Source organism: Watersipora subatra, chromosome 8, assembly GCF_963576615.1.
Source record: "Watersipora subatra chromosome 8, tzWatSuba1.1, whole genome shotgun sequence".
NCBI lineage: Eukaryota > Metazoa > Bryozoa > Gymnolaemata > Cheilostomatida > Watersiporidae > Watersipora > Watersipora subatra.
The window spans coordinates 60,464,745-60,524,450 of NC_088715.1; the positions used below are offsets into that span (position 1 = coordinate 60,464,745).

A 59,706-nucleotide genomic window follows, 5' to 3' on the forward strand; every position below is an offset into this window, starting at 1 on the left:
GCTGAATACATTGAGCATAAAATCAGAAGTTGATGTTCTTCCTGTTCACTTTAAATATATTGTGCTTTCTGCCAGCTTGTTGTATAAAGTTGCCTTTTTGCAAAATTGGTAAAATATGATGCTGCGTTTCATTGTAAAGTTTACATTAAAAAAATTTAGTACTACTTTATAATCTTATGTTTAAAAGTTTACTTTAATGAGATGGTTAACCTTTACCGTATTAATGGTTTTAAGGGTGATAATAAATACTACAATTTACTCTCTACAACAAGGAACTCAATTTTGAATTAATTAGTCAAGTTTTTTTATACTTTTTTTTATATAGCTTTTTTATAGAAAAAGACTCGCGCTTCATTTTACAGCAATTATTTATCTATGGTAACAATATTAAAATGCAGTAGGCCTACTAACCTATCTGAACTCGGTTGATAGGGCAGCTTTTTATTGTGTCTACAAAACTAATAAAATAATATTGTTAAAATTTTTGCTATCTTAGCATGTTTCTCCTTTAATGTAAGTTAACTGTAAATTTTTTCTTTCCTTATTTACCTTTTTACTCAATTCTCTCTACACTTTCTAATCCATTTGTCTCTCTTTTTTACTCTCCCATATTAAATAGCCTGGAGTGAATTAACCGAAGCAGTACTGTATCTGAGCCAAAATAGTTAAAAAGTCTAAAAATTGCCCTTAATTGGTAGTTTTGGTTGCTAGGATGCCACCAAAATATCTTATTGGATTAAAAGCTGATTCCTTGGCGATAAAGTTGTGAGAGAGTAGCTAGTTAAGACAATATAAAATTTAAAACTGGTTTCCATCTATCAATAAAACCATGCGTTGAACTTTTAGCCAGGATGTAGCTAGTTATGTTCTCTTCATACTTCGTATTTGGGTCTGCTCCGACCTTGCACTACGTTGCTTGTGATGCAACGTCACGGGCAAGCGATGAATTGCAACGTAAGCCTACATCCATTACCCACTCCAGGTAAAACAACAATTTTACTGTTATAAGTGACATCACTGCTTGCGCTTGGATATGTATAGCTAGGCAATTCACTTGCATAAAAGCTTATGAAATTGTCTAAAACAATAGTTCATTGCTTGATGGTGCCTAGAAAATTACGATCTACATGTATATGCAGAATCGTTATACTATTATAAGATGCAGGTCATTATACTAAATATAGGAGGAACATTTTGTAAGCTTCAGATGCGGTTGCTTAATTGCTCCCATTTTAAAAATACATCCTGTAATGTCCTCAAGTGTTATAAATGGTTCACAACCTAAACTATGTTTTCATAATGACCAGCTATTGTTATGGAGACACCTACATTGATCAAGTGTACCAAACTGTAAACATTAAACAACAAACCATCAGACTTGTCTAAATACTCATTTGTACTAATTTGGTAATGCTGGAAGCTCCGGGTAGAAGAAGCAGCCATAGTAGATTATCTATTCCTGAACCTTCGTCCAAATTTCTTCATTTTTTTGCGATGTCATTTTATTGTTGTCAGCCATCTTTATAGACAATTTTATCATTAAAAACGCGAAGCTTTCGCAATGAATTTTTGAAAACGATGCTCTTATTTGCAATATTTTTATTATAGTATCAAAACAACACAAAAATGTAATACCGGTATTAAATAAAAGAATAACGATCGCTTTCTACAAATATGGCGGCTTTTTCATGAACGAGCGCATGTGCAAACGGCTTGATGGCGTCAAAAAAATTGATGGAATCCATCGTTATTTATTTATGTATTTATAGATAGGTTATTTATTTTACAGAAGGATTTATATTTCCAACTAGGTGAATGCCTTGCGTTGCATGGATAATAAGAAAATTTGTTGCACAGAAAGTTTATTTTCAATCAACATGTGCATCATATACCATTGTAACTTGTAAGTGAAGGTGTTTGTTTATTTCTGTGTTCTGTAAGTTTAATTAGGTTTATGCTATATATACATTTATTTATGGCATATTGGTAAGTCTGGGTATGTATTTTTCTTTTAGTAGTTCAAACATGCTCGCTGAAGCGTGAGTACATTAAGTGTGAGTATTTTAACCAATTGTCAGTAAAGATTGGCGAGTTTCAAAATTATTCTACTGAATGGCACAGTGGTCTGTTGGGGTAGTGGTTAATGTGCCTGTATGATAAACCTGTGTGTTTGGGTTCAATTCTAGTGCAAAGCAATTTTTTTGTTTTATAATTTAATTGCCATGACTGAACATACAGACAACAGACCAGCAAACACTTAGATATATATAATGTATGTACACACATAGATAGATTTGGATAGGTGGTTTTTAAATTTTATAACTCTCTAAGCTTTCACTGAAAACCATTATAAACTTAGTATGAATTGATTGAACATAACGGAACCTTTCGGCTACTATTCCCAAATTTTATGCAGTTTTCATTCCTTACAAGACCCGAAATTACTACTAACAATTTTATAGAGGTTGTCTAACTTTTGTTGCCATTTTTTAAATTTTCCGCAGCTTATAGGTTTGCGGTTATCTATAGCCATAGGGATATGTAGTAATTATATAAGTGCTCAATAAGGCAGTTAACTCTAAGATGCAACAAACCAATATTGCTTGATAGATAATTGATCGATCATTGATTAATAACTTTTTGGTCAAAAATTATTACTTTGATCAATAGATTTTAAAATTTATTCAAATATTTAAAAGTGCTTTAAGAGTTTTTACCAAAGTATGAAGTAATTAGTAATTTCAAATATGTTTAGTGAATTTAGCACTATAATGTTCTCATAGCAAATGTTTGCAGGATATGAGTCTGGCATGAAGTATTTAACCTAAAATTCAGATTTGATCAAACAGGAGGTCCGATGCTCAGACCTAAAGGATTTCAGTCAAATGCTTAAGTCACTTCCTCTGGTGCCAACAGTGACAGTGTGAGATTGAAAAGCAGGGAACTGCTACAGTGCTTGAATTATGCCACCATAAGAAGTATAAAATCTTCTTTCCTCACACAAACCAGCGCAGTATATTTTTCACTTAGTAAACAATGTCTTGTAGTTTTCCAGAAACTTAGTTCTGATTAATTATTCAGATACCATGAATTATTTTTTTATAATTTAAGAAATCTTTAGTGTAATTAAAATATGTTATAAATGGATGATCAACAGAACGAAATCAGCCCAATAAAAGTTGAGGGCAGAATTATTTTTATATAAATCTGTTGCAACTTCTTTCAGAAGTCATTTGAACAAGAAAAAACAAATAGATGAAATTTGTAGCTCCATTAGTTCATGAAAAGAGTGAGTACAGAGAAACCAAATCAAGAAGGATATGCTGCCTTTTGGCACAGTTCGGTTAATGGCTCTTGAGCCAACTCAAGGAATGATGGGTAATAGTTTACCAGACTAGTAACAAAAATGGGACAGCTGCCAAGCAAAGCTATCCCCAGACCGGAAAGCTTGCAAACATAAGCAAGTGTTTATCACAACAATCAAGGATACGTAATAATGTGTTGTTTTGGCGCCAGCCTTCAATTACCTCTTTTCGCAGCCGAAGTTCGCCAGGTGACTCGTGTTGTCGAATACAGTCCAGAGATCTATGCCTAAAGATGGACTTATGCAAAATTTTATGAGGTTTTATCAGAAAGTATTGGCATTATTCTATGATTTTCTCTCTTGATTTTTGAGTTGATCTGACTACCAGGATATTTCAAGATTGAAATCGACAACACTTGATCACGGTTAAACGCTCAGATCAAGCAAAAATGCAATCATGACGTCTATCGTTGGAAAAAGACCGACCAAGTAGAGCCACGTAATGCTGCAACTTGATGGCAGCCGATATCAACTACAGCAAGTATCGACATTATTTTACGCATATGTTTTTCCGAGTATTTTAGCTTTGTATTTTTATTCTTAAAACATCCTGGCTTTCAGATCACCTCAAACATCAAAAACAATCGCAAATGATAGAAAAATCCCAATAGTTTCTTGTAAAATTTTTAAAAATTTTGTGTATATTCATCTTTAAAACTTTCCTAATTTTCAATTGTGATAAACTCCCATTAAGTTAAATTGGATAGAGCTGCGTGTTTGCTGACAGAAGTAATAAAGATTTGCGGTAGACAGCAGATGAGACAACTCTTCCTCTGTACTTAAGTATTCTCAGCTTTGCAATCTTAAAGTATGTTTTTAATCAAGTGCAAACTATAATCTGACTGCATTTTGTTAGAATTCTTCTGATGATCCTTTTCAATAGCCTCTAATTCTACACATTCTTCTAGAACTCAGCAGGCATCCTGATGACAGCTGCTCAACTCATGCTATTTTACGATGCAGTCCATGTTTGATGTGACACATTAGTTTCATTACGTTCCATTGTCTCTTGTAAATGTTGTTACATGCTGTTGTATACGTCTATGTATGATCGTCTTGTTTTCTTTATTAATAACCATCCCTAAAGCATGGCTCCCATATACGTCGCAAAACACCGAAAACAGCACCGCAGTCTATCCGGTTCGGGTGAAATGGTGAAAAGGTGAAATAGGAACCTATACACCGGGTACTGCCGAGGATCACCAGTAGTTGCTAGTGGCAACGCAAGAGTTTACACACAAGAGCCACAGGCAAAACCTTCCCGAAATGTGCTGTACAGGTGAAGTTAAAAAACAGCATGGCGAGCGAAAATTTTTATGCCGTTATTAGCGATGCACCTTTATGTGAACACGAGCCGCCAAGCCTAGCGTCGCAAGCATTTTGCTGCCCAATATTACCGCCGGAGTCTCACAATCGATATGGGAACCAGACTTTAGGCAATCATCTAAGACAACAGTGATGTTAATACAGTAGAGCAGCAGAAAATGGAGAAAAGGTTGTAGGAATGCTGGGTAAAAGAGCCTTTCAGAGACGATTTGTCAAGGAATATCAACCAGAGTAGAAACTCATGAAAAACAATGTGTGTATCCTTTATGCTGCATGTTTATGAACAACAAGTGTATTGTAGCAGTTAATTTAATTGCTCCACATATTGTATAGCAGGAAACCATCGACTGTGTTAATAATTGTTTTGGAGTTATTCTCTTTTTTGTAGTAGATCGTTTCAACAATGACTGTCTCATGGTTTAGGCTTTATCCCTGACCTTCTTGCAGCTTGGTTTTCTACCTTCTATTGTCATCTGTTTGTGTCTAGTTTTTTCAACTTCGTAGTAAGCTCAGCTACATCTTTGTATTTCTGTATGTATGAGAAATGTATTTTAAACGCTATATGCCACACTATTCATTTGATTTGCCCTTTTTGTGTTTTATGACTTTTTTATGATTTGGACAAAAAAAAACTCATTTTGAAATGAAACTACTGTCAATAAAGTGATATAATAACAATAAATAATACTTTATTGAGGCGTTAACTAACTAAACTCAACTGGTCTGCATCCATAACAAATCAGGCATAACTGCTCCTTGGCTATAACCAATCAGGCATAACAGAAAAATTCTAAAAGCTTGCTGCATTAATAGATTCTTTACTTTTGAACCAATGCCAAAAAGAGTTTATAGATGTTGATTTTTGAGCACAAAATAAGAATGTTTTCATATATATTTTTATGTAAAAATAGAAGATGATGCATGCACTGTGCTAATGTTTGAAAAATTTGATAAAGATTTCAATCATTCAATTCATATTAAACTTGACTGACCTTTAAACCCTGGCATAGTGACATAGGATTACTCGCTCTGGTAGGCAGCAGTGAAATGGACTCGCAGTCCTAGCAGCGTATATCCGACAAGTTAACTATAAGATATGAAATATAGAAACATTATTAACCTGCAATGAAATATTTTATTTGATATTAATTTTTTATTTATCAAGTTAGTTTTTGGCTATATCAGGCTTGTCTTAAAAAGGCTTGTCTCAAAATTAATGATGATGTAATAATTATTGTCGAGTTTGTCAGTCAATAAGTTTGTCGAGTTATTTTGGTAGTTACAGGGTTAGAGATAGTTATAAGGACAAAACCTCTCGGTTTTCCTTCACTTGTATTACTGCTCATTTGTAGGATGACCGATTGAGTTCTTTTATGAGGAGATAACTCTTGACTAAAATTAGGTTGTCTGACCCTGATCCTTCTTCATGTTATGCAGAAACAACCATTAATTTAAAATCAAATGTGATTCCTTGCTCTTGTTTATATAAGTTTTTTCTAACCTATAGGGCGTTGAAGGCTATATAAGTGTCATATAAAATTCATAATTATCCTTAATTTTTACAAATTCTTTTACAAAGTGCATAGACTTTGTCATCATTACATCTCCATTAAGGCTTTATGTATGCTGTATACTTATCTTAGCCTAAACTGTGGAATTTGTCACTCTAGTTTCTACAACATCCTTATCGAGGCAGCACTTAGCCAATAGATGGTGTAAGCCAAGAAATACGATACGCCATCTGATACAAGCAGGAAAATATTTATCTACAATGCGTAATGTGTTTTCATACACGAAAACACAAAGCAGCTGTAAGGCCAGACAGCATATCAACAGCTAGCTTGGTGAAACTCAGCTTGGCAGCCCAGCGCATCCGTTACTCAGCAACATTGAGTTATTGACAAACCAGGCTCTACAGTCGTAGGTGTAGAATATAAACCTTATATAATTTTTGACTCTTTATAGGCAAACTAGAATTGAGACCTGCCATGTCTGAAATTGCTTTTGATTTCAAACCTATTATGTTTAGCAGCAGGTAGAAGGCACAAGGCATTTGCGTGCGAAGTTTGAAACAAATTGGCAAAAAAATGGGAAAATGCATCGCCTTTTCTGCAGGGTAGTAGACACACTCACAATAACAAAGACAGATTTAATAATACGCATATATTAACTGGCAGCATTTTAAAATGACGTCTATATATACTAATATATTCATGTTTTTTCTTTCTCTGCAATCATTTTTATGTTAGAAGAAAAAAAACAGTTTTTGCAACATAAACTCCAGCGATGCAAGTTTCATGCTGTGAAATGAGGCAGTCATTCTTTCAGCAAAACATAAAAATATGACACATGATGTCAATGCCAACGATTAGCCAATTTTTGAATGCCAGACAAAGCCCTTCTGTTAGTTGTCATTCTTGCATGCCTTTTTCATCTCGGCGCCATGCTGCATGTTTTCATGCCTTTTTCATCTCTTTCATTTTGATTGTTTGACTCAGCTTTAGCTTTAGCTTTAGCTTTAGCTTTAGCTTTAGCTTTAGCTTTAGCTTTAGCTTTAGCTTTAGCTTTAGCTTTAGCTTTAGCTTTAGCTTTAGCTTTAGCTTCAGCTTCAGCTTTAGCTTCAGCTTTAGAACTGCAAAACTTTGCGATTTATATGAAGAGATAATTTTGAACAAAGCAAGTCTTGCACTTCTTGCAAACGCAAATGTGCTAATATAGCCTGGTTACTGTTGACTCTTAAGGGTGTCAGTGTAGTCATCCCAGATAGATATATTAATCAGCAAGTTTGGTAATTGTAACCTTTCATAGTGCCTATATAAAAATATGGCATAATATCAGTCTGTGTTCTTTTTGAAAAAGATCATTTCTGAAAAGACATTAAATTTAAAACAAGATTTGCAAAAAATGTTATTGTTCAATACTGCACAAAACATAACAACGTCTACATCCTATTATATTACAAGAATTTACACTGTATTAATAATATGGTGAGAAAGAGGAGAGAGAGGGAAAGAGAGGGAGAGAGAGGGAAAGAGAGGGAGAGAGAGGGAAAGAGAGGGAGAGAGAGGGAAAGAGAGGGAGAGAGAGAGAGGGAGAGAGAGGGAGAGGGAGAGAGAGGGAGAGGGAGAGAGAGGGAGAGGGAGAGGGAGAGGGAGAGAGAGGGAGAGGGAGAGAGAGGGAGAGGGAGAGGGAGAGGGAGAGGGAGAGGGAGAGGGAGAGGGAGAGGGAGAGGGAGAGGGAGAGGGAGAGGGAGAGGGAGAGGGAGAGGGAGAGGGAGAGGGAGAGGGAGAGGGAGAGGGAGAGGGAGAGGGAGAGGGAGAGGGAGAGGGAGAGGGAGAGGGAGAGGGAGAGGGAGAGGGAGAGGGAGAGGGAGAGGGAGAGAGGGAGAGGGAGAGGGAGAGGGAGAGGGAGAGGGAGAGGGAGAGGGAGAGGGAGAGGGAGAGGGAGAGTGAGAGAGCCTAGCATTACCTCAACAACAAACGCAAATGATAAAATATATGGACACTTTCTATGGAAATCTATTAAAATTTTGAGCAAGTTAATCTTTAACTATTTTATCCCTTGTTATCTCCCTTTATCCTCTTTCATTTTTACTACAAGGTTAAACATAGGTTGATCAAGTGTTATATTATGATCATCTCTCAGACATAACTACACAGGTAGGTAAAAGAACCCTCTCAATATTTCTGTAAGGCATTCACATCCAGCCGCCCCAACTTTTTAGGAACTCCATAGCCCAACGGTTATGGAAACGGTTTTTATCGCTGTAGAATATCACCACTTTATTCGAAGCCATAGAGACAAACATCAACTTTTAGTAGTTTTTAGGCGTCATTATTATCATCATCAGACATCAGCGGCAAAATATTCTTGTTAACGACTTTTATAAAGGTTTGAAAAATATCAAGTTTTACCAAACATCCGCTTGCCCATGTCCCACTTAATGAACTTAAAATAACATCGGCAAAATTGATCTTTGTTAAAACGCTTAAAAGAAAAAAATGTTTTTTTCTGAGCGTTTTAACTGCATACAAGTTTTGCCTATTTTAATTTAAAATCGTCTCGTCAGTCACATCACCTAAAACACAACAAATCTCATAAAATAGAAAAATGTTGATACTTGCCGATAAGAATTTTTAAAACTTCACGTGAGAGTCCCGGCTGAGGACCTACATAAGAGAAATCTGTTGGAGGCTTACACCATCCCCCCTCCTTCTCTACACCCCTAGGTGTTCATAACTAGTCGCCTAACGTTAACAGCCCCAACTTGCAACCAGTGAATACAGGCCTGTTCAAATCTACGTATTGGATGCCAGGCTCAAGTCTCCAATACTGTTGCAACAACGCGTGTCATCATGATGTTTACCTTTTCAAACAATCTCCATATGTAAACTGCAACAAGGCATCATTCAGTAACGAGCAATATTTGGATTGTAACTGCCAGTCTTAATATTAGCAACTATATCATCAACTTTTGACACAGTGAGTAACTACGAATATAGCCATTGCCCTGATGGTAGGTTAAAGCTGACTCTTATCTCTGTTTCATCAGAGATATGCATCAACTAAGGGCATATCAAAGGCCTGACATCGACTGGACTTGTAGGAAGTTAGAAAACTTCGTGTAAATATTAGTTTACACCTAGATGGCGTCACTAACAACATCAGCTGGCTCTTATGCACAGCGTCAAGACTTTGTGCAATTCATTGAAAGGTCTTTGTTGTTGTTTTAGTAGATTCTACAAAGTAAAGGACGTGCCCTTTAACTGTTGTTATAAACTTCTCCAGGATTTAGAGGAACCTTTCATGGTCCTCGTACAAAGCATTTCAGAAGAGCTATATTTGGTAACAGGATCTCTCATCTGTATGAAGTTTGCAGTTATTCTCTGTATGCTTGTCTAAGATTTTAGTCCCACAGAGTTTAAACTACACGAAGGTCAAAGCCAATACTTGATAATAAGTGGCTATATATACAGATGTGGGTTAGCATTAGGTCCACCTGGTTTTTCCTTCAGGTGAAGCAACCGAGGAATAGCTTTAGATCTGGAACTCCTCACCTTGGACTATAAAGATTGAGAGTTTAGCCAGGGTTTCAGTGGTTATAGCTTTAGTTTCTTTCCAACCAGATACCAGATTCCAGAAGATTCTAGAAGGCTACCAAACTAAAGGGATATAATTGGTCATTAGAGTAAAAGTTGCGACTAAGTAAGTCCAGCATCATTAGCCTAATTTTAACTCATATTTGTAATTTTACACTCCAAGCAAATTTAGATCTTGAATTTTTTTAATTCGCAAAGATGAAGAGTAACGCCAATAGTTCATTTGTGGTTCAATTAGTTCAAAGTTCAACGCTTTAAAAAAGTTTGTTATGCAACAATCAACAAAAACATTGTTCAATTTTGCGCTTTGAATTTACTTTTAAAATAAAAATAGTATGCCTGAAACTGCTTGGATCTTAAGATAAAATGTTTTTACAATTGGACGTAACTATTTTCTAGTTTTAGCACTTTGTTCAGACGATCTTTCATAGCACAACCATGAAACAGTGGTGTGGGAAAAAAACTAGAACCCTTTGCTGAAAACTAAAATTTTCATTTACAACACTGTTAATCCTTGTGAATTTAGTTGAAAGCCATAAATTATTATATATTAAATTAATCCTCATTTTGTCCTGATTTTAATACGTAAACCCAAACAGCTGTAACATTATGTCTTCAAATAATTATTTAGGTTAAACTCTGAACTTTTCGGTCTTGTACTGGTCGTAGACAGCAACAACTACATACATTGTTTGCTTATTTTAAATCATATACGTGATACAACTCGAGTAAAATTTATTGAGAATTAGTAAGAATGTTGTAAATGAGAATTTTAGTTCTTCAGCAGCTGGTCCAGTTTATTTTGCATACTATTGTATATCTGTTCAGCAACCGCATGTATCATAGCTTGTAGAATGAAGCAAGATCAGAATGAATTATAATACTAAGTTTGTATAGCAAAAGAAAAAGAGCACAGAACTACCAGTTCAACTCAACTTATTCAAAATGAACACTAGCTACTTTACGTTGTACCTAACGTAATGCATAGCGTCCAGCCTGACCCTGTATACTAATTGAAAAGCAAGAACCAATGTCACATATACAATTGCGAAAAGCCTCCATATGCACAATATGAAATATTCCACATAATTAAAGGTAATTAAAGGTGTTACAAACTTTTGAACTCAAGGAATTTTAAAATTTGGCACTGAAGTTATTGTGGCTGAACGCCTTCCTTTAACTTCTTCTTGTCCAATATGTTATACAACTACTGTTTGTTTACTGGGCTTTGCTTGAATGGTTTACTTGTTATTGTTGGAATTGAATTTGAAAAAAATGTTGTTTATCAAATTAATGATCGCTGACTTTTTTAGCATTGCTGCCCAGAGAGATAGTTCTGGACTATCCTCATCAGCATGATAATTTACAATATTTAGCTGTGTTTGCTCAAGTGTCATATAGATACGCTTGTTGTTAGCTTAGCCTTTGCTCTTTACATATGAGCAGAGGAAGCAAAAGTAGTCAAGCAAATAGTTATTTGTGATAGTAACAGGCTACAGCAGTTTGTTGGTAGATGCCAAAAAAAGCATAAATGCGCCTGCAGTTTTGCGACAGATATGCAGAGGCAATGACCACTTCTGAACCCATAGACATCTTCAGACAATGATCAAAGCCCGCTATATGAGGCTTTTAGTCAGAAATTTGCTAAGACACATAAAAGACAAGCCACAGCACAAACAAATGTCTGGAGTGACTGGAGAGACAAAGATCATTTGGGTTGGGGTGGTTAGCATTGGAGAGGGAGATGGCTTGCTTTGGCTTTCCTTATGTTGTTTGAACACATGTATTACACGCTTTCATTGGCTCAGCTTCTAGAATATCATCCTACTGTTAGGAGACTTTGAATGAGGTAGACTACAAATAAATATTTTCAAAATATTACTAATATTCTGTTTGCTATGTAAAATCTTTGGCATGTTTCGTAAGAGGGTCACCAGGTCAAACTTGTTGATGGTCTTGCTTGGTACAGATGAACAGTTTTCCAACTATTTGGGAAAGTGTGTCTGCATGATATCAACTGCCTTTGAGTTTCATCAGAAAAATTTTAAGAATTTTTCAAATTCAAACATAATTGTTAAGTTGTGTGTATTGGAGGCAATTGAATTAAAATAGTTTAGAAAGTTTCACTGAAATTATATGGAGTTGTCGACTCAACTAATTAAAAAGATAACTCCGAACTACTATCTTCAAGTTGCACTGTTCAAGCTAGTAAAAATCTTTGCAGGTAGAGAGCCTCATTTTGTTCTAGAATATTTAATTGTAAATGCTGTGATTATGAGAGCTAAAAGTCAAGATTACAGTTTGTCATATCTGAGGTCATCGTTCCTTTTTGTGGAAATCTATACTTATACTTGCGTACTCCCAATCACATATTCCAGCTCACTACACTTCCAAAAATCACATCACAAAATCCTTGAACATATTGTCTCATTCTAAACTTGCTCGCTTTTGGTGTTTGTGTTACAAGTTTTCGTGTTCTTATAAAACATTCGCTAATCTTACAGTTTGATGTCTTCAATTAATTGCTGTAAGGTCAAATATGTTTATTTTTTTACTCTGCTTTGTTTTAAGTTTTCGTTGTAAGTATTTGATGTAAATTAAATGCTGTTAAAGCTCGCTCTACCATAACCAGTAACTGTATATTGAAGATACAAGCATGTGTAAGATGCTCTGAGCAGTAGGAAAATATTAAGTCAGCAGCAAAAACTTGGAGCAAAAACAAATCATTATGAAAAACAAAACTAATGAACTAATAACCAATAAAAATAAAGATTGCAAACTATCAGCAATGTTTCATTGCTACATAAAGATTTAAAAGTCAGCTTTAAGCTTTGAAAAATTATTAGATACACCTAAAATCTAAATTTAGCATGAAATCAAGTATTTTTGGAAAACTAACCAGCTGATGAATCTGTATGTTATAACAAGTTATTTTACAAGTTGTTAATAAATTCTCTAGCTTTACACTTTTGGTAACATTGAGCTTTCAACCTCCTCTTTTTCACTTTCTTCATTTTCCTCATCTCTTTCTTGGCTCACTCTCAATTCAAGACTTTTCCTAGTATCTTCAGAACTTGTACCTTCTATTCCGGTTTCATTTTTATTTTCTCTCTAAAGTAACAAAGATAATTTCTTTCGCCTTGATGCATAGATAAAGAGACAGCACAAATAATAAAATGGACACTTTAAATGAACCTTTGACTTTGTGGATCCAGTATATATGTTCCTAGTAGCACGCTCCTATAACGTAAACTTTCTTTACTATAATAAGTGCCGTGTCCACCCTTCCATCAGTCTGGGGCCAAACTAAGATATTTTGAAACAAATTGCTTCACATGGGTATTGAATTCGTATATTTCATTTAACAAACCAGCGAGCTAACCGCTACATCTTTCGGCGGGCTTCTTGTAGCATTAAAAAATAATTATGCACAGGCTGATTACGCATGAAGATCTCTCACAGTGCACAAGACTGCCAATGTACTGGTTCCACATAACATAAATAACTTATGTTAAGTTTTTGCTTCGTATTACGTAAATGAATTTCATATAACATAAAGCATGAAGTCGGTGCAAGTTATCAAATTTAATTTGAATAACGAGAGTCCCATAGCCTTAAAAATATTGTTTTCTCTCATGCCGCTCCAAGAGAAAATAATGCATAAGATTATCTCTATTATATATACGAGTACTCTGGCAGTCTATTTTACTGTGAGAAATCATCAGGAGTGGTGATAAAGTACAGAGAATAAGTAGCTGCACAAGTATTCAGAAGTACCTAAAAGTGGTCAATCCTTCGTTTTTTCGTGACTTCATTCTATCGTTGTCTGCCATCTTTATGGACAAATTTTATCGTTAAAAACACGAAACTTCTGCAATTTATTATTGCAAACAATACTTTTGTTTGCAAATTTTTATTGTAGTATCAAAACAACACCGAAAAATACTATCAATCAAGAGAATGACGATCGTTTTCTACAAAGATGGCGGCTTTTTTGTGGACAAGCGCATGTGCAAACAGGGTGATGATGTCAAAAATAATGATGGATTGGTGCAGCTGTTTGTCTCAATTGTTTAAGCTGGATGTCAAAAGAGGGGTCTCATTTAAAGCATTCTTTTATTCTGACCTCTAACTCTAGCTTTGGACAAACTGATGGACAGACAGACATCGCTCTCATTATTTTGAAGATATATTTTTTTCACTTTATTTTAAACAAACAACATGTATTTTTTAGCAAGTACCTTTACCTTGTTGTCGAGAAAAGAATGAGAACTTCAATCTAAATTGGCATTGAAAGTGTACACTCACTTTAACTTAACATATAATTACGGTAAGCACAAATCCTAAACCAAGTAAAAATGAGAAAAAAAGAAAAAGTGTTCGACACAAACCAATAATATTACAATTATTGTAAACTCAGTAAATTAAAGTCAAGTCTAGTTTTTTATTTGATGGACTATAGAGGGGAGCTGGGGAAGATCTTAGAAAAGATTAAGCAATTTACAGGTATTTTACTGTTCATCTAATGTAAAATCTGTATAACGTAAAAATTCCCAGAACAGATTACTTACATTGTAAGAGCATCTACTGCACTCAAAATTGCACAATATTCTTACAAAAACAAACGTAAGAAAAACTATAAAACTTGTTTAAAAATTCAAAATTTTGTTATTGTTTGATATATGAAGTTTTTAAGTGACATACCCGACTCAAGATCTTCTGTCGGATCAAGTATATGGGCAGAATTATGTAGAATGGCCAGTACGCCAGCATTGCTGAAGCTACTGGAAGAATTATAGCCAAGTCGGTGTCAGGTTGTTCAGTTAGAGACTGTACTACCACAACGCACACGGCAGCGTTTTGCATCCCAGTTTCTAATGAGATGGTCTACAAAAATATAGAACATCCTCAAAGCAACAGAATCTGTGAGCAGAATAAATCAGTGTAGTTTATCAAAAGGCTGGTTGTTCTAATATTTCATACTATGAGATAGAACTCCAGATTGCATGAAAGATGAAAAAGCAAGAATAAAACAATATATAATGACTTTTCAATGTTTGCAAAGAGAATGGTTACCGAAATTACCATTGTAAAATTGATACAAGCATTCAGTTGAATTTATTTTTAGCTATCTCATAAAAATGCATATACAGGTACATCCTCATACAAGTACATTTTGCCAATCTTTGTTCATTTATTGTAACAACAGCAAAAATTAAACTTGCAAATCATTTGGTTTGTAAAACATTTGTTGGAATGTTCTTTGCTCAAACAGTCAAACATCCAAGTTCAAAGGTCAATAGACTTATTAAAGCTTGCTAAGTTTTATATCTTTTATTTGATTTTAATATGAATTCAGCTAAATGATTAACTCACTGACTGAATCTCTAAAACAATTTGATCAAATACATAAAAGTGGTTGCATTTTGACAGCATTTCCCGGTACAAATATGCATGTCTTTAAGATGGCAGGTTTACCTTTATTAGCTTCCAATCAAAGCGGCACAGCCAGGCAAAGATTCCTCCCAAAAGAAATCCTCCATATGACAGCATACAAGCTGAGGCTACCATTTTTCCATCGAGTGCAGGGAACATGTAGCGGTTGACATAGATGGCAACAGTCAGGAAGTATATGATGACAGTTATAAACATTACCTGTCAAGCACATTCAGGTAAATGACACACCTAATAATAATATGCTCTTAAAATGGTCTCTTATTAAGTATGTTGATAAATATTATCAAATCTTGTTAAATATTAATAAATATTATTAAATGTTATTAAATACTGGTACGCTGGCCGTCCCACGACCATGGGTGATCACCATGTGTGGTTAACTATATGCTCAATTACTCTAACCCACGCAAAGTTTTGTGATGAACTTGAAATGCCCCAATCAGCTGAGAATGCTACACTTGTGTAGTTTTATGAATTACCTAACTGGTCATCGTAAAAGATAATTATTGTCTAGAGATATGTCATTTTACTAAGTTTCTATCAGATGGCAACATGACCTCTTAGCCACTCAACCACCCAGCCACTCAGCCACCCAGCCACCCGACCACCCGGCCACCCAGCCACTTGACCACATAGCCATGTGGTCCCATGGCCACTCGGTCAACATTTCCCTTTTTGCTACTAATATAAGTCTAAGAGGGTGATCATTAGCCAGAATGTCTTGCCCAAAAACACATTTTATTGTCAAGCTCCTCTATACATTTAGGCAAGTGGTGAAATAGAGAACGGTCTCACATACACGGTATTATTTCATGGGTAAATATTCACAACACTCTGCAACTGCCATTGGTAAATATACTCTACGCAAAGGACTAGTGCCTTATCTGTTGTACTAGCTTAGAGAATTTTTTTGCAGATTGCCAAAGTTGAAAAGTATAACAACTAAAACACTTGGAAATATAATAGTAGGATCACAGCTAGAAACAATATATCACCAAGACGCTGCTGAATTCACCACAACTAGAAACAGAATACTACCAGGACACTGCTAGATTCACCATAGCTAGAAACAGAATGCTACCAGGTTATTACTAGATTCACCACAACTAGAAACATTGTGACAAGAAGCTGTTCGATTCCCTTTGACACAGCATTCTTAAAGTCGTCTTAGTAGAAGTTTTAGTTTTTAAAATTTGACTTCAAAACATGAAATCTCACCCTGGCATCTCCAATATTAATTAAACCAGCTATCTAAAGTACTTTGTTTGAATGATCTTTTACTGTATTAAAACCGGATTATGTGTTTAATTAAAATACTATTCTCTGTTAATAAAGTGGACATTAGATGGAAATTCGTTAAAGGATAATAGTGATAATACATTTAAAATAATTTTTCGAAGTTGCATGCAATTTTTTCATACCATATATTCATATGTAAGCTAAAAATAGCTGAAAGCCTGTAATTATCAATCATGTACAAAACAAGGATATAAACCATGAAAGATCTCAAAACCTTTAATTGAAGTATAATAAACATTTAGCATAGGTAAAGTAGGAAGATGCAAAGATTTGGAAAGATCATTCGTTGAAATGAGATATTCAGGAATATGATGCAGGTTTGCAATTAGTCAAAGTGCTCTTTTTTGCAATGAAAATAAATCATTTGTGATTTATTTTTTATTTCAAGTATATTTTATGCCTTATTGCGTATCCTCAGAAAGCTAGTAATTGCATGTTTAAGATTTAAATATATGATGCTTACCTTGAGCCATTTCATGATAAACCTGGCCACTTTAGGAAGCTTATATTTAATTAAAACACCGATGGCCAGTGGCACAATCATGACTACAAGACTTTGAAGGATGTTCACAAACGGAAGCTTAATCTTTTCTATGCCATCGTCAGCAGGAATGGTGGTTCCCAGAGTAAACAACCATAGAGGCAGCATTCCTACAGCAGAATATAACTCTGAGGTTGCTACTCCGAAAGTTACTGCTAAAAATTCTATATAATATAGTGTTGGGCAACATAACATACCATACATTACTATAATATATCATATTATATAACATTATTTCATATAATATGATATAGGATAATATCATAAAGTATAATATGGTATATAAAGTTTTTATGGTTTTTTCTTGAAGCATGTACGTACATGTAGATGTACGTAAAGGTTGTTGTACATACATGTAAAAATAGGTACATGGAGAATGTAAGTCTTTTAGAAATGTTATGCTTTCTTCTTTAATTTGTTGTTGCTTGCTTTCAATCCAGCAGTGGCCAATTCAGTTAATTTCAATTAACTTCTTTATTAAAATTTAAAATTTTAGCTACTCCACAGTTTATAAGTTTTCCCTACATGCTGTAGTTGATTGTTTCACCATGATAGCCTTAGTTCTATATTTTAGTAGATGTTCAAGGTGATCCACAATCTTGATATGCTTTTTGGCCCGCCACCACCAGAAGCTGTTCTGAGGGTCAACTCTCAGCCCTGATAACTATGCCACTTCTGGTCACATACCGTAGTCAGCCTATTCATATATGTTATTACAGGCCAGACCTTACAGGTTGCCTGTTTTAAGGAGAAATTTATATTAATGAATTTTTTGAGATTGTCTTCCTATCCATTTAATTTTAATAGTTTTCTTTTTTTGAAATTCCTATCATTACTGTTCTTTCTATTAACACACAGCACTATCATGTTCATTATCCTACAAGAAATCACTTTGTATTCTATTCTGCTACTGTCTTACCTAGGCTGGCGACAGTGCTCAAGGTCGTCATAGTGACACTGATTGACAGGTCTCCATTGAACAACTTTGAATAAACATTACTAAGGGTGCCACCCGGAGAGCACCCCATGGTAAAGAATCCTAAAGCTTTACCTCCTGTGAATCCCATAAGCATTATCACACCGTAGGCAATCTGCAAGTAATAACACAAGACTTGTATTAGTGCTGAGTCATGGTGACCTAGCATATTTTAGTAGAGTTTAGAAGACCAGCAGATGGAACAGCTTTCGATATGAGAGTTTGTTGCTAGAAGACGGATGGGTAGGGCCAGCATTTGCACCATTCAACAAAATTCAAACACAACATGGCAGTACAGTGGAACCTCATCGCTCGACCAGGATTCGGTCCATTTCGGTAGTTGAGCACCTGTTTGTTCGAATGTTGAAACCCATTTCTGATCAAAAACAATGGTACGTATTTTAATCTTTTTCACGTTTATTTTAATTTTTTTCAGATTTAAATTTAAAACATCTGAGAAAAATATATAAAATATTGGAACCCATTACTAAGGGCTAAAGCAACACAAAAAAGAAAAACTGGCAAGAATTACTTTAATGAACTGAATTACTTCGCTCATTGTCTGTGTAGAATAGATAATCAAATGGTCGAGAAGAGTAGTGAAGTGCATTTGGCTCGATTCAAAATGCTTTGAGCCTCGAAAACCTGTTCAAATTCAGGTGCATTTTTTACACGATATTTTTGGTTGAACAGCAAGTTTTTCAAGCAAAGAGGAGAATGAGCTGTATATGCTTTTTAACAGGCCATAACATGTTATATAACATCTCCAATGTGCAAGTTGACTTGTCATATTTTAAATAGTTAAAAAAGATTTAAATATATTTAGTAAATTTAGTGTGCACTGTAGAATGTGTTTATGCATAACATTAGATGAATAGAGATGTAGATTTTATGACTTGTACAAACATATCATTTTTAGTCTAGATTCATCACACAGAATTTAAAATAAACTTTGACACTTTATTTGAAGCGATATGTAAGTCTGACTTCAGTTTCTAAAATCTTAGAAGTGTGCTAGGTCTTAAAATTTCAACTAGTATTTCAAAATTCTGTAAACTCATTATAACTACATGTAGATACGATGTAGTGGTACTGCAGATTCTGTCTGGTAAAACCTTTAGAATCAGAATTGGTTTTATCAATGCGTAAAGATGTTTTCACATCTTTAAAAAATGTCTCAATTCAATTCTCATCAAGGAACTAACAATTGGATTTCTAATTCTTTTCTGTCATAGATGGTGTAAAAATCAATTCAGTTCGGTGTTTAAACACAAAACACCGCAATTCACTTCTCAATTCGTCAGCTATCCTAACTTAAATCAATTGGTTTAATTCACACAAATAGACAAAATCAATTCTTAATCAATTCTTTTCAAAAATTGACATATGGCATTCCAATAGATTGTCATAGGCTGAAATTATAATAAAGCTACTCATTGGCAATGAGTAGCTTTATTATAATTTCAACTTATAGGAGTATTTTATATTATTCACACTCACCAGCGGCATAATGGTAAACTGTGATATCAGTGCTATAATAGGAGCCTTAGGTCTCCTCAAGTTTTCTTTGATCACTTGGAAGTCCAGGTCGGTGCCCATGGCCAGCATTATTAAAATAGCCTAACAAGCAACAAAAATGACACTATGAGAAAAGCAGTAACAAAACACAAGGCCTGGAAATAAATGTATAGTATATGCTGAGTTAGTGTATAAATACTAAGATAGTTCATATATACTGGCTAGTGATTACATCTATGGCATGTGTCGGTAGCAAAACTATGAGACGTTTTAAAACTTGGAAGTTGTTTGCTCCCTATTTTGATAAAACTCAATATTCGTTTTGGTACGTCCATAAGCAAGCCTGATCTATCATTTAGAGAGAAGTTACATAGGAAAACAGGGTGTGATATAGAATTTAAAATTAAATTCAGCTAGGGTATGGCCAGCATGTTCATGTCAAGGTTGTGTCAGTCATCTAATCATGCCGGACCATTTGGTTGGCAATCAAAAATAATATCCTAATGCTCAAAAGTTTATCATACAAACTGAAGAGAATAGCTAATTTTCTTTCATTGACATTTTAACTGCACAGCTCCGTGCTAACACTTCAGGCTAGAGAGTTGTCAATTTGTACTCAAGTTCTTGGTGTTCTGCACCACTGTTTAAATCACGATTAGTCAAGGGAACTTAAATGGTGGCAGAGAATATATTTGTGTAGTGGCAGGAGCCTCCAGGAGCCTCCAGCTACAGCCGATTAATATCCTAGACTCTTAAGGCTGTTTCGCACTATATAGTTGTAATTCGGAGTTGTCCTTTCGACGATTATTTATCTACTATGAGCACCGTAAGCCAATGGCATCGTCAAGGCAATGTGGACTGCTGCTGTCAAACATTTCTGATAGTTCGCCGAGCATCTAGGACAGCCTATGCAACGTACACCTCTTCGGCGATGGGGATTGGCCGTCATGATTAGCTCGACATATATTTTCTTTCATGACAGCTCCTACGGGACTTGCTGCGACTGCATTTTATGATGTGAACACTAATTCATGGACTGTTCGATGATGTAAAGGCAAAACGGTTTGTTATAGTGTAACATTGTTATCAGAAACGATCACCAAAGTATTTTTGGATTAACACGGACTTGCGGCAATACAGTGTGAATCTGTATTATGTATAAGAACTTAGTCTAGTGAACATGAAAAGATAACAATTAACTCATATTATCTAAATCATTTACTGCAATATGAGATTATGCTGATGTTCCTTAGCTGCGATTAATATGACCTTTGATGAACCTTGGAAGAGCTTGTTAGCTTCATGTTTTCTAGCACCAACTATTAAAAGCCATCTGAATTCAGCAAACTAAGAATTCAAGAACTAAAATTAAGCCTTGCTGACATCAACTTGAGACTTACCCAGATGACAACAGAGATGTCATACATAGTGTCCAGAGGATGACGCTGTCGTATGCATCGGAGAGTCATGCTGCCGATAAACATATTTTCACTATTGTTGTCGAAGGCAGCGTAAAACTTTAAACTTGAATAGCCAATGTAGACAGGGGTAACTGTTGAAGAAAAAAATGCTAAAGGTCAAGTTTTCCAACGGTATATAAATTACATATATATATACATATATATATATATATATATATATATATATATATATATATATATATATATATATATTACATTACAAGCTATAGCCCAAGATCTCTGTAAATACTTCAATGTTTTCAAGCTATAATAACTAAATGCTGGTCTTATGAATAAAACCATTTATATAATGCTGAAAATTATTTTTTTGTTCAAGCTTCAGCCGTAGGAGAATTACAATGTCAGAATCATATCCTTAAAAGTGGTATATAGCGGATAGCTTTAAGTTTATGGATACGTGTAGGACTAAGTTAATGCTGAAAACCGATTGGATAATTTTTAAATATTTTGTTATGTTTATCTTACTAGGTTATTTAAAAGGCATCCAAAAGTAGTGACATTGTTACTTTTTATAAGAAGAATTGGAAAACTTTACGTGGAACTCTTTGCTTAGTCACTAAGAGATAATGCTACTTGTACTACTTCAGTGCTGTGTGGAGTTAAAAATATTTATTAGATTTTGTAAATTAAAGAAACAAAAAATAAAACTCTAAAATATATAAAATATATGAATTTCGCTCATACTCTAGCTCAGTAAGATCCCTCCACAAACATCATCATGCTAGCAGTTGGCACAGTTCATTGTTGTTTTGTGAAATGTAAAAGTTTAATGTGCTAGTGACACCCTTGATCATGCCTATTAAACACTCTCAGCCATCAAAATTGTCTAATGAACTTAAGAAAAAAAGGAAAATGCTCACAATTAATGAAAATGTATTAGATATGAGGTTGTTAGCTTGTATTTCACTTTTTCTTCTGATTAACAGTAAGAAATGCTAAATTACTGTATATACAACTACATGTACACACAAAATATTTCATTAGTAACTTACTGTAGAGCGATATTCTGTAACATTTGTAAAAGTTTTCTAGGCTTGAACTGTTGGGTTTTAGAAAAATCTGAGCACTCATATTGCCTGTTTGATTCCAGGTTGTCTCCTCTTGACATGGCGAGATCATGACTTGTTCCTATAACATAAAATGTACAATATTGCTGTAAACTTGGTTTTGGATAAAGTATTTTATCAGTTCTTATGAACTTCAACAGGTTATCAACAACATTGGACCACATGGGTCAAACTAAGCTTGTGGGAAAACCCAGAAGGTAGTGTTTGAAAATACTAGTAGTCATGAATACATTTACTAATTAATAGAATAACTTTTTGCTATCACTAATCATCGTTTTATAATTTCTTATCATTTCACCTAGCTATATTTGCTTCAAATTTTCAAGTTAGATTTATGATTAGACTTTAGATGTTCACTTCTCACTTGTAGAAAGTGAGGAAAATCGATTGACCAATGCACATCTTTAACTTCAAGAACCAAAACTTTGAATCATTGGCTTGGTGTAGTTATGCTTTTGTTAAACATGTATTTATCTTTAAAATAACACTCGCGATCTATTTAACTCCCAATTTGAAAGCTTTCAGTAGATATGTGTTAGAATGGCATATCTATGAATAACATATACATGTATTTATTGCATTCGTTTTATTTATTACAGGATGTTTATGTGATCCCACCAGCGAAGCGGCTTTGTCAGTGTAGAAACTGCCATAAACGGGAAAGAGAGACTTGAATGTGTGCTGCATAAACCATGCTGTTTCATTTGAGTTTGCTGCAGTAGATGAATTTGTCCTATTGTATGAACTGAAACTATGTCAGTGGCCACGGCTTGGATGGATATTTTTAATAAAAGCTTTATGCCGAAATGAAAGCTTTTTTGCTTGTAAAAATTATATAAGAAAATAACATTGTTGAAGATGATGCAAAACATGATTTGTAGAACATTGAATACATCATAGCCCCGTTGACACCTCTGCTGAAATCTTGTCTGATAGGTAGATTTATGAAGTGTAATCAGAGCTGTATCGACAGGTGGTCTTGCATAGCTCAACTATTCGTTTACTATTTGAATCAACTAATCAAATGTGACCATTGAATTTTTTTCTACAAATCGATAACAATAATGACTCGATAACGTTGACTATACAATGTAATGACTTTAGACGCAGTTGGTTTCGCCACATAGTCCTTTCAAAGACGCAGCTTGCTTATTTTACTTACGGTAGTAACTAGTTTCCGGTGTGGTAGCGACGAAACTGTGCCGATACAAAGACCTTATTCTACTTACTTTGATTGACATAATTACCGTAGACCGGTAGAATAGGTAGTCGGCACTTAAATGTTTACACAGCATTTAGAGGAAGCTAATATGACCAGTTTTTAATTTCCCTTATTTGAGGCGTTTGAGACATTGATAATAATGTATCTGTGTCTGGATTTAAAATTTTATTCTCGCCAAGATGAGCAAATACAAGATAAAATATATATGCCAATAGAGTCGCGTAGGACTAGACTTTTATCGCAATAGCCGATGTGAATACGAGAGATAGAGACAGGTTGTATCACGCGTTACATCATTTTGGGCAAGCCTGGGCATGTTTTTTTGACCTGAGCGTTTTTACCGCGATCATTTTTCTTCGATTTTAATCTTCAAATATCTTGACAATGAGATCGTCTAACACAACAAACAACATATCAACTGAGAGACAAAAAAAAATACTCTTTTAAAATCAACTTAAATTTGACGCAAGTACATCTTTAACATTGATTGGTAAAAACAAGCCTTTAATGCTAGTACTATTGTCCGATTAGAGCAACTTAACTCATAACTTGTAATGTTATTAGCAGAGCTGCACAATGATCCATTAATTATATGATTAACGGCAACCAATACAAATAAACGATTAACTGAGTTGGGCCAATTAATCTTCAATTAAAATGCAGCCGAGGTGATGATCTTGATGTGGTTCCTTTCCTTTGTACTGTTTAGTACCATACGTTAGTAATACTAACGTAGTAGGTTACTACCATTTAATTTATTAACAAATAAATATTATGACAAGCAACACTTTCTTACCGATAAATTACAACCACAATTATTTTGCACTCAACTATGAAAACACAGTGAGTCGCTAACATTAAACTTGTTTATACAACACAATGCACAAGCGCCGTGCCGATCTAGCTGTACGCAGCGATGTTGTTAGTTGTTTGAACATGTTTCTAGGTAGGCTAATAGTAACAAAAGGGATTTCAGTATTATTTAATACGTATCTTACAGTTTATTTTTGTTTATTTTTAAAAACTTTCTTAAGTAAATTATACATGTATTTTCATTTTTCAAAAAAATCACAATCATATTTCAGCTTCAGAATATTAGTAATATAAGATTGACACTTTATTGGAACATGAAAGCAGAAAAATGTTTTCTAACCTAGGTAGCGCATTTCTGTAAGTTGTTGGAAGCGTCAACAAGAAAGCGAAGTGAAGTATATGCCAGAAAGAATTTGCTTACCACCACAGCACATCATCATTAAGATATATTTTAACTAACTCTCATCCTACCCAGAAATCCTCACCAGCTGTCGCAGACAATAACTAATACCACTGACTACCAATACTCCTGTCCCCTGTGAGCGGCTACTCTCTAAAGCTGGCAATATTGTATGTAGGAAGAGGGCATCTCTTTATTCAGATAATGTGAATAAACTGTGCTGCCTCAACTCTTGGCTGACTTAATTATAGACTTTCATAGACAGTTTTCATACTCATAATAATTATTACATTGTAATTTATGTACATTGTACATAACATGTACTACTGCTAACAATTGTCTAAAATATAATTAATCTATATGTAGCTGTATTATTTATTTTTGAATATGCAGGTTTTTGCTAAATTAATTCTAAGATTAATCGAAGATTAACTGGTTCAGACCAGTTATTAATCGCGATCAATTTTTATAATCGTTGTGCAGCTCTAGTTATTAGTAATATTACACATAACGCTGTGAGTAGCGTTACATGGTTACAAGTAGTTTTAGGGCAGATACTAGCATTCTTTAGTTTCTGAGTGCAAGTATTCAATGAAACTCTTTTATAAAAAAACTTCAAATATTTTAATATTTAAAATCATTTACCCAAAGTCAATTAAATTTTTTTTATCAATCATTCAATCTTATTTAATAGGCAGTACACTAAGTTACTACAAATGATTTTGTGCAAAATTAGAAAATAAATGTCGATATTTATATACAGATACAACCTGAGGAGAGTATAGACTGCATTTTTGGAAATACCGGTACCTGAATGCTAAGTAATTTCTATTTTTTATATAAAGTTTTAGCTCTATGCTTCAGGTTGGGCACACTTTGATAGCTTTACTTAAGTAAATAACATTAAATTAAATTACAGTAATTATCAATTACTTAATGATTTACTACATCAGTGTATATCTATAATATGACTATTATGACTATTACGATATGACTATTATAATATATATATCTATATATCATAATAGTATCATAACTATTTTTCACACACACTTCTATGTACCCACTGTTAATATTAATTCAACATATTCATGATTTTTATTTGTTTTTTTCTGTTTTTTCAATTTGTATCTATATATAAACATATAGATATCTATATAGATATATATAGATATCTATATAGATAACTATATGTTTATATATATAGATATCTATATATAGATATTTATATATCTATATAGATATCTATATGTTTATATATATAGATATCTATATATAGATATTTATATATAGATATCTACATGCATATATAGATACAAACTAAAAAAACTAAAAAAAAAAACAAATAAAAATGATGAATATGTTGAATTAATATTAACAGTGGGTACATAGAAGCGTGTGTAAAAAATAATTAAAAAAACATGAGTGTGTGGTGTGTGTGGATGTAGTGTGTGTGGGTATGCTGTGGTATGGTGCGGTGTGGTGTGGTGTGGTGGGTGTGGGTATGAAGTGTGTGGATGTGGTGTGGTGTGGTGTGGTGTGGTGTGTGTGGTGTGTGTATTATGTGTAGTTTGTGCACTATGCGTAGAGTTTGCGGTCTGTGGGTGTGAGTGGTGTGTGTGTGGTATATGTGGTGTGCGTGGTGCGATGTGTGTGTATGCGTGTGTGTGTTTTATGACTATTATGACTTTTTACATACTTACCTCACCCTCACAAAAACATCTAAAATAATAAGTTTTCTTATAAATGCCACAAAATAAATTAACTCCTTGATGTAATTAGTGATGACAGGGAGTTGTATCCTTACCAAGACGGTAGCTACACCAGTTGAGGTACTCCGCACGGATAAAGAGAAATTTGTAGCACTTCTGTTAGTATAGAGAAAAAGGGAAGAATATGCTGGCTCACTCTTATATGTTATAGTAAGAAACTGGTCATCAGGGTTCACAACTCTAAATAAGGCATCATTGTCTCCTGTAATAAAAAGCTAGCATTATTCACCATGTGGTAACAAGAGCAAACTAAAAAGCGCTGCTAATAATTTTAAATTTTCTTTACAACTTGAAAAATTCGTGTTCCTCACTTGATGCTTTATTTGTTATACGGTAGACAGCTAAATTGTTTGTGTATTGAATGTATTGAAAAGGGTTAACAAAAGGGAGCTAATGATCAGAAAATTTTATCTATACTAGAACTCTGACAGTCCCGAGGTTGTAAAAGTTCATCAGGTGTAATCAGTATGTCCACAAATATTCTGCAAAGCTGAAAGTTGGTCCAGTGGTACAGTTTGTAGTGCGATTAGCTGCAAATCAAGATATCTGAATTCACCTCTTGTGCAGTGTAATCCTTTTTCTTAACGCTCTTAGAGTGACTTCAGGCAAACGAAAGGATGACAGACACGGCTCTTATTATAGTAAATATTATCAAATCCAAGTTTGTGATTGTCTGTCTGTTATTCCGTGTACACTTAATGCGTCTCCACAAGTTTTACCTTTTCATCCAAATTTCACAAGCATTTGCTCTATGCCCCCCATCAGTTGCTCTATGCCTCTCGTCGATTGCTCTATGCCTCCCGTTAGTTGCTCTATGCCTCCCGTCAGTTGCTCTATGCCTCCCGTCAGTTGCTCTATGCCTCCCGTCAGTTGCTCTATGCCTCCCGTCAGTTGCTCTATGCCTCTCGTCAGTTGCTTTATGCCTCCCGTCAGTTGCTCTATGCCTCCCGTCAGTTGCTCTATGCCTCCCGTCAGTTGCTCTATGCCTCTCGTCAGTTGCTCTATGCCTCCCGTCAGTTGCTTTATGTCTCCTGTCAGTTGCTCTATGCCTCCGGTCAGTCGCTCTATGCCTCCCGTCAGTTGCTCTATGCCTCCGGTCAGTCGCTCTATGCCTCCCGTCAGTCGCTCTATGCCTCCCGTCAGTTGCTCTATGCCTCCCGTCAGTTGCTCTATGCCTCCTGTCAGTTGCTCTATGCCTCCCGTCAGTTGCTCTATGCCTCCCGTCAGTTGCTCTATGCTTCCTGTCAGTTGCTCTATGCCTCCCGTCAGTTGCTCTATGTCTCCCGTCAGTTGCTCTATGCCTCCCGTCAGTTGCTCTATGCCTCCCGTCAGTTGCTCTATGCCTCCCGTCAGTTGCTCTATGCCTCTCATCAGTTGCTCTATGCCTCCCGTCAGTTGCTATATGCCTCCCGTCAGTTGCTCTATGCCTCCCGTCAGTTGCTCTAAGCCTCCCGTCAGTTGCTCTATGCCTCCCGTCAGTTGCTCTATGCCTCCCGTCAGTTGCTCTATGCCTCCCGTCAGTTGCTCTATGCCTCCCGTCAGTTGCTCTATGCCTCCCGTCAGTTCAAACATTTTTACTCGTTATAGGCTAAAAATATTTAGCCTCAAAACTCCATCTGGTTTCCGAGAACCTCTTAAACACCCCCCTGTTGAGACTATCTGATTGACAGTGAAAGAAATCTCAGGCATCTCCAGGCTTACTTTTACATAAAACACATAAATGAAAAGTGTAAGTAGGCTAGACGCTTTTTCTAAAGTTTTTACATTTCAGTTTTATGACTTTTCTGTCCAGTATAGTGTGGCAATAAATGAAATGTACTTTAAAATAGTTTAAACTTAATTTAGTTTATATCTGAATGCCTTATTTGGTGGCATTACTCAGCAAGTTTAAGTAATCTCTCGTCTAGAAAGAGCTGTACAGTGTACGCTGTACAGTGTACACTGTACAGTGTACAGCGCACACTGTACACTGTACAGTGTACACTGTACACTGTACAGTGTACGGTGCACAGTGTGCATTGTATTTGCTATACACTGTGCAGTGTATTTGCTATATAGCCTACTGCATTTTATAGCAAATACAATGCAGTAAAAATCGATGCGAAATTCATGAAGAAATTAGAAACTCCAGTGCTCCTGACATAACTATAGTTACTAAGGTTACTATACTATTTTATTACTAATTTTCAGTATGTACATTATATTTGCATATATCATATATCTATGTATATTAAATTTTGATGTTTCTGCAAAAAGAGTGGGATTTGCATTAGTTGATTACTACAGGTTCCTGTGCCCTGCCATACAACATTTTCGCCTTAGGATCCCAACATCAGAACAAATTAATTTCATACCGCTGGGGTCCGCTGTAACTGGTTTTTTGTGGTCAATGATGGTACAAGGCTGCGGAGTTTTACAATTGAGTTTACTTCATAGTGATTGCATATTCTCTCAAGAGTTGCTCTTTCATTATTACAGCAAGATAAAAAAAATTTATACTGAGAATTTTTTGAAACAGGTTTTCTGTTCACTGTAGCCTCTTCCACTCTCAAAGCCCTTGTCAATAAACTGTAATATTTTTTGAATGAGATGTGATCTATGTACGTACTACTTGAGTCAGCTGTAGGCATTAGTCGCTAACAAAATCATTTTAAAGGAAGTCAATAACTACTTTCTTTTCACTTAATAATATAATAATGACACAGCTTCCAGAATGATTCTGTCGAAATGTTTGTAAGATACATCTATACCTTTCAGTGTTGATACCAAAATCAATTTTACTATAAAATCAGCTTTTCTATTTTATTTAGAAAATTGGGAAGGCTTGAAAAAGATTTATAAATTATGTGCCAACTCAAAAACTTTCTAACAAACATACGTTTGTTATACTAATGTTTAAATTAATAATTCAACATCAAAAACATGAAACCTATCATCAAATAACTTAGTAAGAGTTGTCTGAACAACAAATAACATCAGAAAACTCAAACCTATACAGGAGAATCATATTACATATTATATTATATAATCTTTATTACAAATAAGTGCATTGGCACTATTGGCACGTTGCCAATAGTCATAGATCGTAAATCTACAATAACAGTGTTGATGCCTGACTTTGCTCTTTTCTTTATCAAATGAATGTCTGGCTGCGTTGCTCGGATAACAAAATAGTTACTCAATGAAATAGAGTAGGTAGCTTACTTCATAAGCTTGTTAGTAATCTTTACTAACACAATTGTCCATGTTTACATATGGCTTAAAATCATTCCTTACGAGTAATGATCAACAGTGCTAGCGGGCCGTATCCTCCTATACTGCAGCTACTGCCATGGCGGTACCATTTTTTGAGGCTCAAAATCCCGGAATCCACCTCATTTTTACTTGATTTTAACCCTTTGGCTGGAGAAACGACCAACATGCCATTTATCGATTGCCTGGAGAAACGACATTTATGTCGCTTTCGGTAGACGTTTATAAAGCTGTCGTCTAGTAACGTTAAACAAAGGATATGAATGCTAGTAAGTTTTAAATATCATCAACAAGATATTAGTCGGTGGATTACAATATGAAACGATTATCTGAAAGGCGTTGCTTCGTGCTAAAAACTAAAGAAATCGCGCCTCCTTGGAAAAGAACAAAAGTTGGAAAAACCAGTCAACATCGGCTCGACTTTTAAAACGGTAAAATAAAAAAATACTTGATCCTGCAATCGTTGGGGATGTTTTATGTGATCAAAATAAAAATAACTCAGATGATAGAAGTGATTTAAACTTTTTGAACTTTTATTATACTTGGAATATACAGAGAAAAATGATCGTTATGGTAGCTCGCACGGATACGCTATAACGTTGGACTCTACCGAAAGAAATGCTTCCAAGCATTTTATACAGATACAATTGTACATGGTTGTTTTTGTAGTAGTAGATATGTAAATGAATGCTTATGTACAAACGATTTTGTTCATAGAAATAAATTTAAGTTTGAGCTAGGCGTGTAGCATGCATAGCTCAAACTTAAATCTACTACTACTTGCTCAGTATTATAGACTATAGTATAAATGCATTATTTTTAACATGGTGCTCTATTAATTTTACTTTTTAACTCTACAATATTATTTAATTGAATTATTTCATAGGAGACTACTCGTCTCCTATGCCCTTCAGCATTGTACCTGGTAATAATTCTACCTCATGCTAGCTGTGGCCAACCCCTTTAGCAGCTTTCATTCACATTATATTTTTAATAAGCGTTGTTAAAGACAATCTCAATAAACAGTTTTATATTTAGAAAACTGGATTATAATGTCAAATTTGCTGTTAGAACATGTGCCCCACCAGGAGCCAAGTGTGCTAGATTTGCACCATTTTGACTAATTATACTAAAAAATTTCCCAGGGAAGAGCCCCCAGACCCCTCCCCACCGAGAGGGCGCTCGGCACCCCTATGGGACTCTCCTCGCAGTACCATTTTCAAACAGGTAGATACGGCCCTGAGTGCTAGGTAATAACCCCAAGTGCTTTAATCACGAATATTTTAACCGATGTAATGAATATCATCTTGACTTTTATAAATTGCATGGCTCAGTTGGACACCTAGTGTAATGGGTAAACTAGTCGCTTCTAGATTTGGAGGTTCCAAGGTCAAAGGTCAAATCCAATGCAATACGATTTTTAGTTGCTAGATTTTAATCGCTACAACTGGACACAGGAATGAAAACAGAAAGACAAACATTTAAATTTATATATACCGTATATACCGTATATACCGTATATATATATATATGTATACGTATGTATATATATGTATATATATATGTATATATATATACTACTATATATGAAAGATCTACTTTGGGCTGAATTTGGTCTCAGAACCTCTCACTCACCAGGTGATAACCTAACCAATTAAGCTACTCGAGATGCAATGAATTCTTGAGGTGATATGAGTCATTATGTCGGTTAAAATATGCATAGCCCTTTGCATTACGCAGACTCAAATTAGTCATTGGCAATGTGCCAGGCTAATGGCAAGTGGCAGACAACTGCATTGCCTGCCACTTGCAGTTACCTGCCACTAATATATTTATATTAGTGTAATATTTATTACAAGAAGCTTAATAAATTCAATTCCAGATAAACTTGGCCTACCAACTCTGCACCGACTTAACAAAACGGATTTCTAATTTAATTTTCCTTTAGAGTCTATATTTCTTCAAGCACCCTCAACCTTTATTTCCTCTTTGTCTCTTTTATCTCCCTTTTGTCCTCTTTCAGTACCACAACAATAACGCAATCGACGTTTCCTTTTGTCTACTACAACGTATGATTGTAGTATGATTGCTATGTGTGATTCTACAGAAGCTTTCCTATGGCAATTTAAAAAATAGTATTATTTTAAAAACCTTTGTACAAAAATTTAATGAATTAATATAAAATTATATTTATTGGGTTATTAATAATAAATTTTCTGTATATGAAATCTTTGATAGAAAAACACAACTTCTACACTCTCCTCTACCCTATATACTTCACTCCGGCGAAGAGCTTAAATGATATCTTACACAATCGCTTCAATGCTACTTAAAGGCTGGTTCACAATGTATTGCCGCATGTCAGTGTTTTGCTTTTGGCGATCATCGTCGATTATGTAAACCGCCAACCGATGGCATCGACAAAGGAATACGGATAAGTCGGGAAAGTTTGCAGCTGTCAAATTTTCCCAATATTTCGCCGAGCATCGACGACCGCCTTTACAATATGAACCCTTACGACTATAGTAATTCACGGTCACTTATAGCGTGATTTATTTATTCTCATTCATGATAGTTGCTGCGGGACTAGTATTTGATTCCAGCATCCGAAAACAAAGAGGTTTTTTGAAAAAATTTAAAAAGAGAAATGAGAACACTGTGTCACAAAGTATTTCCTGACGCAAACACGGATGGGTTTGTGATAGTGTGAACATTGTTATCACCAACAATCAACAGAGTATTGTGGCATCAACACTGAGATACGGCGATATAGTGTGAACCAGCCAATTAATAGTCTCTCACATACCTCCCTATTTATCCAACTTCTGTCATATTTGTCCTTAAGTCTCTCTTGCAGATATGACCTTCACCTCATTAAGCATTATACGCCTTCTCATTATTTCTTAGTTTGTCTTTTAACTACTTCTGATCCAAGTGCTCAAATTATTTTAACCTCTACCTGGCGGTCATTGTACTGTGAGGGATCGTCAGGTCTGCTTATCAATCGCAGAAAATTATTATTTTCACATTTATTCTGAAGTTGGCTGATTGGTTCAGGTGTTAGATTGTTGGTAAGCTAACCTTGATGTCAGGAGTTTAGTCTCTGTTGAAAGCAGTATTTTATTCTAACAGCCAACCCTGGCTTCGGACAGCAGATGGACAGACAAACAGACGAACAGACAAATACTGTTCTTACCATAGCAAAGAAGTTTTACTTATTTGTTGATTCCTCAGCATTTGTACAAACATCCATTAGGCAAACTAAAAAGAATTACTGACAATATTTAAATTGGCAGCATTAGGGCAGCACCCCTCTTTTCAAGAGAGTGATTCCATTAAAATTTATACCATATGCAAGTTTAGAAACCATATGGCAGTAGTTTAATGGGCCAGCAATGCTATTTTAGATCTGCTTACAGCTGTTTCTCATAAAATTTGTCAGCAAAATTTTTTTGCTGCCTCATTAGCAGCAGGCCTACATATAGCGTGTTTACTAAATATGGCATGTTTACAATCAAGAAGTTAAATATAAACTCAATTCACGACTCATCAAAAAGGGTTGTGGCCCGTCACTGGCCTCACACTCAAAAGTCCTCGAAAGCCTCACACTAATTACGTAGAGCAGTAATCCTAAGCACTTTGTTGACACTAGTGAGACACCTCATGTGGTTGGCTTATTATGTGACAGCGATAAGGCTGACTCATAGTGGCTAGAACAGGCAGTCATTAGATATCTTCTTGGCAAGGAAAGACTTGCTATTTATAGAATATAGGGTCAGCAACAGTGGAGTCTTTTGATTTGTAATGTAGGTCAGAGGTCATGCCAAATAATTTCAGTGTTAAACGCTTTTAGTTAAATTATAGCGCTTTCAATTGTTACAGATGATAATATCATAATTTTTATGATTATAATCTTCAGGTTATATGCTATTTGACGTGCACAAGCACATCACGGATTTTGAAACTCGTATATTGTGTATTGTCTCACGCAAACTCATTGGTTTTAGTATGGAAAGGGCATATGTACCACGATTACAAGAGGAATTTCTGGTGGGCCACAGATTGTTGCACAACCAGTAGGCAGTTCATTTGTTTAGGAAAATTGTTTGCAAGAAAACAAAGCAGACCATTGCTCTTTAGTTGGTAAGAAAATTGCATGTTAGTGCTTATTCTCTATCAAATTCAAATAGCAGATTTTCGGTGGCTGAAATAAATAGGAGAAACAATGATGCTACGCATTTGCGATACAAAACAAGTTATGCACAATATCTAGCCTTTCTAATAAGAATAGCTCTATGTAATTGACACAGCTGGCTTAAAATTTAGTTGTACAAGATTTTACTATGACGAGGCGCAGTGAGAAATATACTAGTTGGCGATCCCCAAACGCTTTTAGTAAAAGCGGTATGCATAATTTAGTCTCGGCTTTAAATTTAAGAGTGGCTCAGGCAGTAACCTGCTAGTTGGTGTGCTTTTGAGCATTCCTAATAAAAACACTGCTGCTGTCAGTGGGTCTTATCTGACTCTGTTTTTGTGTTCTCTAGTAACCTAATAAAGAGATTGACAGTATTTCGCTTAAAACTATTTGGGGAAAGTGGCTGGAGTTTAAACATCCCAATCATGTATCTCCTATACCTAAGCATCCTTTTCTAGACACGCTATTCAAGTGACAGGTTTTTGCTAAACTCGACTATCTTATCAGCACCACGACAAAAATGTGTAACTCGCCAGTGGCAAGCACTGGCAAGTACCCAGTAAATATTTCTACACAAATCTACATAGTTGATGTGAGCAGCAAAAAATTTTCAACAACAAGGCTTTTCTGGCTAGCTTTTGAGGAGAGTTTTGTAATCAACTTGTCAATGCAGAAATTTGATCTTCCATTATTAAAATGATGAAAAAAAAATTTTTGCAAAGCTTAGCTGTATGTACACTTCTGCCAAATGCATGCATGAAATTGTATAGTTTCAAGTCTTCCTCGTATAAATTTTTCTTTTTGCATTTATAACATCACATGGCAATACTTTTTATTCATTGTTGTGGCACCATATGTACAGCATGTTTTTATAAGAATTATTGTGGACTGCACAATAAAGGTGTATATATATTGTATATGCTACACTTATTGATAGTCTACAAACCTTTATAAAACAAAATATTATCCTAAATCATTACTGTATTTGCCAAACAACCAAAACACTTACCACCTTGTTGTTGTGGTAAGCAAACGTTCAGTTCAACAAGTAGTATAGCCAGAATGATGAAAGAATGCATTGTTCAGCAACGCTGCGTCTGAAGCTGATGCATGCAGCAAGAGTCCTCACTTCTAAGTGATTAGTACACCGAAGCGAAGCGTGGATGTGTATACAACGCCTAGCATATCGTTGGTTTCAATTTGTCCTTTACGGATTATCAAGTGATAAAAGATTTATGTCAGACTCTTCTGAGACTTTGATTTGTTATCTCAGCTTTCAGATAACTGAGCAAGCAAGCGGGCTTTAATCATTACACTTGTAGCGCTATCTATAGAGCTATATATAGAGCTATCTGTAGAGTATTATCTAACCAGCTCTTTTGGATTGTCCTTTTGATATCTTTTCTAATATTTGCAAGCGGCTCTATCAACAAGTTAGTGATAAAGTGAAGACTGCTAAAAAAATGCGGCCTCGTTTTTTAACTTTTAAAAATTTAATTTTTTTAAATGAAATGTTCTGAAATAGACAACTAGTTCAATCAATCAGAAGCAGACAACTTCACCCGCAAATGAAGAAGCAGCCACAGCTAATCTATTAAAACCATGCTTGAAAAACTGCTAACAAATTGTTCATAGATTGCAGAATCTATATATAAATAGGTGATTTGAGTTTACTTAACTATTTTATATTTTGTTTTTATTTTAATTTATCACTCATGATTTAATTTTTTTGAACGACATTGACTGGTGTCAATAAGGTTTATATATATTTATGCTCTTGAAGCAAGTAGACTTCATAGCATATTTTTACCTTGAAAAGTACGTGTATTTGTTGCAACCTTCTGTTTATGCCGAGACCATGAGAAGATAAATCCTCAGCTAACAGTCTTTTATCTTCTATTAAGTATTATTTTATTAACATAATAAACTTTGGAGGTTTACAATAAAGGATATAGCGTTTAGTTTAATTTTATTTTTATATTTCTAAAACAGATTGATAGCTTACAGCACTTTTGGGTTAGATCAGGTTATCTACAAAAATAATATTGTAGTTCTATAGACAACAAGTGGTACGTGGTACTTGGCTCTTTATAATAAAATCGAATACTTATACACTGGTGCAGAGGCAGGCAGTAGCAAGTTCTTTGTACAAAGATAATTTTAAACTGTATTCTAATACATTCAAACAATGCATAGTGGACAAATCTGCCTCTGTAAGGCAGCACTACATTATATATCATTTAGATATAAAAAAGGAAAAGCTAAGTATTACAGTTTATTATAATGATTGAAATCGTTTGAGCAAAAAAGCAAAATCTTTGAGCTGCTAAATGCATATAATTTTTGTGAGTTCCGTTGAATTCTGGTGAACATCAATACGTTGCAGTGAGGTTTTGAGCAAACCAGTTATATGTAATATAAAATGCTTATGGTTCCTATTTCTTAAATTTGTTTAATCGCTGAAAAATGAACTTATACACAATTTTAGTAGATTTTATCAGAAAGTATCAATATTTTATATCACTTGCAATTTTTTGGGATGTTTGAGGTGATATGAATGTTTCAAAACTAAAATCAACGAAACTTTATTGCGGTTAAAATGCTCAGTAGCAAAATATGTGGAAATGACTTTACTAGTTGCTATCATTTCTATAGCTGATATCGGCTATTTCGTTAAAGTTGCTGTGTTGCATATTTCTATTCTGATGGTCTCTTTACAACCATAAACATCATAATCGAACTTTTGCTTAATATGAGCAGTTTAACCGTGATCAAGTTTTATTGATTTTAATCTTGTAACATCCAGATAGGCCAATCACCTCAAACATCAAAAACAATCGCAAATGATAGAAAAATACCGATATTTTTTACTGAAACCTACCAAAATTTTGTGCAAGTTAATTTTTAAATCTGTGTTTTAGTTGTATGATGATAATATGCAGTTGCCGTTGTATCTCACACGCATATGCTTCTTTATCATCCATTTGCTTTTATTTATGAGTTTTCAAGAAGTTTGGTAGTATACTGACAGCAAGTCTGCGTAAACCTTTCTAAAAATGATAGGAAACACTAATATACATTTCTGTTTAGCTCACCCTATATCCGCCTAAACCTATGAGTTTTGTTACATTATCTAAATACTTGTATACTGTAGCTAGTAGAATATTCCTCTTGCCTATTATTCACATTTCATGCATCTATCGGTTTCATTTCTACATCGGAGCTTTTGTTTCGCTTTTTACTTCTTCCTTTGCAGCTTCCATCGTCATCTGCCAAAGATTTGACATCAAGTTCTGGCCTTCCGGAGTTTGCACGCTCAAGAGCATCAGCTTCTTCTTGTCTCTGTAAGCAAGAATCACACAGGTTTGTTTGTGTTATGTCATCATAGATGAAATCTGGTATTTCGCGAACACGCAATTGGGCTTATAAACTGTCACCAATAAATGTTTTTAAGAGAATAATGGTAAAACATTGTGAATGAAAGTTGAACATAACCTTTACACATAAAGGTTAAAGTTGAACATAACCTTTACGCATAAAGGTTAAAGTTGAACATAACTTTTACACATAAAGGTGAAAGTTGAACATAACCTTTACACATAAAGGTGAAAGTTGAACATAACCTTTACGCATAAAGGTTAAAGTTGAACATAACCTTTACACATAAAGGTTAAAGTTGAACATAGCCTTTACACATAAAGGTTAAAGTTGAACATAACCTTTACACATAAAGATTAAAGTTGAACATAACCTTTACACATAAAGATTAAAGTTGAACATAACCTTTACGCATAAAGGTTAAAGTTGAACATAACCTTTACACATAAAGATTAAAGTTGAACATAACCTTTACACATAAAGGTGAAAGTTGAACATAACCTTTACGCATAAAGGTTAAAGTTGAACATAACCTTTACACATAAAGATTAAAGTTGAACATAACCTTTACACATAAAGGTTAAAGTTGAACATAGCCTTTACACATAAAGATTAAAGTTGAACATAACCTTTACACATAAAGATTAAAGTTGAACATAACCTTTACGCATAAAGGTTAAAGTTGAACATAACCTTTACACATAAAGATTAAAGTTGAACATAACCTTTACACATAAAGGTGAAAGTTGAACATAACCTTTACGCATAAAGGTTAAAGTTGAACATAACCTTTACACATAAAGATTAAAGTTGAACATAACCTTTACACATAAAGGTTAAAGTTGAACATAGCCTTTACACATAAAGGTTAAAGTTGAACATAGCCTTTACACATAAAGGTTAAAGTTGAACGTAGTTTCTACACATAGAGGACATGGCTACTGATGAATATTAGGTGTCTGTTGTGAACTTTTGAAGACATGTTAGAAATGAATTGTTACTCGGCCAGTCTTCAGCTCCCCTACCTCTTTTGTCATAGTAAACTCATTTCATTTAGACACAAAGTCGAAAAAACGGTTTGTATTACCTTTCTAAGCATTCTCTCTCTGAGTAGATATATTGGCAGCATGAGGTAGAAGGGGCAGCCAGCTACTATTGTTGTGGCTATTGGGAGAATTATCGCCAGGTCGCTGTCAGGTTGTATAGACATGGTAAGGACCACAAGAACACAGACCGGTGCATTCTGCATTCCTGTCTCTATTGATATTGTCTGTAATAACAACAGCAATTGTATCAATTTCCCTAATCCAGCTACGAGCTTTTCCCTCGAGGATATTACAGAGCACTGTATAATATAGGTAGCCTGATATTCATTCAAAAAGAATGTGTATTTCAAGTACATTTTCATCGCACCTACATTATCAAATGCGCATTGCTATGGAATATAAAGCTATTGTATGCCATTTCTATCAATACTATATTATGTTGCTCTACATCTTATATTTTACTACGTTTTATTGTATATTCGGCTTTTATTTTATTACCTTTATAACAGTCCAATCAAAGCGGCAAATCCAAGCTATAAGACCACCCAAGATGTATCCTCCATATGGCATCGCGCATGCGGCTAGTGTCACCTTGGCATCCCATTTTACAAAGATGTACATGTTGACGTAGATGCAGAAGGTGAAGAAAAAAAGGATGGCCATGATAAATAAAGCCTAAAAAAGAAGTGAACTTTCAACCTTTTTGCAGCACTCAGAACAATCTAGAATAAATGATTGGTGGTATCCAGGAAAAATAACAAAAGTTACTGATCATATCTGAAAGGCCAGGAGGTCATACAATCACATTTAATTTCTCTCAAACTACATCTACAGAAGGGATATTTTGGTGAATACGCTCCCTCAAAATTTGGAGTTGTCGAAATTTGGCATGACAAAGTTGAAAATTTTGAAATACCACTAGAATGTCTTGTTAGTGTTCAACATGTCTGAGCGCACTAAGAAGTGAAAAGGCTATTTTATGACGGAATCAAGAAGAGAAGTGCTAGAATTACTGAGACTATAAAATAGAGTTAGAGATCAGAAACCTTAAAGTATCCACTTTAAAAATGCACACTTACCGAACTAGTAGCCTACAAGAAACCTGAAAATCTTTTTTGCGATTTAAAATAGATGTTATTAGTGAAATATAGTATGAAGCATGAGAAATTCCTTGAAGGTCGAGGATAATATTTGCTAAGCCTACTGCGAGCAGAAACTGTGTATGTTTTAATAGCCTTGTTGCACAAAAAATGGCTCTATGATCTTGGGTGGACATGTTTGAGTTCAGTGGCAAGGAAACCTTGATGACTAGAGACAAGCCTAGTTGTAGAAAGTAATTTAAGTTTGGATGTCACTCCTGTCATCATCAGTGGCCTTTTAGGGAATTAAACCCCCGACCCGTTGTTCATCGACCAGCCATACTAAACTATAGGCAACAGCTGATCTGGCATTTATAATCATGGTGCTATTGAAATATATTTCGTCATATGTGTTATTGTGTCTTGTACTAGAGAAATTAGTGTTACCATATCATTTGCGTGTTTAACTTTTTATTGGCATTGGTAATAATACACAAAATGATGTTTTTCATTACATATCAAAAGGAAACAAACGGAAAGGCAAAAATCAGGCATTATTGAGTTAAACAAAAGTTGGTAATCTAATAGTATGGAGAAGGAGTCGAGGTAGTGAATTGTAGGTTGAAGTAACAGGAAGTTCATAAACTGAAACATACGATGGTGGATGTAGTACGTTGGTGTCACGAAATAGAAAATGATGTTTATAATCTTAGCTGGACATGTCTGAGCCCAGTGACCAAGAAATCTGAATGACTGGAGGCATGCCCAGTTGCAGAGAGCAATTTGAGGTTGAATGTCATTTTCGTCACCATTCTTGCACAAACAAGATCTTTATAATCTTAGCTGGACATATCTGAGTCCAGTGACCAGAAAATATGAATGACTGGAGACATGCCTAGTTGCAGAGAGCAATTTAAGGTTGGATGTCATTTTGACCACTACCAGTGGCCTTTTTCTGGATTTGAACCCCTGACCTTTTGTTAGCAGATCTAGTGTTCTAGGCTACTATGTCAGGATGTATATATATGATGCACAGAAAACGATCCAGTGCTAAATGAATTGATTTAGAATTCTGTAATTATCGTATCATTGTTTTTCTTTGTTGAATTGTTTCAGAGTAGTTGTCGAAACCAAACATTGATCTTAAAACTAATTGTCAAATTATCAACATGTCACAGTCAAATTGATCCCTTCAGTTAAAAACCTCTTATGAAAGCTACATTTCGGCGAATATCAGGTGGCCAATAAAGACTTACATTTAGCCACTGCTTCAGAATCTTGGACAGGCGCGGGAGCTTCAACCTAATCACATTGCCGAGCATTATGGGTATGACTATCATAGCGAGACTCTGTAAGATGCCGAGAAAAGGTAATTTGATCTTATCGACTCCCTCTTCTGCTGGAATAGTGGTGCCAAGAGTATATAGCCACATTGGCAGCATTCCTAAAATTTGTTTAATATGATATATTACCATCTTATTGAGTAGCTTTTTTATGGCAATAGTATTCTGTTGGGCCATATGAAAATGGTAGAATATGCAATATAATGTTTTCTGAAACTCTTCATCATAGGATCAAACATTTTCTAAAGGCAAGTTCTACTCAGACAAAAAATTGAAGAGTTGTTCAATGCAACGAGTAAGGAGTTGTTCACCCAGTTTTCATCCCTGACTCGTTATTATTGTTGACTAAACTATCAGCGGCTGCACTATCGTCATTTTATTATTTTTATTATTATTTTATTTTATGACTATTATTTGAAACTGTTTAGCTTGACTGTGAGCTCATTGAAACCTCCAGCCAATGATTAAATAGTAAGAGAAATCTGGAGGCAATCTCGATCTCAAGTCAATTACCGAACATTAAAATGTACTGGTGGTCTTCAATTCAATAATATTAAAGAATTCAAACAGATTTGTATCCAATAAGTTATCACTATTTGATTACTAAAACATTTAATAATATATTTTGTTTTTTAATATTTATAATAGACTATTATTTATTTCCAATTGGAATTTATTGCTTATAGTTTTTATTTATGCCAAATAGAATTGAAGTCATTCTGGTATTTTTAGTATTATGATGCGCTATCTCTCAAATCAGAAAATTGAAAATCAGAAAACACTTGTCAATGGCTGAGCATTTCTTTTGATTTTTAGGTACTCATTCAACACAATGAGTGAGGAGTTGTGTGCTCATCAGAGTTTCCAATCTAAATGCTTCGTTATATTTTTTGTTAAAATCTTTTGAACTGTATGACTGAATTTTTGTCCAAATTTTTCTTCGTGTAGTCAGAGAATTAAATTCTACATAATTTTTGTTAGAGTTTGAGCCATTGAGTTATAAAAACTTGTAAAAGTCAAACAACCTGAATGATTTCACTGTTACATAATAGTTAAACTAACAATAAAAATTGGACAGTTTTTGTTGACTAAAAAGCATCTCTTTACTAGCAGTCATTTTTATATTTAGCTAAGTGAAGGTTGATCATTACTAGGCATAGCACAGTTGCAATGAGCTCAAACTTGAGCAAATAACATAGACTGTGTACCATGTTGAAAGCTTCTTAACTGGCGGTCTACCACAGGTTTTTTGTTAGCACAGGTTTTTTTTACAAGCTACCACTTGGCAGCCTACCGCAAATTACTATTATTATATTTATGAGCAGGATTATGTGCTGACATTCCAACAAGACACTTCTTAGAGTAGGCATAACGAAAGGCTATTTTAGATATGGGGTGGCAGATGAGCTTTATAAAAAGTAGAATAAGAAAGTTATAGACAAGGGGTGGCAGGTGACTTTTAAGGTAGGTGTGGCAAGTGCATTTTACAGCTCCTAAGAAGTGAGCACTGCTTCATCAGGTTGAATTTAAAAATGAAATGTAATTTTTTTTGCTTTATCTGTCACATGCTCTGACTCCTACTTACTTTACTTTTATATAACTGTTTGGTATGGTCAAATGAGCTCAAAGAAATGTGTCATATTTTGTCTTCATTATTTTTCTGAAAATGTTTGAATAGCAGAATAGGCAAAATAATGAAAACTATTTTTATGTATGAATTAAGTTTTTTTCTCATAGCTTGATTTTAAAAATTTCTGCCAGAGCATCAGTTCCATAACCAAGAGCAAACAACTTCTCTACTATTGCTACTTCTTTTAATAGCCGCTAACAGGCTCCCATAAAGCTATCAGAGATAGAGCTATATGGCTTTGCATGAGCTAATATTATTTAGTAATTGTTGTAAAGGAAAATAAAGCAATTCTCCCACAGCTGTTTTCTAATACTCACATGCCTACAAAAACTTAAAATGCCGTAATGGTGTTGAACCGTCGTAATACAACAAACAAAGAGTAAAGGCAGCAATATGACAGCTTACCAAGTGAGGCAGCAGTGCTGAGAGTAGTCAGGGTGACACTAAGTGACATGTCAGCATTGAAGAGTCGTGTCATCATGTTGCTTGTCCCGCCTCCTGGAGAGCAGCCTAGCACAAAATATCCAAACGCTTGTCCTCCTCGGAACCCTAGCAGACGTATTACACTGTAGGAGAGCTGTAAAAAATAGTGATTTCATTTCGGTCTTTCAAGTGCTGACAAGCCTTTGCAACTCTTAAAGTAATATAATTCTTTATAATATAAAAGTGAATTAAAATCATTTAGATAAAAAGCAAAGGTACATAGCAAACTTTATGATGTAAAAAGTAGCTACACGAAAATTTAAAGTTGTTGGTTTTTAATTGAGAAAAATTGAACATAATCTTAAAACCGATTTACTGCAAGTTCAAACTATATTTTGAACCTAATATTTAGATGATAGTAAATGTATTATACAGAATTTATATCTAGTTTTATAAGTTACTATACACATTTAAATAGATTTTTTTACTATGAGTAAGAATTTAAGGCCAAATTACTTAGTTGAAACTTTAATGCGATATTTTATTATTAACAAATTTGTACTATTAAAAGTTTTTTATCACTGCAGTTTACTAGTCTATAAATCTTTCTCAAGTCAGCAAAAAAGCTGGAACTGAACTTAAAGGTTTACATGTAGGATGCTCATAAATATTACTAGATTATAGTTCAAAACGTTCTGACTATCAAAATGCGGAGAGTGTGTATTCTGTTGTATAAATCTATTATAGCAAAAGCTCTTAATTTTTTGTTAGATTCTAATCTAACATCGCTTTAGATGTGAGTTGAGCCAAAATTTGCATGTGGCTTTTTCTATAGATTTTCCTACATTTGAATTTTTATATAAAAGATAGAAACTGTAATACGATGTAAAAAAAAGTTTTCTTTCAATATAACAGCACAAGTTAAAATTTGTTGCAAAAATACTGTATGAAATTTTCAGTTTTTGTTTTACCTAAATATTATAATGAACTAATTGCTTTTTTGCCTTAAAATTTGAGAAAAAATTAGATTTTCTTTATTTTAATTAAATTATATAGTGTTAAGCTTTTATGACAAACAAGCTGAACTAATTATATTAAAGATATCAAGGATACAAAATATCAACACTGGTTATGAATAATTTAATTGTTCTAATTTCTAAAGGCAATCAATCATTAATTATTTTTCCTTTGATGCACATGCTTTAGTGTTTAAAATTATTTTAACACTAAAAATTACAAAAAAATCTTATTTAACAAAACTACTTTTAAAAAATCGGCTTAAAAACGCTTGAGGACAAGATCAAACACCTATGAACAAAACCTTCTATAACATTTTTGCAAGCAGTCTGTTGAACCGAATGCTCAAAAGTGTCAACTCACTCGTCTTGTTTTGCTAGCTTATGTTTTTCTGTCACAGCAAACTTGCTGAAAGCCAATCCGTGTCATTGCAAAAATAAAATAGTTTAGTATGAAACTTTTTGCAAAGAGAAATATGTATTTATTAGTACTACACAAACTGAACTCATGACAAGAACTATTTGGGAGCAATTTGGTTATAAAAAGTCATGAAAACATTAAGCTATGAAAACGTTATGATAAATCGATATATTTAGTTATATATCTATATTAAAGTTATAAAACCATTTAGCTTTAAGATCATAGCCGAAGTCAGAAAAAATATTTATTGATTTTATAAATTTGCCAAGGAGTATAGTTAACAGGGAAAAAGTCTGGGCAGGATGAGTTCTAAAAATATCCACTTACCAGTGGCATGATAGTATACTGAGAGAGAAGTGCCACAACAGGTGCCTTGGGAGTTCTCAAGTGATCTTTAATGGTCTCAAAGTTCAGATCATTTCCCATAGCCAGGGTTACAATGACAAGCTAAAATACAACAGCCCATTTTACAAGTGTTCATTTAGTAACAAACTTGGTGCAGGGGTTTTTGAAATTGTTAAATTCTTTTTTAGAAGGGGTAAAGTTGTACCGTCAGCTTACTTGAAGGAATTGGTTGCAAAACATTAGCAGAAAGTTGACTTCATTTTAAATTATCGTTGTTTCAATGAAAACAAAAAATTTTATCAACAAAAAAGTTAGAAATAATCTCAACTCTAACACATTTATCTCAGTCAAAGGAGTTGCCACTTAAATCTCTTAACCTTTGGTCAACAGTAATAAAAGCCAATAGGTTTTGTTTTATGAAAAATAGCTATTTATCCAAATTGACAGCTTACCGAAAGATAACTTATTTCTTAAAGATGAGCTTGCAAGAGATTTCAGTAGATTTTATCAAAGACTATCAGCTTTTTTTCTTTTTTGATTGTTTTTGATGTTTGAGGTAATCTGACTTCCAGTGTGCTTTACGATTAAAATCAACCAAATTTGATCGTGATTAAAATATTCAGATAAAGCGAAAGTGTGATTATTATGTCTATAGTTTTCAAGAAACCAACAGAATAGAGACTCGTAAAGCTGCAACATGAACGATATCTACTATAGCAACGATATCAACTATAGCAATGATATTAACTATAGCAATGATAGCATTAGTCTGACAATTTTGACTACGATCAAGTTTCATCGATTTTACTTTTGAAACACCCTGGCTGTCAGATCACTTCAAATATCAAAAACAGTCACAAATGATAGAAAATAACCGATCCTTTATGATAAGATCTACTACAAATTAGTGCAAGTTCATTTTTAGCGGAAAGTGATAAGTTGTTATCTGTTGCTATAGCGACCTACCAGTATCACAACTGACAAGTTGTAGACAGCATCTAGTGTCCGTCGCTGTCGAATGGACCGAAGCAAGACTTGCCCAACATAGATTTTGTCTTCGCTTCCATTTAAAGTGGCGTAAAACTTTATGGGTGAGTATCCGAGATAGACAGCGGTACCTAAAGAAATACAGCGTAGTTGAATCTATTGATCATAAGTTATAATAGAGGAATGAGCATATAAGTTATAATAGAGAAATGATCATATTATGCAGATGGTGGAGAAAAATATTTGTAACTTTTCCTTCAAATATATTTGTGTAACACTGTAAACAGAAACTCATTTATAGTACATTTTATGGTACATTCTTTAATTTAACACATATTTTACATATACTGTATATACACATATACATATATATACATATATATTTATCTTTATACTTAGCCTATATATATATTTATATTTATACATATTTATATTTACATGTATATATATAATATGTAAGATGAACATAATATGTATTAAATATATATAATGCATATTAAGTATATATATAATATATACAGCATGTATAACATATATATAATGCTCATTTGGGTTTGAGGGGACAGCCCATAGAAGAAAAAACTCACAGCTATTTTTGAGTTTAGACTTGTCTTCACATTGCCTGCAAACATTGAGGAAGATTGTCTACAAGTTGTTGGGTAACTCACCATTAAAGGACAGATTGTAGCAGATGAAGTTTTCAGCTAATGTTGTATTCTTATGGTGGAGAAAACCCAAGTAGCTGGTGTTACTAGTCCGATTCCAGGTTGACTTTTCATGACAGCGAGATATAATAGGAGTTTTCTGCAATGCAAAATATATCTGTAACATTGAGCCAGATATATTTTTGATTCATGTGTTAACAGATGGTTAGGTGTGTCAAGTATTGGAGTGTTGCCATTTATTTTATATACTATGAAAGATTGTCGTACGCAATAACTGCTTAATTATTAAGGAATACAACAGGTAGTAAAGTGATGCAAATAATATCCTGCGTGGCTGCTAAGCCAAATGTTTGAGTTTGAATCCTCGGAGGGTCAGTCTTTTTCTCATCATCCACCCATGGCTTCAGATGTACAAACACGACTTTTATTGTAGTAAAAATTCTACTCAAATAGTTTAGTTAAAACCAATAAAATTTATTTTGGTATTGAAAATGTGACACATAAAAAAGAAAGGAATTCAAACAAAGGAAGTTTGAAACAGCATTGGCAAAACTATTGTTCACATTTACTTGCTAAGCTTTCATACCTTTTTTTACAGAGATCAGAGCAGACTTAAGATGTCTAGAAGATGTTAAGAAGTCAAGACTGAACGCTTGCATCAAATAAAAAATTTGTAAACTATTTCAAGAGAATCTGAATGAGAGAGGGGAACTCAGATTTTTGAGCTTACTTCCAGGTTTCTAATAACTACAGGGACGAAGCTTTCTTAGTCAAACCTTCTATTAAAATATTGCCAACATAACAATTATAGACACCATAATTGTACTTTTGCTTGATTTATATGATTTAATCGTGATCGTGTTGGATTGATTTTAATCTTGAAACATACTGGAAACCAGATCACTGAAAACATTAAAAACAATCGCAAATAATAGAAAAATACCGATACTTTTTGTTAACATCTAACAAAATTTTGTGCAAGCTCATTCTTAACCAGATAATCACAAACTATTGTTTGAAAGAACAATAGTAATAATAATAATAAAATAGTAACAATAATAATAATCATGATCATAATAATAACAATAATAATAGTAATAATAATAATGAACAATGCCTACTTTTCTGACTTTTCTAATCTAGCTGCGGAATCTCCTACATGTATTATATTATATTATATTACATATTATATTGTATCATATTATATTATATTATACTATATTATATTATATTATTTATTATATTATATTATACTATATTATATTATATTATAATATATTTTATTGTATTGTATTATATTATACTATATTATATTATATTATACTATATTATATTATATTGTATTATATTATACTATATTATATTATACTATATTATACTATGTTATATTATAATATATTATATTATATTGTATTATATTATACTATATTATATTATACTATATTATATTATACTATATTATATTATACTATATTATACTATATTATATTATACTATATTATATTATACTGTATTATATTATATTATATTATATTGCTTCAGATTTGGCATTCATGATTCTAGTTTTATGTTGTGTAATTGCAATGACATAAAATCATTACTCCGTGCTGTCAGATTCTCTACAAAGTATGCAAACAAAGTAGAAAAGAAATCAAAACATATCTCAGGTCTAAGTTGTGTGTGCCAATGTTCAAAGACATGCTTGCCAATGTTCTAAATAAAACTGGTTAAAACTTGATAGAAGGCAGCGTTGCTAAGCAAAGGAAAAGATGGGTTTACTCTTAAATATACAGTCATACCTCACTTATGAGTGCACCAACATTCGAGAACTGAGATACGAGCATTCGAGCCGGTTCTTGATATGGTCGCTAAATGGCCAAATTTGTGAAATGCCGCTTTCGAGAACAGCCTCGCTTGATCTTTCTCGGTGTATCAGGTTGAAAATACTTTTGAGAGAGAGAGATAATGAGAGAGAGAAACAAAATGTGCCCAGCCAGAAGAAGATAATAAGAAATGAAAACAGTCAATATTAGAAATAAATTTAGTGTAGAATTAAAATATTTTAAAAATGAAATTATACAACTTTTGCGAATTTTATCTGAAAATATCGGTAATTTTCTATCATTTGCAATTGTTTTTATGTTCAGGAATCTAGTCGCCAGGACATTTCAAGATCAACCAAACCTGATCGTGGTTAAAATGCTCAGGTCAATCGAAAACGCAATTATGACGTCTATACTTGCAAATTGAGTGCTTATAGCGCATCAATTACATAAGCACTTTTATCATATACATGTATTTCAGTAGATCAAAGATCAAATACATCAGAGTATTGGCTTTTGAATGAGCTTATATTCAATACACAAAGAATAATAGAACTATGAAAAGCAGGGTGTCAAAAGTATGCCCTGCAATAAAAAAACACTTGGTTGTGGTTCCCACAATGTGATGTCATAATTATCATTTAGCCTTAAATCGTCGATCTCTTTCGCTACCATTGAGGCTGCGCTTTTCTGTGACAATCGGTGCTCTTAAACCCAGTGAGCACTAATAATAAACTAGGATTCTAAATAATCAACAATGCCCGGAATCGTGCTAATGCCCGATCAATACAAACACATGTTCTGGGTTAATAGATTTCGGGTGATTGTTAGACTTTACTTTTTTCATCCTTTCGTTCTTTTTAAACATTTATAGTAATTATTATCACATCGTTTTATATGATGGCATTGTTTGTCCTATACAGAAATGATTAATAACCTGATTAATAACTAATTATCAATTAAATATCAAAAAGAACAAATATAAAAATGACAATATTTATATTATATTTGAATAAATTACAGTATACGGAAAATAGAAAACAGGTGTATTGGACAGTCAAATTAATCACTTTGTGTATGATACCATGGTACTAGCTTATAGGCAGATTAAGTTATTTACAGTAGGCTTCTCTAATTTGAACAATCCCGGAGTGCAGTGAGTCAACCCCAACGATTGATTTAATTCAATTGAATTCGACAACAAAATTAAACAAAAACAGAAGTGGCTACTAACAACATACCTGGTAAGTACCAACCACTCATAGTGGTAAACGTAATGAAATCAAATCGATTAAATTGTGACCTACAGTGGCGTTGCCCTAGGACTATATGTAGATTGCACTCTTTCGAGATCACTCAATGCTTAAAATTAATTAGCCTCAGTCTTGCCCTTCAACATCACAACAGAAAGAGAGGCTTAGTGCCTAATATCATCGGAAAAATATAGTATGGTGCTTAGAATCGGAGTTATTTATTATAAAAATAATCTGTACATTGAGAGCTAATGACACTGATTCTTTTGTCATCAACATTGGTTCTCTGGAGTTGTCCTACCTTCGGATGCCACTAGCGTCATTATCTTAGTTGGTAAATATAAGCGGTAAGCGATAATATAAGCGGTAAGAGCACACAACATCGAATATGAAAATCGTGATGTCACAATTTCCGAGCCTATATCATTGAACATCTCTGCGGTAGACATACTGGCCAAGTAGTTGAGAAAAAAACGTGAGATTGACGGTAAATGTAGTAGTTGAATCTGAAGCCTAGACTTACTTGTGAAGTTTTTTTTTCATTTGTACCTACATAGGATGCCCTTCCACGATTTTATTCAATGTTCGGGTACTCTACTATCAATGTGAGGTCATGGTCGTTTGCCAACGATATGTCACAGCTCCATGTATAATCTTTGTTTATTGATGAAAAACTGTGGAGCAAATCGTTAGATATCAATGTTGCTAAATCTAAATCTACCCTGGCAGTATATCGATTTTAATCTTAAAACATCTTGTCAGTCATATCACCTCAAACATCAAAAACAATCGCAAATGATTGAACAATATTGATACTTTCTGATATAGTCTACCAAAAGTTGTGTAAGCTCATTTATAAGTTTGTGCTTACGGAGCTAAGTTCGTTTAAGTTAAATTTAAAGTTTATATTATGTTACTTAGCATCACAAAAGTGTATCGTACCAAACATGTTGCCTTCAAGTCTCTCTCACACTGCCATTAGCAGTTACAACTGTCTCAGAGCTAAGAAATCTATACAGCTCTGTACATAATACTGTTACGTTTCATAGCATATCATAATCAGTAAATAGGTATTTGTTATTTTGTGAGCGCAGATAGAATGAAAACAATTAAAAGCTTGAGCTTGCCATCATAGTATTCTGTTTGTAGATGAGTATTCCACGGTATGGGAATGAATTAATTTGTGTTTAGTTATTTTATATAAGACAACTTCATTTGAGATACAAGATAATTGGCCTGCGTGTTCGGTCCGGGAACGCATTATGCTCGTACATCGAGCTGTGACTGTAGATTGAGGACTATTCAGTGCATAGACAAACAGCTAAATGCTGCCGGAGACAACCACCTGTTCTAAACCATTTATTAAGTTTTGCTTAGCTTTGAAAACAGGTAAAGGGCAACCAAATCCGGGAACAAATGTGCAAATCATTGTACAGAAGCTGTCAAACTACCATGCCTGTTTATATGTTTTGCGTTCAGCAGCGATGTTTATTTAATCAATGCTTAATCACCTGATGAATCAAGTCTTATCTACCGGGTTCCCAATTAAAAACATTACAGCTGTGGCAGCATTGTTTAAAGGTAAGGTACATATGATCTGTTTGTATGACCCTCAAAATCGGGCTTGAAATCTCCAAGAGACAATTGTAACTAGATATTGATACCTCTATCTAAATAATAATAGGAGCTTGTAAGCTGTTTCATTCTATTAGAATATAACAGAGTTTAGTTTTCCGTTGAAATATTTTAGTTGAAATTGGAATATTCTATGAAAGTATCAAAGTTCTGAAAGGTCAAATTTCAACCTCCTTTTTGCTTAGCGAATGAAAATCCCCAAAGCTATAATTTTATAGTGGGAACTAAAGCAATACAAGAACCTTGTTCTTGTAATTGTTGATAAATCAGTGTTCGTGTTGAGATAAACCCAAAGTTTTTTTAGACAACGTTGATAGGCATTTGTAAGACCAAGCGGCTACAAAAAATTCATTAGATTTTTTTGTCCGATTAAAGTAGCATGCTTCTAAACGGCTAGCTTTTTTTCAAGTTAATATTTCTACATGTAGTTTAATCATAGATTAAGTTTTCAAGTCATGCGGTTTTGCTTAACCAATAAAAGTTTGGTTATATAACCAGCAAAGATTTTTAATGCTTTTTTACCCTTATAACTAGTACCCTGGCAGAATAGGATGAGAATTTTAGAATGTTAAAAAAGTTTTAGAAAAATATTGATAATTTCTGATAAAAACTGTACAAAATTTCTGTAAGTTCATTGTTAACATGGCCTACCGCTCTTTATAATGTAGCCTACCACTCTTTATAATGTAGCCTACTGCCTTTGGTAATGGAGTCTACTGTCATTGCAGTTGGTATTTCTTACATTAAACATACTGGTACCCTGACTGTCTATTGTATTGTGAGAGATCATCAACAGCAATACTTATAGGCACTATTCTACTGGTCATCCAGGGGTAGGGCAGTTGTTAGAGTGTTTGACTACAATGCCGAATGATGTGAGTTCAAAACCTGAGCTGATGAAGTATTTTTTCCAACACCTCATCGTAGCTTCAGACTGACAGACAGATATGGCTTTTAGCATTGTAAAGATGATTACAGAATAGAATTATGATCCACCAAGTGACATATATAAACTATATAAGTGACATATATAAACTATATAAGTGACATATATAAACTATATAAGTGATATATATAAACTATATAAGTGACATATATAAACTATATAAGTGACATATATAAACTTTATAGGTGACATATATAAACTATAGAAGTGACATATATAAACTATATAAGTGACATATATAAACTATATAAGTGACATATATAAACTATATAAGTGACATATATAAACTATATAAGTGACATAAATAAACTATCTAAGTGGCATATATAAACTATATAAGTGACATATATAAACTATATAAGTGACATATATAAACTATATAAGTGATATATATAAACTATATATGTGACTTATATAAACTATATAAGTGACATATATAAACTATATAAGTGATATATATAAACTATATAAGTGACATATATAAACTATATAAGTGACATATATAAACTATATAAGTGATATATATAAACTATATAAGTGACATATATAAAATATTCTTAGTGATGGAAGCGAGCGTCTGCTCAGAGTAGCCATGATCTATGAGTGAATCTTCTTATTTCCTTTCCAGTTCTCAAAATAAAGTGAATTTTACAGAACTTAGTAGAACCTGATGTAATCCTAAAAATGTAGATTCGTTATTTTTTTAAATATCAACAATTTATTAAAAATTGATTAAAAGCAAAAGATATTTCAGTACAAAATTCTTCAACAGCAACCTTTGTGGGAACCCTTTTTTGTTATCAAATCTCATGCCAAAAACATTCTATGATTGGCCCATCAGTAGATAAACATTGCATTCTATTTAGACTTGACCTTTTAACCCTTCGATATCTATTTGCTCATTGCTGTCGGTAAAAATAACAGGTCATTAAATATTCTCCAGTTGTTTTTTGAGAAAACTATCAGCAACAATGAGACCTGTTTTACCCTGTCTACCTTGTACAGTGACGACATAGGTATCTAGTTGGTAGGTTGAGGAAATCTATTGAACTACGGCCAAGACAAACTTTCCTATAAATAAAAAAACTTACATCGGTTTCCTATCACATACTAACTAGTTGTTGAAACCAGAAAGTTCTGGCTTTCTACCATTTGTGACAGCTGTCTGTGCTAATGAGATTTTTAGCCAATGTAGGAATTGGCGACTGAAAGAGCACGTGCTTTGTACTGATGGAGCACTAAAATACATAGAGTGAACTCGCTCAACAAAAGCAATAAGGTCATCCTTACAAGCTATAAAATATAAGCCCAACGGTTACAGGTTTTCAACTCATTTCAACTTACATAATATGAAAAAATTGCATACAACATCTAACATTTATTTTTAAAATCTTTTTTAACAATCTTGTATCTAATATCCACTTTTTAGCAGAGAAAGGTATTTTAAACAATAAATGTCCAACCATTGATTTGATTTTAGTGGCCAACTGTAACCTTTTTCTTTTTTTTTGCTTTTTTTGTTTTATGATTTCTGAACAGGTTAAAGAAAATTTTGTTTAAAATAAAACTATTGTCTATAATGAATATATATATATATATATATATATATATATATATATATATATATATATATATATATATATATATATATATATATATATATATATATATATATATACATATTCTATTAGGTTACTTTAGTGATGCAAAATAGCCCATCTTCTAATAGAAAAGTTTTATTCAGCAAAATAGTGCTAAAAAAAGAGACAATCTGTGTCTCGGTATAAATTTTATGGTCGCAGTTGAAACATCAAAAAATAAATTAAAGTTTTGTCTAGCCATTTAGTGCTCTGTTTGGTGGTTAATGTTATTTGTTAAAACTTTAATTTCAGCACATAAAGAAAACCGAACAAGATATATTTGTGATCCACTATTTATGCTTACAAATATCACTTTGTTTATTCATTTAACTGTTTTTATTTTTGTACTGGTATATTTGTTAAATATCAGCTAAAATTCAAAAGATTTTGCCATGAAAAATTCATTATGCAGCTTCCATACACTTTGACCGTAAACAGGAAATAACCATTCTTACCTGCAATTGGTTATTAGATAAAATCTTAAAATACGAATGCTTGTTTGTCAAATTGCAACCTAAACAATTACAGTTTAGTGAAATTGGATAATAGAAATACCAGTTTTAATAAATGGTTCTCCAAATAAATAATAACAAATTAAATTCAGCAAGTTATAGAAAACATAGCAAAAACAATAAGTAATTAATACAACTCTGCTCATGTTATTTATTTTATTTACAAGTCTAACAAATTAGCCTTTGATCTTTGGATTTGCTAGGAATTAACATGGTTAAACCAATGACTACTTAATAATTAGAAACTTACTGAAACCACCGCTACATCTGTTCTCGCGCTCTCTAGAGTGAATGTAAAGTTACTTAAAGTTTTTCTTGCAAAGAGTGTAGCTGAGTGGGGAGATGCATCCGCATCAAAGTAGACGGTAACAACTTTATCAGCAGGAGTGGTGAGTCTAAAGAGAGTCTGGTTTGTATTTCCTGTAAAAAAACAACAGTACATTACTGGTTGGCAAACACTACAGTCAACATTTAACAGCTCGATAACGACAAGGTTTGCAGGTGTATTGGAATTGAGTCAGAAAAGATCATAGTTAAACCCAAGTTCCTAACTTTGATGTGGGTACTGAACTGACTACATAGAAATTTCAAACTTTAGTAGCTGTGTTTTATTACTAATTGCTGTGGTTATTTACTGCCCTAGATGTATGACATCAGCGACTTTTATTTTTTAGATTATTTGCACTATTACACTGACAGTACCGTGTGCCGTGAGAGATTGTCACAAGTAATAGTTAGGTGCACAATGATTCCACGATGTAGCAAGGTGGTCAATTGGCTCAGTTATTAGCTCGCCTGGCTGGAAATCTGAAAATCCAAAAAACCGAAAATCCGAAAATCCGAAAATCTGGCCATGCTGAATATGCAAGTTCCAGTTACTTTCCATGTTTTTGCATTTCAATCTTTTTCTGTAACCTTCTACGCTTTGCTTTGGACAAACAGACATACAGGGATTTTATTATAGTAAAGATTTACTCGATTAATATAGAAAGTTTGTTGTTTTTATTTCTTGATTTAATTTGAGTTAAACTTCTTTTATAAAAAAATTTGGTATGAACAGCATTGCAATTACAATGCTACATTTTGAGCATAATAAAAGTGATGCCTAAAGCTGTTGAAATCTGGAAAGTTATAATTTTCAGAAATTAGAAGACGTGTGATAGAATGTGCTTCTTTGAAGAATAAGGTAAAAAACTTCATATATTTTATGCAGTTTTATTTGATTTTCTTTGTATCAAATCACAATGACTGTTTTCTCACTTCTTCGGTTTCATTAATATGTCTCGAACATTTATTTAAATTTTATCGGTTCAATAGTCTTGCATTGTCCCCCACTAAAAGATTATTTTGATAAACCTCCTCTGAGATGTGCATGCTCCTAGCTTACTATTAGCTAGTGTAGCAATCGCTTTTCTTGACCATTACACCAGCTGGAGTGGTACTATTTTTGGTTGCATCTCACAGAATTGTAATGGCGATAAAGCACCTGCATTACTTGTCATCAATTTGTAAGGACAATCTCAAAACAGGCATCTCAATAATAGAACAAAATAACGCAAAGATAAAATGTTTCAAAGCTAGCAAGAATAATACATTTTAAAATATTAGTTAATTCAAAAATATTTTATCTTGTTTTCATCAGCCTTGTGACAATCTCAGACACAAGGAATAAGTAGAAGTGACTGGCACAAAACAATTACATAATTATATGTATTCTATTTATATATTATAAACTGAGGAAGTATTGAATTGTAAGGCAGTTTTTATTTTAGTAAAATTTTCCAACATTAAAATTTTATTAAAATAACATTTCGCTGGTCAATAAAAAGATGCTGTTTTTAAAAAAACTTAAAACTTAAAAATTTTAAAAACGTTTTTAATAAAAACTTTTCTGTTTTTGCTATTCATCTTCTCGTGCAAACAAAATAAATCATGTGGTTGAATAATTATTTTGAAAGAGGCTGACATTAGGTTTCATTTTTTATTTGAGGTAGATAAACAGTATAAAATAAATAAATAGATAAAAAGTTAGATAGAAAGATTAGTAAAACACAAGCCGACGTGTAAAGTTTTTAAAGCCTGGTTGTTAAAGCTTCAACATATGAAGTAATTTATTTATTTTGATATTTATTTCTGAACAGAATTATAGTTTTTTTATAAAATATGTAAAAAAAATAAGGCTTTTGGGCAATGGCATCAGTTTGAAAACAAAACTGTTAAATTGTTGCCTAAACTTAGCTAACCAGTTTATAGTTCACAGCGCTCCAGTTATATATAAAAACTATTAAATGATAAATTCTGATTAATTCTATACTGCCGGTATATACTGGTGTACACTCTAAGAAGTATTATTTAATTTCCTACCTTCTAGATGATTTGGTAAGCAAACAGCGTGACCCAGAAGAAATGCAGAGTAGATGTAGAGAGACAACATTGTGCTACTCCAAGCAAAAGCAGCCGACTGGTTTCTCTGAATATATTCACGAGAGATTTAGGAGCCAAGCGAGTAGCCAATCAGAACCAAGAAAAGTAACTAGCCTCTTATGTGAGGGTATTGGAAGAGATGAGAGGTAGGAATTGAACTAATGTTCTTATATGTGCTTTTGTTAGTGACCTCATAGCAAAAGGTCTTGTAGTTCACCTCCAGAAATCGTAGAATAAACAAATGTAGTAATTGAGTCGCATCACAGTTGAAGATGATCTTACACAATACTATAGGAGAATTTATCAGAAAGTATCAGTATTTTTTTATCATTTGTAATTGTTTATGATGTTTGAAGTGATCTGACTACCAGGATGTTTACAGATTAAAATCAACAAAACTTAATCGTGGTTAGAACGCTCAGAAGAAAATATGCGCGAAATAACGTCGCCAGTTGCTATCGCTGCTATAGTTAATATCGGCTATTGCATTCAAGTTGCGGCATTGGGCGTCTGTATTTTGTCGGTTTCTTAGCAACTATAGATGTCATAATCGCATTTGATCTAAGAGTTTTGATCGCAACCAAGTTTGGTTGATTTTAATCTTAAACCGTCCTGGCAGACAGAAAATCTCAAACATCGCAGTCGCAAATGGTAAAAACGATCGCAAATGATAGAAAATAACTATCGTTTCCAATAGTTTCTACTAAAATGCTGTGTACATTCATCTTAAATAAAAACTCTCCTTATTTATTAAAAAATCATAAATGAGCCAATTCAATTTGAAAAATAGCGATTAATTTGCAAAAAGAATAATATTTCACAAATTTTAAAAAAAAAAATTTTTTTTTAATTTTGTGGAAGGACTAGTTTTTCTATGGCTGCGTCCGCAGGGTAAAACAGCCGATTATATTAGACATAATAAAAGAGACAAGGAGAACTTGTACAGCTTTGCTGAAACTAAAAACTTCACTAACATCATAACCTTATCAATTGTAACTATAAGCAACATACCAAATATTACTATATTATAGTATTTTATACCATACTGTAACTTATTGTATCATATTATATTTCGCTGTTATTGTATTGTACATTATATTATTGCATACGAGCCTAATTTCCGGCCATACCTGCCAACTCTCATGCATTGGGAGTGAGACTCACGCAATCGCCCCAAAGAAAAAATGAAAATGTGTGAGAAATGCGTGAGATTTTTGCCCCATTTTCCACAATTTTATGTATACTATCATTGATACATCAATTGCCCCAAAACCAAATCTCACGCATTGCCCCACTCTTGGGTTGGCAGGTCTGTTTCCGGCCCTGTACGAGTAGTGAAACAATTACCCACGGAATTTAGATAACTTAAGTTAGTCTAAATCTATACTACAATAAAAGTCAAGTCTGAAGCCAGTTCAATAATCGTCACATAGCGCATAATGATCTCTAACGCCTCTAGCAGCTAATAAGCTAAGCTAGGAGTAACCAACCGTATTTTCACAAATGCTTTAAGCGTGAGCATTTTAACGGATGTAGTAAGTATGTGCGCAATTATTAGCTAGTAGTACCAATGGGACGCGTAGTGTAGGGGGTAGTACGCTTGTCTGGAGTAACTTCAGTTAGTTACTGTAATAGGGGCAGTGCCTAAGGTCAGCTTCATAATCATTACTTATGCCATGACATTACGTCATGGCCTTACGCCTCATGATCTTCAAGGGTGACCAATAGTAAGCAATAGTATTTTTACAAGCACTGCAGAAGTATGTGCACAGTTGTTTCATATTTTATCTTTACGTAGTCTAGTAGATAGAATGTTTGCCTGCAGACCCGGAAGTTCTGACCTCAAATCCAGTGCAAAGTAGATTTTTCACTCTTCAAACTTTATATCTGTAGCTGGACATCCAGTTACAAAATTAAGATTTACATATACTAGGGTATAGTGTATGTCATTTAATTGTATTAAATCATTATATCGTCTCTTACATGATATAACAAGTTATGTTATGTTTTACTTATGTTCTATTCTATATATTATAACATATAATATAACATGAAACTACAACTAGTATTTATTGTTACTACAGTTACTAAGCCGCAGTTGGATGCTGAGAAGGATGATTATATCATACAAGATTCCCACTCAGAATTCCTGGCATGGTGGACCGACACTAAAATGACTACACCAATTAATCGGACTCCGATATGTGCAAAATATTGTGCACGTATTTACAATCAGTTCTGTACAAGCACACCTAATGACCACAGCTCACTGGATTGCTTGGGTACTTGTACTGATAATCATAAAAATAAATTAAATTAAAATAAATTAAATTAATATAATAAATGAACAGAATAGTATGTACATTATCAAAGCTGACAAAAGGATTATACCGCTGGAATTGATAATAAAAATATTAAAGAATAATAGGCGAAACAATTAACATTAAACAATTAAATACTGTTGCAATTCTGCTGCTAAGATAATTCATGCATTTTTTTCGTAGACGTCTAAGCTGTCATCCTGCGGTCATAACACTTGTAGGTTATTGAAGCAGTTACACTTAGGGTATCTTTATAGTAGCCTGTCTGGCAAACAAGTTAAGATGAGCACAAATGAAGACTGGTATGAGTTTTAATGCTTTGTTTAGACTTAGCGTTGTGGCTATATTTGATAGCATCCTATGAGGCGTATCAGAGACGTGCCCAAATCATTGATGGCTCAAATATTTAAATACTCAACTACGGTATATGAAGAAAATCTTCTATATAAAGTTTTTATCGAGATACTCTATAAGATTCGTGGATGAATTGACTGACTGTTTAGGTCAAACAAACCTTTTCCAGGAATAGTTCATTAATACTCCTTCAAGAGTTTATAAGTTTGACAGCTTTGCTGTTTCTACATCAAGCCAAGTAAATAAGCACATGTCAGCATGCCTACCACTTACTCATAGTAATCAGCCTGAGGTAGGTATGTTGCTATCAAGATCCTATATAACTAGTACCCAGGCAATCTGGGGCACTGTGAGAATACATTATGTGTAGTAACTATGTGCGCAAATATTCTTAGATGGGAAAATGTGGTCACATGGTGTAGAAGGATGCGCTTGGCTCTGAATGAGAATACCCAGGTTCGATGCAGGTGTCGTTCAATCTTTTTTTTATTGCTCTTAACGTGGCTTTAGACAGATGGACAGACCAAAAGACGGACACATCTGTTATTATAGTAAACCCTATTGAATGCCCGGCGTTGCACTAATAATAAAATAATTACTTGAGTAATTAATGAACTTGAGTAACTTACTTGGTAAACTAGTGACTTGAGCTGTTCTAAACCTTTACTATAGTAAGAACCATG

At 33.8% G+C, this 59,706-nt stretch overlaps 2 protein-coding genes across 3 annotated transcripts; both read right to left on the reverse strand.

Moving 5' to 3' along the window:
* Nucleotides 1-12,409: 12,409 nt before the first annotated feature.
* On the reverse strand, nt 12,410-34,907 carry LOC137401430 (hepatic sodium/bile acid cotransporter-like). 2 transcript variants are annotated; one of them, XM_068087767.1, is made up of 10 exons: nt 34,792-34,907; nt 26,371-26,537; nt 22,054-22,189; nt 20,981-21,132; nt 19,563-19,682; nt 18,006-18,177; nt 17,009-17,196; nt 15,268-15,444; nt 14,494-14,676; nt 12,410-12,900 (listed from the first exon to the last, which is right to left on the reverse strand). In XM_068087767.1, exons 1-10 carry the CDS (start codon nt 34,859-34,861, stop codon nt 12,751-12,753), a joined length of 1,515 nt encoding a protein of 504 aa, XP_067943868.1. In that variant the 5' UTR covers nt 34,862-34,907; the 3' UTR covers nt 12,410-12,750. The 2 variants fall into 2 exon arrangements, with proteins under 2 accessions (XP_067943868.1, XP_067943869.1); XM_068087768.1 differs by lacking the exon at nt 26,371-26,537 and having other exon boundaries at nt 34,792-34,886.
* A 788-nt stretch (nt 34,908-35,695) lies between these two features.
* LOC137401429 (hepatic sodium/bile acid cotransporter-like) lies at nt 35,696-56,400 on the reverse strand. The gene is made up of 10 exons (XM_068087766.1): nt 56,289-56,400; nt 54,175-54,344; nt 46,119-46,254; nt 45,430-45,581; nt 44,446-44,565; nt 42,664-42,835; nt 40,542-40,729; nt 38,705-38,881; nt 38,248-38,430; nt 35,696-37,124 (listed from the first exon to the last, which is right to left on the reverse strand). The coding sequence occupies exons 1-10, from the start codon at nt 56,356-56,358 to the stop codon at nt 36,972-36,974; spliced, it is 1,521 nt and encodes a 506-aa protein (XP_067943867.1). The 5' UTR covers nt 56,359-56,400; the 3' UTR covers nt 35,696-36,971.
* Between the last annotated feature and the right edge of the window lie 3,306 nt (nt 56,401-59,706).

Coding starts and splice junctions, on each gene's coding strand:
- LOC137401430 (XM_068087767.1), bottom strand. CDS start 34,861: ATGCATTCTTTCATCATTCTGGCTATACTACTTGTTGAACTGAACGTT. Junction 17,197..18,005: donor GAGCACTGTCGCCAGCCTAG/GTAAGACAGTAG, acceptor ATTCTGCTGTAG/GAATGCTGCCTCTATGGTTG. Junction 12,901..14,493: donor GACAGAAGATCTTGAGTCGG/GTATGTCACTTA, acceptor TTGTTACTTTAG/AGAGAAAATAAAAATGAAAC.
- LOC137401429 (XM_068087766.1), bottom strand. CDS start 56,358: ATGTTGTCTCTCTACATCTACTCTGCATTTCTTCTGGGTCACGCTGTT. Junction 45,582..46,118: donor CTACAATCTGTCCTTTAATG/GTGAGTTACCCA, acceptor GTATTTCTTTAG/GTACCGCTGTCTATCTCGGA. Junction 37,125..38,247: donor GAGAGAGAATGCTTAGAAAG/GTAATACAAACC, acceptor TCTTGCTTACAG/AGACAAGAAGAAGCTGATGC.